We start from the raw sequence: 70,611 nt of genomic DNA, 5'->3' as shown, positions 1-70,611 counted from the left end.
ATAGTAAATACCACGAGGTGCACAGACACCCTAAATCGTCAGTTTGCCTCATTCGCATAAACTTTAAACTCTGTGAACATTCATGCCTTTGATTTGATTAAGCCCTTAGCTGTGCGGTGTCAGCTGCCGCTACAGCTACAGCCAATCTGAACTCTTTCGGTTTAGAATCGCTTGCAAGTGGTTGAATAGGCTCAGTGCGACCACCCAGTGTTATGCCGGTAAAAGAACCCAGAGAGGGCAGTGACTGCCAGGAAGCCTCTGGTAACGCACAGCCCCTCTGGCCAGTAACTATTCTGCAACTATTCCTCTCACACCAATGGATCTGTGAGGTCATCTGAAAATCTAAATATAGACATCCATCCAGGCTGTGACATTGTCCAGCTGGAACTGGCTTAAGATATGTGGGAAAGCACTTAAATCATTATTCACGAAAAATTAACAGATAGTGGAATTTTAAGCGTATTGTACAACTTAATGTGTCATTTCCAGACATTTTTGTGGGGGATTTAACACTTGCTCAGTGCTGTTTTAAATAGTCTCTTCAGAGCAGGTGCAGCATTCAGTGTGACGCTATTGAGTAAAATTTGTGACGGCTGTTGCAGACTCTCATGAGCTCGTTTCACTTTTATTTTGCGGTGAGTTGTGATGCGTACACACTCTCACGCGCGCCTGTCGGCACAAACGCAGTCCGTCTGCGAGCTGGTCTTCCGGAAGAACCATATATGGCTCGGCTGGTCCATTCGGCGATTGGCTGCTTTGGTCCTTGATCTGTTGCTGCATAGAGCTGTAGTCCTAAGCGGGCGAAATGCAATGTGAGGTCATAATAAACAATCTGTCAGAGAGAATGTGTTGACAATTATACAAGCATTGTTCTAATATAAGAAAAACAATATGAAGTATATAGTGGATGATAGAAGGAGCTCTTTCGGTTTATCCGGGGCGTTTCAACGCAATGTCGTGATATATGGGAGGGGGGCATCATACCCGTGATGCAGATGCTGCATACATAATGTGACGTAGTTCATTCATGGCGGTGGGCTTCTTCTGCAGATAGGGGTGTCACTTATTAACCACATGCTATTTTTGGATAATTGTGACAATATTTTTGCGTTACAATGATATGTTTTCAAAGTTTCGCTGTGCAGGCACCTTAAGAATTTAGAAGCCAAATTGTAAAAACCAACGTCATCTTCATTTTCTGTGTCACGGCTGCGTCTGCGGAATGGTTCGGTCTCGCCACACAGATTTCATTCATAAAATTCGGACTCACTATAAAAGGCGGGCCTCTCCACTATATCTGCACAGTTACCATTTATGAAAGCTGGCAAATGGAGTGTAAGTAGGCGTTCAAGGGAGGAGGGGGGGGTCTGCTGTTTACGTAGAACATATAGATAGACGTATACGGATACACGGCTCGGCTCTTTACTTTTTTATGCACTGACCTCAGAAGAGAGAAATATACAAAAAAAAAAAAAAAAAAAATGCATCCAGACTCCAGCTCTGAGCTCGACCCATCCTCCAGCTGTAGTCCGGCAGCGCCTGGCGGGGACACCCCTGGGTGCAGCCTGAGTCCTCCTGACTCGCTTTCATCGTCAGTGGACAGCGCCAAGGTAGATGCGATTCTGATCGTTAAACAGGTGAAGACGAGTAGTGACAATAGATAAATATTCCTCACTTTTCAGTCTGCAGTTTGATTGACGTGGATGTTGCCGTAAATATTTATTTGACATTATATTCCCTTTGTCTTGTAGGCTGGGAAGCACTAACAGCATTCAAATGTCGTTTCCCCTCTAAATTACTTATATTTGAAGCTTCATACAATTTGAATTTTGACCCTTTATTGGAATGATGGTGGTGATAATCAGAATGAGCTTTGCTTCTATTATCTTTTTTTTTTTATATAGATTTGTTGTCGACTCCAAATGATTGATGCAGGATTTAACTACTGGTTAAGGTCAACGTGATTGTTCGCTGAGATACGACCAAATTATGAAGATTGACTCCATGCATAATGTGCATATCTTCCAGGATGGTGACAGCTCTGCACCAGCCGCCTTTGTTCCGTCTGTGACTGCAATCTCAACGTCGCCAGAGCTGAAGTGGATGGTGCAGCCGACTGCCATCACATCTGGCTTTGCAAAAACCAAGACCGATGGCGCAAACCAGTCGTCCCCAACAGGTGCAAAGAGGGCAAAAACGTGCAACAAGAAGGCGCAAAAGGAGCAGGTAGGCAGTGGTTTATACTTTACTTTTACTGGCAATAAACTCCAGTGACCCATTAATTAATTCTTTAGTTTATTTTTGGTGTATTCCTTGAATCCATGTTTAATATCAAGCTCCACCTGTGCCTCTGTTAATGTTGGAGTTATCGCGATGTTATGAATGGGACATTAAATATTGTTGCAATTAGGCTATAAGTACAAATCAATTGCACCGGGTGTTAATTATATTTAATGGTTTATTAAAGGAGCACCGCTCTAATAACTGTGAAGGAAAATTGCATGAGGTGCGCGCTCTCGCGTGCATCTCGCGCGTTCCAGTTGGTGCAGCATTTCGAGAAGATCTGTATTCCCAGCACTCACAACAAAGAGGATTTTCTCTCTTCCATGGCAAAGGACATTGTGCTGTGGAGTTAGCTGTGAATGAAAAGTATAGCCTTGACGTTTTTTCTTTCCTTTAATATTATTCCTATTTTCGTCTCACTGATTTCAGCCCTCTAAAGAAGACGAGGAGAGAAGGAGGATTAGGAGGGAGAGGAACAAGATTGCTGCAGCAAAGTGTCGCAACAGACGGCGGGATCTGATAGACAGCCTACAAGCTGTAAGTGTGCTGTTTTTTGACATTATGCAGAAGACATTCCCACAGTGGAAGCAAGCCGTCACGAAGAAAGGCAGACATTAATATGACATGGCATTAACGGCTGCAAAAGCAAAGCATGCTGTGGCTGCTCAGCACCATAGGAGGCCAATCAATCTGGGCTGTTTGTGTGGAGCACAACACATACACAACGAGAGCAAGACAAAATGCTTTTTATGATAACACATTTAAAATGAATAATTTCTATGCATATTTTGTAGAAAATGAATTTAGGTGAGTCAAGGACGAGATACGATGGATTGTAATTTCCATCTTGCTGCCACTTTTCCAACCCTCACTTCCCAATAAACAGTAGTAGTGTTCATTGACAACTTTTCAAAACATTTTTCTTTTCAATGAGACACATAAAATAATGTCAACTTCCCAACAAAAGTTCTGTAATACAGTTACAGAATTTTAAAATTAAAGAAACTTCATGTGGTGAGAATTAAGCAAAGTTAATATTAACATATCAAACTAGCTGACTTTAAAAAAAAAAAGACAAAGGACGGTGGCATTGGAGGCTGATGAAATTAAATGGTATTGAGGAGGTAAAATCTATTTTTAAGTTAAGCAGCTGATATAATTGGTAAATTTCTTGAAAAATAGATGATGATTAATTCCACATTTCATAAAAAAAACTGATATAAAAGTAAGCTTATCAGCTATGTTAGACATAAATATAAACGTCAACTAAAACGTGTGATAAATTTAAAGACACAATTAATTTAAGATAAAGTTTAAATAGGAATAATTAATCTTCAGTGCTCAAAAGCAAGACCAAATGATGCATCGAAAGGTTGTTCCACATACCAGGGTGGAAATAAAAAGAAAATGTTGCCTCACTGTGGGTTTTCATACTTTTACTGCTATCAGTAAAAGTAGACCCACCGGATCTGAGTAGTTTGTATAATAAAAGCGGATCAGACCAACATGTATGACTGAGGCAATTGATGAGTAAAAAAAAAAATCTTAAAAGTTAATACTGAGACTTTTAAAACTGGAGTAATTTGCAAAGCAACATTTTTGGAGTTACTGTGTTTATGTGATGTTCTTATAGAATGAAACTGAAACGTCCTATATTAATCCCACAGTGGAGAAATTCATTTGTTACAGCAGCAAAGTAACAAAATATTACCCATTTATATAGATACATGTGAAAATAAAAAAAGAAAGCTATCTAAATAACTATATATTAATAAAGCTCCTGCAGATAAAGTAAAATCAAAACCCTGCAAATTCAGAATAAAAAAATATATATATATTTTTTTTTTTATTATTGCGGTCTGTTTGTAAGCCTCTTCTCTTTTTGTCCCGTCTCTTCTCAGGAGACTGATTCCCTGGAAGAGGAGAAGTCAACTCTCCAAACTGAGATAGCTGATCTGCTGAAAGAGAAAGAAAGGCTGGAGCACATCTTAGCTTCCCATCAGTCCTCCTGCAAACTGCCAACACAAGATGACAGCGACATGGAGGAGGAAGAGGAGGAGAAGGTGGAGGATGTTGACTCAGTGCTGCAGGATCCTCCGGCCTCCCCGCCGCTGCTCTCCATCATGGAGAATGTAAAGACCCCCGAGAGCAACTTAGCTGCTGGAGAAGTCCCCGCTAGTCAGGACGCTGATCTTTTTTGTGTCCCGGCTTCTGCGGCCATTTTGGGGAACTCCAACATCCTCCTGTGCTCCAGTGCAGAAGAGGAGGCCTTGCAGGACCTTAACGGAGATGACCTTGACGATTTGGTGCCCAGTCTGGAGATGGCTGCGTCTGTCCCTGACATAGACCTCAACGGGCCCTTCTGCCTCCCAGACTGGGAAACTCTCTACAAGTCTGTGGCAAGCGACCTCGAGTCCTTGACCACGCCGGTCATGTCTTCTAGTCCCACCTGTAGCAGCTACCGCACCGTCTTTTCCTTCAGCTGTTCTGAGATTGAATCCATAGCGGAAGACTGCGAGGCCCTCAAAGGCAGTCACGCAGGGTCAGAGTTGATGAAAGATAGTCTGAACTCCCCAACACTCTTAGCCTTGTGAATGCAAATAATTTATGCAACAATATACAGTATTTGTATTCTAACCAGCTAGCAAGCTATCTCTCTCAAATAACCTTTTGTAGTGTGAGCTATGATGTATAAACCTGATAATTAAAGGTTGTGCATATTGACAATGTGTTTTCTGTAACTGTGACAGGGTTGAATTCTTCCATTTTGTTTCAACTGTCTGAGTTTACATTTGTGCTGGGATCCAAATGCATGCAAAAACAACAAAAAAAAAGAGTCATCTGTATTCCAACAAAAAGGTGGTGAATTGTGTTTCTAAGAAAAAAAAAACAAATCTAAATGTGATATGAAGTTAACACACATTTGATATAGCTTAATATATGTGAAACAGTGCTATTGTGACAAGTGAAAATAGAGAGATGCTAAAATGTAGCAGTGTTGGTGTAACATCTTGCTGTGAGGTGTCCCCTGATCTGACTTGACATTTATCACCTGAAGCTTTTCCATAGCCAAAAATCAAAATGAAAACATAATCATATCATGTATTTTCTCAAGATGTACTGTATTTTATGGCATAGTTTATTTTTTTACTCATCAAATATGATGCTGATGCAAAAAATGGAATATTGCTGAAAATAAAACACAACATTCACAAATCATGTATTTGTCTTGTGAAATTTGTATGTATTATTCGTTTTTATTCAATATTTCTTTCATCACAGAAAAAAAGTATATATATATTGCTACAATGGTGTGAAAAGGTATTTTGTTCCATACGGATTTCCTCTGGTTTTGTTTTCTCATCTCTATATATGTTTCAGTTTATAACATTGGCATGTGCTCCAATCAAAACCCACATTTATATATTACATTTATGCATAAAACATTATATTTAGTGAATTTTTGAAAACATACAAACTTAAAAACCATTAAGACATGCATTTTTTTTAATCACTGCAATCTATTCATTTAAGTTTGAATGTTTACAAAAAAGTCAGCCCGGGATGTATGCATGGTTTTATATTTTTATCTTATTTTTTTATTAATATATTTTTAAAGCTTTTTATTATTTTTTTTACACCTAACAGGAATAAATCTCGACAAGTTGGGGGCTCAGGACACATTGAAAAACCTCTATGTATAGGTTTTTATATCATGTTCCCGGCATTTTGTTTCTATTATCGCTATGCTATGCTGATTAATTCCCTTGATTTTATGATCAAAAATCTGTTTTAAAGACAAATGCAAACTACTCAATTAATGTTATTTTTAAAAATAATAGATCAGTAATTGCTCTTAATAACTCATGATCAAATGCATTTACAACATCTAACTCAACCACAGATGCTAAATTTGAATAATCTAACATTGGTGTTGAAAAAGTAAAAATCACATTGTTCATAAAAATGAATTCTTACACGTCAAGAATATTGATATTTTCGGCATGTCGCTTCAGAAATACGTCACCGTGCTATTTTTATTCTCAGAGTTACATAAATCGGGCAGAATTGTGCTTAAACCGAGTGGGAGCCGCAGAAACTGCACGTTAATTATTTATTCATACCTCCGTGTTTGCTGTCACGGCGGAGGGAACACGATTCCCTTCAGTCAACGCACGTCTGTGCGTGCCGTGCCGACCGAGCGTGACGTCAACACGCGTTTTGCCGTATCCTTTCGCTTCCTTTGACCATATTTGGGTGACTGCAGTTGTTTTGTTTCCATGGTGACGGGTGTCATATTTCAGTACTGGCTCTGTTGAAAAGACCCAAACAAGAGCCCTACTTTTCTCATCAATTATACAAGTCTCCCTCAACGTGAATTACGGTAATTGGTCCAACTGGTAAATTGACAAGTTTCTCGTAACAGCAAACTGGAAGCATTACTGGCAATAATTAATCCTGCTTACCTCCCCTTTTCTGCACAAACAGCTATTTAAACGGCGTTTGCTGATGATTGTTCTTCAACGAGCTAGTAAAATTTAATTACTACATTAGCCTAATATCACAGTGAATCGGCTACATTTTAATTCAACGTACTTACATACTGCAGAGTGCAGATCATTAAATATTTGGGACACCGACTTTACATGGAGGCGCAGTTTTATCATCCGTCAGCAGGGGTCACTAAAAGCAAACTGCCACAGATACTCTCTATTCCTTATTCCTTTATGGCTAGACCTTCACGTTATAATAATCTTTATTACATAAAACAAAAATTCACAGATATTTAAACATTACATTCAAAAAATGAATGTGGAGAGGGTTTGTTAGTGTGAGCATGGTTTCGGCAGTGTGTTGAAATTCATAGATTGCAGTTCTTTGTTGTTTTTTTTCTCACTCAATCCACACTGGTGTCTCTCCAGCAGTCATTGGGCAAGAGGCAAGGTACAACCTGAACAGGTTGCAACATAAACAAATAACTATACACACACACGCACGCACGCGCACACACACACACACACACACACACACACACACACACACACACACACACACACACACACACACACACACACACACACACACACACACACACACATCTACAGGCAATTAACCTTACATGGGTTTACTCTGGCTTTCACCGAGAGAACTTTCTTCAGGACATGTCAAATAACATTTATGTTTGCTTCGACTGAGAGACTTGTATTGTAGTATCTTGTTAATAATTAATGGCAAAAATGCACCTTCTGAAATATTGCTCAGTTAGCTATATTTTATCAACCTACAATTAATCGTATATTTAGGAACATAGTTCTCAGAAGGCCATTTCTAGGCAATTTTTTAGTTAGTTTCATGCTGAGAAAGTATTGATAGCCCTTCAACTTGTTCACATTTTCTCATGTTAAATGCACACTCTTTCTATGCAGAAGGCTACTAAAGGGACAAGGCTTTTAAAAGCTATTAGATCTCTTTCAGCTTTAAAATGGGCTACTATGTATTTCTTTATTTTCTATATTTATGGAAATGGTTCACAAAATAAAAAAAACTCCTTTGTAAAAGAAGAGATTGATTGTTTTATAAAATATAAAAAAATGATTACATTTTAATTCAAATTCCCCAGCTTTCAAAATTAAAATCCAAAATCTTCTATGATTTCTGTGAAAAAACTGTGGTCAAGTACTCAACCAAAATTAGACCAAAACCTTGCATCTAGCTACAAAACATGTGCTGTTTCTCTATAACTTGTGAAGGAACATTTTCAAGATATTAGTTAGGGTGTAAGCACATATTTGATTCTCTGTGTATAGTTTTAATCCTTTTTGGACTGTAGAAAGGCCACAATAAATTCAAACCTTATCACCAAATTCTTGCTTGTAGACTTATTGTAAATTGGGTTTGGAATTATAATTTCAATCTACAAAAATATATCTCAAGAAACCTCTAAAAAAATTATATGACATTCATTATGAGTTGCTCTATGAAACCTCTGAGCAGAAGGGCATAGAAAAAACAAATATTTCCTATTATTTTTGCAGGTTTTTATATGTGCTGCATTCAAGTGAAAAGTAAAGTTTTGATAAGATGACCCTAATTAATAGGAACTAAATTACGGAAACACTTAACTGCTTTTGCACTTAATTTACTTCTCATCCTCACTCTGCGACACAGTTAACTTTGCCTGCTTGGATACAGACCATTAGGTTTCTATTTTTTCCTCTGTTGTTCACTGTTTCCTGGTGTGTTGTCTCACACACCTCCTGACCACTCTGTCTCCCGCTTGCTGTAATATTCCCGAGGAAGTGCTATATTTACAGGGATAAATCAATTCGGAAAGGTTGGGCTTCTTAACATGAGTAATTCTGGGAGTGAGCAACCTTGCACTGCTGTCTAACACAAAGGGATACGTGCATGAACTTACTGCCTTTTCAGGAGCGTTTCGCAGTAGCATTTTCTCCTTTTGTCAAATTAGAATCGCAAGCTTCCTTACATTTCAATCAGATTTTATGCATGAGTTTTTTTTATTTGAGAGGCACTCAAGATGGTCACGATATCTCTGGAGGAGCGGCAGATTTCCACAGCAGCTGATGAGACGTTGTGGGTTGATTACAGCTTCGTTGTCTGCCACATGTTGATGTGAAACTGAGCAAAGCATCTAAAGCCGCGTTGCCTACCAAATGTTTGCACACTTTCGCACAATGATTGGCATCGGTGTGTGAGAACAGCTGGGTGCATGAGGCGTCGTTTGGAGTCTGCAAAGAGACTGGGACAGAGATTCACAGTCCAGACTTAAATCCAATTGAGAACCTGTGACAAGACATGGAAAATGAATGTGTCAGTGAGTGAGCACTAGAAACTAGCAGCTGTAGTAATAGATTCTAAAACCTATTGACTCAGGGGAGATTTACATGTTTTTATTCTCATTTTTCCTCCCTTTCACCATAATGCACTACTTTGTGTTGATCTATACAATATACTGAAGGTTAGGAAAAACGAGGTAAAATTGAAGATGAATGAAAAGTTATGCAATGGACAACATTTTGTAAAACAGTAACACATTATTTAGGTCTTTTTTTAAAAAGATGGTTTGCCTAATTCTCTCACAATGTAAACAGAAAATTATAAATATTTTAGTTAAAAGTCACATATTAAATGCTGAGTTGATGTCTTGATGAAGAAAACGCTACAAAGTTTTGCTCAACTGAAAATAGGATCACTCAACTCTTTAAACCAGCTGTTTCTTTTGTTTTTTTTTAGAGGAATATATAAAATAGATGACATATCAAATACTCTGTATTTATAGGGTGGGAAATAACTATTTAGTTGTAAAATATTTGTAAAATATTTGACTCATTCTGACAGAATGATCCCAGAATATACAAAAAAAATACATAAAAATCAAGTCATTTTTTCTCAGCTTCACAGAAATCAGGAACTGTCACTGTGCGAAAACATGAGTCCCAAATTTGATACTGATTTTCAACGCGGGGCTTTCCACCTTCACATATATTTTCTGCTGCAGTTTACAACTGTCTGACAATATTGGGAAAGAAGAACAAAAGGAAGGAAGGAAGGAAATTAAATAGAGCAGTGGTGAAAATAAACTTTGTGTAGTATGTCTGCGGTGATATGGATGGTGAGTCAGGTTTGTGTCTGGAAGCGTCTGGATCTTTGGGTATTTCCCAAAAACTCGATGTTGGTTAAGACAAGACCAAACAGATCCCTTCGAGCTATTTTTATCAATTTAATAATAAGATAAAAAAAATTAAAAAAAACTGATTTGTTTGCCCGTTGGTTATCCATTTTGGCTTAAATCAAGTCAAAAGAAACAAAGAGTCACCTGCAGGCCTTTTTCACTGAGTTTGCATGCAAGCATTTGGTGACAGTGGAGAGATCAGATTGATACGGGGAGCCATCTGCCTCTCCTGGTGAAAAGGACAGAGAAAACCATAACAAGCTTTGGCAGATGTTTAGAGCACAAAGCTAATATGCAACATTTGAGGACAAAAGGTGGCTCAGTCAAATTGTTTATTTTCTTTTTTAGGATTTTATAGTTTCTAAACAAATATTGAGTATTCTCAAACACAAATGCATGTTATTTGCAAATGTTTAAACTTCCCCTTATTGTACGGCATCAATAAATAAAACGCATTAAGAATAAGTTGCTCATTCCAAACAGTTTTATTTGTTCTATGTTTAATCTCCTTACTAATTTTCTGAAGCTTCTAATAGATTTAAGCAAATAATTTTTGAGGTATGGCAGTATTAATCTTCTGTGGACTCAGTTTTGAGTGTGATCTCCTTATTTCTGTTGCTAAGGTGAAAAGAAGGATGCAGCAAGTTATTGTGACACAACAGGTTCATATTTTCCAGAATTTATTTTATCTTTACAGACATCTGGAGATTTCAGTAGAGCTTGAAAGTGTTGAATTTGTAGCAGGTGCTTCCACAATCCTGTTTCCCATCTTCTCAGCCACATTTAACTGGCTTTATGTTTTCTCAGGGTCCACAAGACTGAAGAAGGCCTCTGGTAGCTGCAAAGTCTGAGTAAACCACAGATTAGACCTCATTTTATCTTCAGTGAAAGTCTTTACTGCATTAAGACATTGTAGAAAATACATAAGGTTAATCAAGCTTCCCTTAGTGCGTCTTAATTTTATTGAGGAGAAGAGAGCAGAAGCTGCTTTGTGAAACCCGAAATATTCTTCAACTTTTTTTTTGCTGCTCTTTACTTTTAATATTGCGATAAAATTTTAATATATCACAGCGGAACAAGTGATCAGGGAAGCCATTTTTCATTGTTCCTTTTAATACATGTCAGATTTTATCCACACCATTATCTGGTGGCTCTGTTGGGTTTAGCAGGATGCCAGCTCAACTGTTCCACCTAGAACAAGCAGCTGAGTTATTAGAGGCTCGCTGAAATATCCCTCTCTGTTCCTTATTTTAGATTCTAATTTGGTGCCACGGTGATTTATGCCGCACATCTGAGCGGAGGTCGGGGCGGACTGTGCGTCACAGTCGCTCCTAACATAGATGACAAATTTTAGGGGAGACATTTGGAGTTAATAAAGCAGAACTGAGCCGGCAAACAGACGGATTTCATAAGGCCGGAGGGTCCTGGATGTGAGTGGCTCGGACAGTGCAGAGGTTGTCCCTCCGTTGCAGGTCTGAACTTCCAGCTGAAGTATTTGCTGCGGGCAGGAAGGCAGCCACAGATGTCACTCAGCACATGAACACACATGGCTTGGACTCATTTGGCACTTAGATCCTTTCAGAGAAAGCGGTCCCTGCCAAAAACAATAAGCTGTTTGTTACACAGAGGGCAGCATGCGGTGCGTTTTATCTAATGGAGAGCTGCAACCACGAGCCAATGCACAGACAAGATCATAAACACTATCATTAAGCAGAAACTGAGAGAAACCCAAAGCGGGGCGTAGTTAAAGAATGCACTTTACCGATTTAACATTTTAAATCATGTGTCAACATACTGTACAGTCAGGATTTTCATCTGGTATGATCCTCCAGAGGGCTTTGCATAAAAACATGATCTGCGGCGAACTTTCCAACACCTGCCAGAATGATGAATGGAGACAGAATTCAGTTTGTGGTTTTGCAGCTTTGCCGTACTCCAGCACAGGTCTGGCTTTGTGGACTCCAAGGTGAAAAGCAAACGAACTGCATTTTGAATGTAAGCAAGCGTTTGTTATTTTAAACTGTTTGGATAAAACTAATAGTTTTATAGGCTGGCATTCACAGGAGGTGCAGCAAATGGTAAAATACAGTTATGTAGTTAAGAAAGTTAAAGAAAAAAAAGAATCACGAGTGACAGAATCCTAAGAATGACCCTTAATAAGTACAGCACATCTGGTTATATGTTGCATGTAAAGCTTCAGTTAAATTTCAAGATAAATTTGTGCTCTTTGCAGCGGAAATCCAGCTTGGGGCAAGTATTTTTTTAAAATAACAGTGATCTAAAGTCTGATCTTAACATAAATGTGATCTGGAAGTTGTCTGGGCACAATGTGTCAAAGAAAAATGAAGCTAAGAAAAAGATGCTGCTGGAGCAAAGTTGTCTCTTAAATATTTTTGACAGATAAACCCCAGTTGTGGAAACAAGGAAACAGCAGTTCTCTTAGTCTTTTCATACACAGAACTCTCCCCAGTACTAAATTGCTGCTGGTGCTTGCAGAGCACCAGTTCTTTCTCTTTCCACTTTTACAAGCATCGCCCACAGCACAACAAACTCAGGACCATTTTTTGTCGAGAGCTTTTGTTTCTGATCTGATTAAATTATGACAAATCAGCAACTAAACTAAAATAAACTAAAATAACAACTGGAATAACCTATATTAATAAATAATGTCTTTGTTTGACTGTCAAGCAAAGCACATTCTGTCGCATCAGTTCAGTTCACTGTTGGTTCAGTAATCGGTTCTTTAGAGTAAAGAAAGCAAAAATGATCAAGCATGGACCATTTGAAAGGGCCCTAAATGTAATTCTGCTTAGGAGGTCATAACCTTGGACCACCACTGGATAATATGAAATTAAATGATTTATTGTTTAAATACAGCAAGCTTTAGTTGTAGTGGTAAAAAAAAAGCAACTGAGTGAGTAATTTGAAAGTTTTTCAGCATTGTTCTGAGAGATAAAGAAAAAAAAATGCATTTTAATTTTCTCTTGCTGATTCAAGTTCAAGCTACAATAAAAGCTGAGGAGAAATGAAAAGTACATGAGCTACAACTGAAACTATGATGATTTCTTTTGCAGCTAACACTCGTGCAAAAGGATCTGAAGCGCCTCTGTTGTATCATTCAATCTGGCAATTAGATCAGTACTTTTTCACGTTCTCACCTTTGATCCTGATGACTTAACTCTAATACAGAAGAGGTTACCTGTGCAAGCATTTTTTTATCGGAAAGCTTTGAAACACAGAAAGCTCTTTCCAAATAACTGACACGATCAGCCTGAACAAGCCTCTAGAAAAAGTGTGAACGGTCACCACAAAAACTGAGAACACAAAGACTACAAAACATCTGAGTCACTGCCAAAACCTTTGGCCATGGCTCTACTAGATCCACAAGAGGGCTCTCTTTGAGAGTTGAATGAAAAGCATTTGGTAAAAGAAAAGAAGAAAAAAGCTAAAAAATTATTACCAGATTAACTTAACTCAGATAATTTATCAATAGATTATTTACTTTTGTGAGCTGTTAACTGGCATGTTCAGTTTCTTAAACGTAATTATACATAATCAAGGCTTAAAGAAACAAGCATTTTGTAATCTGACTTTAAACCACATTCTTCCAACCGTTGGAAATAATACAATCACGTTAAACACTCCACACCAGAAAATAATTATGTAGTGGTGTCGCATGCTGCAAAGCACATTGAAGGAAATAATTTGGAATACTTAAATTGATTTATATTTATTTGCTAGGAGACATATTAAAATATATCCAGGGCCGACCCAATGATGAATAGGGCCTTGAGCAGAATGTGCCCTGCGAGCCCCCCACAGATAAGACGTGGGCCTGGTTGAATCAAAATCCAAAGAAATAAATAAACCACACTATGCCGAATAATGGTAATTCTCAGTAAACATGTACATTCTCAATGTCAAATTAATTTTCATAATAAGTTGACTGGTTTAAATGAAAGATATAAGAATTTTTAGATTTGATGTTTGGAACAATGGAGCAAAGATCAATGCATTGTTTAAGAAATAAAGCTTAATCAAAGCTACATTTATAAAAAATGTCAGATTAATCAAATAAATAATGCTTACCTGTAAAAACTGCAAAAGAAAAAAAACAGTAGAACAAATAATAATAATAATAAAAGAAAAAAAATTATAAATTATTCAATTCAACTAACAGCCAAACTAGAAACAGTTTCTTCTAAACAACAAATCAATTTCTGTGTGAATAATTAAGGCTCCTGAGGATTCCTTAATTGCCTGGGGTCATTAAGCAGCAGCTTGGTTTGCTTATTTTGGGGCCGGTCCTAGATAACAGAAATGACACAATGAGCTCAAAACTAACTTTTACTCTGTTGGCATGTAATTGACTGCAAGTACATTGACTGTGTTTTTAATCAACTGTGTTTTAGAAGTCAATATGCTTTAATAGTTTGATTATTCTTCTGGTTCCAGCTGTTTATGCTGCATACATTTATCATATTCTTGATTAATTAATTTAATTAGCTGATATTTATCTCATTAATTACCAATTACCTCTTAATAGCTCTTATACTAAAGCAGCTTTTTTTTTTGAAAGTCTATATTTTAAATATATTCATTTAGAAATTACATACAATACTACTTTGTCATTTTTAAAGCCCTTTCGTGTTGTTTATCTGTTTGTTTATTAATTTTCGTGTTAATAAAGAGCCGGGTGAGACTTGTTTCAGATTTGGCTTCTAACTCCTGTCAAATGATAAACACTGTGTTGGATCGCTTCTACATTCCGTCTCTTTATTTATTGTGTTGATGGGTTTATGCACCAGTCTGAACTCGGCTGCAGGTATCTGTTTCTGTTTCAGTCTGTCCTAGTGTCTGTCTCTGTGTGTTTTCTGGTTGCTATGGGTGGAGCCAACACAGCACCGCGTCTCTGGGGCCTCCTCTCGCATTATTTTCATCCATGCTTACGTCTGGGAGCCGTGTGTTCCGCATTCCTGAGCCTCTCACTCGGTACTTAAACGGGCTGATGCAACGACCTCCGCTCAGTCCTTAAAGCTGCCTGACTCCTGACTGCCTCAGCGTGACGTTTATTCTCACATTGCGGGATTTTTTTTTTTTTTTTTTACTTATTTTGGACGCAAAACAGGCAAGTGTGTGTTTTATCAGTCTGCTTTTAAGCTAGCGCGCAGTCACCTTTTTTCCTCTTAGTTGGTTCAATATTTGCATATTGTTTTTCGCACTTTCTTTCCACCACGTCGTAAGGGATTTATAACGCTATTAGTTTAGCTTGGCGTGGGGTCTTGCGCGATATTATTAGCGAGTTATTTGCACATATTTAGGTGCGCTTTCTTACTCATTTTTAGCGAGGAAAGTGCTCGGCTTTTGAACGGCTGTAAAGTTTTCCTTCCGCCGCTGCCACAAACGGAGCCGTTAGGGACGTTGTTGTTCCAACTGTTGTGGCAACTGTCGTCTTTCCAGCGCGATATCTGGCCTCTGTCTGGAGATATTTTCATCTTCCATCATCTGTAGTGTCCGTCAGCCTGTTGAAGACGGTTATGTAACGCTGTTACGCACACACACACACACACACACACACCCACACAGAGCAGGTTGTACAGAAGTTGCCAGCTAGCTTAGCCGAGTGCTGCAGCAGTTAGACGCCCAGTAGCAGAGACGGTTTTGAGGCACTGTGGGGCCCCGGTCACTGCTTTCTAATAAGGGCCCCTACAAAAACAGCCCCCCTGCTGAAATGGTCAGAATAGCACCATAAATAATAAAGGAGTGTTTAGGTTTTTTTAGTCTTTAATGCATCCATTTGTGGTAATCTTTCTTTTGATTTATACATTTTATTGTGACCTACTAAGCAACAGACCAAATTTTAACACGTTGATCTGATTTAGATTTTTGTCAATTATAAGTGGACCTGGTTTAGACATATATTCATCTTGTTCTGTGATCTGGAACCTGTGATTACAGAGGCCCTCTATAGTGGCTCCTATTAACTTTGGCCAATAATCATTTTGAATGTAGTCATAGTCATATTTTTATATATAAATGGAATAGGAAAGGTTTTGTGAAGTATCTATAAATGGATTTTCCACAAGCTTCCATATTTATAGGAAACAGTGATGCTTTTCTTTCTTTTGAAACTCCAAATGGGTAATAAAATCGTGGCTCTTGGACATCACCACTAAACAAGCGATTTATACACAGCAGTTATTTTTAAAACATTAAAATCTCTTCTCGCATATTTTTTTCTCTCCAAAAAGTTAGATAGGTTTTGCAGCTCTACTTAATATTAATTTTGGAAAATTTAGTTTTAAAATGGCTCTTTGGATTGTAAAGGTTTCTGACCTCTGATCTAGCTTTACAGCAAGCAAATAGTGGCTGGTGTAAAATTTGTCTCAGATTAGATTTAAAATGAAAAAAATCATATGGGCCACAAAGAATGATGTGAAACGTGCAAAAATGCTGGAAAGGATAAACTGAGATGACGGATTAATTTGATGCAGTATGAATTAGAAATGCAGAACGTGTTGAATGGCAATCATCTTTGCAATGTCCTCTTATACTATAGAGCTTAGTGATAACTGTCATTTAGAAAAGCAATTGTAATTTCTACAACTTGTTGTTTTTATGGTATGATTAGTCTGATAATGTTAACTGAAATAATGATCTTTGGGAATAGATGTTCTCCATTAACAGAGCCACTTTACCTTCAACTTTATATTCCAACAAACTGAATAACTTATTGAGATTCAGAATGTGATTCGTCACCATTTGAAATAATAACACAACAAATATTACATTCCAAACAGTTCTTTGCAATCTTATGAATGCACACGCTGATCCTCGGATGATGATGATGCGTTGTGCAGCTCTTACTTAGAAAATGTGTATTAATAGTAATCAAAATTGTTGTCACAATCTTCGGCAAATACATTGCAATCACTTATTTTCACGAACTTGTGCAGCCTTAATCAGGACACAGAAAGAGCTAGTCAAAGAGAGAAATAATGGTAGCTGCCATAAAAATAAAGTCAGCTTTTCTTCTGAAGAAATTTGCATGCAGAACTAATGCACCTCCCCATGCACTTTCCACTGATTGCAGTTACAGTTGAGTGAGAGGTTACACAAGATGACCTGACCACAAATTCAAAGAATGCTTAAAAATAAACAGGTTGTCAAGGCAGATCCAACATGTTCCTGCAACAGAGTTGATGTATGAGACGTTCTGCTGCGTGCGCCTCGGTTTTATACCTGACTTTCTTGGGAACAGACAGGAAATGATTGTGGTCCCCAACTGATTTCTCAGTGCCTTTCTGGCTGATGGCGTTGTGTATATATATATATTTTTTTACATGGCATTTAATTTATTGCTCATTTGTTTAGTTTTTGTCTGTTTAGTTTTTTTAAATATACATTTGATTTGCTAGTGTGCAAATTCCAAATTGTGACAGATATCCACTTTGCTCCTGCAGGGCGTCCAAACACGGTTCATCATTGACAGAAGACGACTGACAAGTTCCCTCTGAGTAAGTATGAAGCATATCAAAATCTATTCAGTTTGCTTTGTTTCTAATTGAGACGCTCCCTTGAGTTCCAACTTTTGCTCCACTGCACACAGACACAAGGACAAATCATGTCTTGGCTAATTCAACTTGAAACACGAGTGATGTAAATGAAGTGTGAAGTTTCAGCTGAGGCTGTGAGCTCAGATCGCCTTGCTCTTCTTTGCTTTGGCTCGTCACCGTGTACAAGTTTGACTCGGCCGAATGCCAGTTGAGGAAGGAGACACATTTTGTGTCTTGGCCAGCCTCTTTACACTCAGTGACTTGAAGGTTAAAGGTCGTGTGTGCAGCATTAAAGAGGATTTGTTGTGGTGGCTTGTGTTTGTGGCTTTGCGTTGGTTTCATCCCTTACAAGTTCAAAGGTTCACCCTGCAGGCAAGCCCCATCACCTGGTGCAGTTACATGCTTGTACAAATATACACGCCTCACAGGGGAAACTATTTGCACGCTTTATAAATATATATATATATATATATATATATATATGTGTGTGTTTCCTTTGTGTCTGAGTGTGTGTGTGTTGTGGAGGGTTTAAATGCCCCAGCTCCTGCCCGGACACATCCGTGAGATGGTTTCCGCATAAGTGGAACACTGCGGTGGATTAATGGGAAAGGGCTGGCGAGCCGACGAACAGCGCGGGCACCGACGGTTGTGGTGGTGGTAGTGGGGGGGCCTCGGAGGCTGGACGTGGGCGCATGGAGTTTATTTTAAGTAGAAATGCCTTCCAGCGCGTCTCCGGAGAGGTAGGATTGCCGGGCTGCGCTCCAGCTCGCTGAATAGACGGCAGACGCATTGCAGGCGAGCGAGCCAACTATGCAACAGCTCAGTGGTACTAATACTACTGCTGGGAGAGCAGCTATTCACTGCTCGGGGTATCACATTATCAGTATTAGCCCATCATAAGCCTTTCCACATGGTTTATGAAAACAGTGCTCGACATGAACGCCCAAAAAGGTGTAACCCTGAAAGAAAAATGTCTTGTTTTTTTTTTTTTTGTCATAGATATGACTTCCAGAGTTCTTGAATGTCATTTTGGGGCAGCAGCCAGTTTTTTTTTCTATTTAGACAAAACGCACCCCTTGTCAGAAAATATTGACCCAAAAACCCTGATCTTTTGGTCCTGGTTTCGAAGACACTGAACCTTGTTTGATCACTCCAGCAGCGCCTGCACCGTGCAAGTGTGTGCTTGACACGCTGCAGATGAGGAAACATCCGAGGACAAAGTATGAAAAGAGCGCCGAAGTGACAAGCTGCTGTTGCGCAACGCCCGGTGGTTGCTTCAGCAGGCTGGATTAAATCAAATTGTCTGAATGTGCTTGTCAGGGATTGCTCACAGCTTGCCTTAGATTTGTCACAGAAGCCATCTCTACATGGTGTAAAGAGCTTTTGTCTGCATTTTGTATATTTTGATTAATTTAATCCCCGTCTGAGCCGAGCTCATACTCTGCCGTGCGGTCTAATCTTGACTTACAATATTGGGGGGGAACAAAAGGTTAAAAAAAACAAATGCTAACATTATAATAAGTCAACCAGGACCACCCAGATGCACGGTGAAGATGTGTGTTTGAACGGGATGAAGCAAGCCAAGCAGGCCTCCAGACGATGATCTCACAGCAGGGAAAAAAAAAAAAAAAAAAGCGAAATCAAAGATTTTTAGGCATAGTTCTGCAGAAGCGCTTCATGCATGTATTTCAGCATCATCGACAAAGACAGCAGATTAAACGTAAACAAACAGAATAGCTCTTCACAACAGTCCCGTCTATCTGTGGAAAGAATATCTAAAGAAATGAAAGCTGAAATGAAATGCGTTTTGATCGCAACTTCCACTCTCGATTGCGGTTGACTTTTAATTCATGGTCTGCGTCTGGCCGCCACGCTCCAGCGAACATGGAACAAAGGGCCGCAGATGCATTGATACCGTATATTTGGAGTTTTAAGGGTCCTGTCCTCGAGGAGAGTCTCTGCCAACCCCCCCCACACACACACACACACACACACACCCCGGAGGATTGCAAAACGCTGTAACTTAGCACGAGCTCGAAGGCCCCGGCTGAGTGCAGACGATAATGATGATCGCCAAGACCTTGGCCTGGAGATTGAGAGAGCACGCCTTGGCTGCAGATTCTCTTCTCCCTGCTCTTATTCCTGTAAATTCTGTGCTTTTGTGAATTTACAGGAATAAAAACTCTTAAAGTTGTAATACTTTCTTTTATAAAGTAGAAGCTTATAAGAGTAGAGCAGCCTTGGAAAATCTGCGCCCTTTCCCAGGGTTTTCACACAGTTTGGAAAAACAAGTAAGGGAATATAGTTTGACACTTCATTCCCTAATTCCATTATCTAAATTTCCATCCATCACCTGGTTTTCATGTGACGTAAGAGCTGCCCCAAAATTATAACTTTTGCATTTATACTTTGACCACTGGATAAAGTACAAACTTTTAACTTAATTTAAAAGTGTACCAGAACCCATACAGCGCCGCTCCCCGCCTGTGCTGAACCTCTAAATCGAATAAGGATATCGGGCCCCTGGCCGTGCCTCTGGCTGCAGGTAGGAGCCTGAATTCCTTGGCCCCACTAATTGCGTTCAGGAAACGGACACGTTTAGTAAAGCTGAAGACGGATAAATTATGCGAGCAGACAAGACCGGTGAACTGCACCACCTGCCCTCCCTTCACCCCCAGGCGTATCCTTTCTTCACACACACCTGCCTCCTGCTAAGTCAGATCACACAGACATTTCTCTTGGGCTGAACGCCAGAGAATGAATAGAGTCGGGTTCCATTTCTCTGCGCGTGATAGTTGGCATTTCCGCTCCCGGCTCCTGCACCCATACTCCCTGGTTTAGTTTTGTAGGTGACGGCCCGGAACGGTGCGGCAGTAGCTCGTTCTGCTCTGCCGCTGAAGTGCAGTTGCGTCATCCAGACACTGACCGCTAATCGTTAGCTGCAAGCTGCTGCTCGGAGGGTAGGGAAAAAAAACACACACACACACAGAAATACCCTCCTTTTCAAAAATATAGAATTCACTTTGACTCATCCTTTAGTGTTGTCATTACGCGCTGCAAGGCACGCATCAGCAAACTCCCACCCCGCCCCCCGTGTCAAACAGACGGGGCTTCTGCAGAGTTTCATGTCTCGAGGCTCGGATTCGCTGTCGAGTTTGCGAGGGGGATTTTCACTCTCTTGAGACGAAGGTTAAAAGCAGCGACGTTTCTGCTCAGCTCTGGAGGGAGACTTTCCAAGAATAGAACGATATGAACTTTTCTGGAAAAGCTTTGCAGCTTGAAATTGTTTTTTTTTTTTTTTTTTTTTTTTTTTTTTAGCTGCTGGCAAACCTGCCTCCAGACTGCTTTGTTTTTTTCTGATTTGACTCCCCGCAGACAAGTAGTGCTGTTGATGTTTACATGCTGAATAAATGCGGTGGCTTTTAACTGCAAGCTTTGGACAAGCTAGACTACAAAGTAATGAGGACTTTCCATTCAGAATATTTTACAAGAATGAAATAAAAACATTTCTATAACTTCTAAACTGAGGTTTATTCTGGCTGTGAGCTAAATTAGCATTGTCATTGCTCTAAAGTTTAGAGTCTAAACTCAGTTTTATAGTGACTGTGCTCTCACACATGTTGTGACATCATCATTGTTTAACATAAATAAATTATAACCTCTCAGAGCAAGAAAGTTCATTAAAAATATTTGTTCTATTACACTTCTTTGTAAAATTGATATCGGCAAATTAAAAGTATTACAAAAACCACTAACGGAAGTCTTCCACAAAAATTCCGATTTTTACATCTGTACCTATCGATCAGAAATGAGCACAAACACGCCTAAATCCTCAGCGATCATTTGAGGTCTTGGTTTGGTCTGCAGCCGACGCAGTGGATGTCTCCCGGTCTGTACCCCTTGTTCTTTGACATCCTGTCTGCAAAATGAGAAATCCTTGAACACGCCGCCTACGCCTAATCTCTCCTGGGACTGTCACAGGGTGGGGAGCAAGGATTTTCTTTTTCCTCTCTCTTTATGTCTTATTCCTCTTCTCTGCAGTAAAAGCAAACGCTGGCTGCCAAGTAATGCAACTTTGAATAAATGTACAGTGGAAGAGACAGAGGAGGGAAGGGCTGCGAGGACTTGGGTAATAAAAATGAATCATGAGCCACTGGCTCCATTCCCTAGAGCAACAGAAATGTCATGGAGGACAATTAAGAGATATTTAATATATACTATTACATGTAGAGACGAAGCCAATCACGGGGAATTTCAAAGTTATCTAAGGTTTGTTTACGATGTATTTACCTTTTGTGCAACGTTCTGTGACCTCTACACCAGAGCCTGAAACCCTTCCAGTATTGATTCACTTGTTTGGTCTCCATCATGCATTACAATCCCAACTGTGAAACCAGACTTAGTGCATGAGCAGGGTGGAGCTCATCAGAGCCGAGTTACATAACCCTGCGTTTTTATGACCTCCTTTACTGCCTTTGTAATAGACTTGAGTTTTTAAACTATACTGGTTTGAGGGGGGGGGAAGAGGACCAAAGAAAAATAGTCTAACTTTCAATCCAGTCGTTGAGGCAGTCGGATAGTAAACCCACCAGCAGAGTTAGCTGTTTTCGCAGCGCCTCACAATACACGTCTTTGTTGGTTCCATATGAGAGGGGCTTTGTTCGGTCGGAGGCGAATCTGTGGAGGTTTCAGCTGCAGCTGAAAGCTCAGGAAGCAAATGTGAATAAAGCTATTAATCTCAAACTTCCAGGGCTATCATGTGCCCCCTTTTTGACACTCGGCGTAGCCCCGGGGTTTGCTCGCTAGTCTCCGTCTGTTGTCAACTCGAGCTTCTGGTTGATCGGACTTCAGGTGCGAAGGTGTTTTTGTGGAAAAACGATTTGCTCCTGCCCGTTTTCTTTCCCTTCTCCCAGATTGCAGGGCTGGGCAGGGTAGAGTCTGTTCTCATCTGGTTTTTATTTGACCGTCAGAGGTTTTCCAACTCAACTCGACCTCAAAGCAATTATAGCGACGTCTTAATTCCCCGGCCTCTTCCTTTTTTATTCCTGCCCCACCGTGTCCCTAATTCCTCCCTGATTGCGTTAAAGATGGCTGTGGTCAGGCCCTGTAGAACTGCCCTAAATTATTGGAAGAAGGGCGGTAATTGAATGCACCAGCTTTTCTTTGATCTGCTGTGATTCTCTCCAAAAAAAAAAAAAATGGACACAGACGTCCAAAAGCAATAAAGTGATTGGAGCCATCGCTGTTTTGTTTACGCGATCAGAGCGAAGGCTGCCCAGGCTTCCTTTTGCATGCGAAACTACATCAATGAGTGTGTAACTGCTGACGGTGATGAGTTTTTTTTTTTTTTTTTTCTTTTTTACCAGCAGCTGACTAAAAAGATAACACAGCTTTGAAAGCTGTCGACTTTCGATTGCATTCTTGGAACTGGCAACCTATATTTAAAGACTTCTGATGACAAAGACAGATTTTTTTTTTTTGTTTCAGAAGATGCATTTGATCATTTTCAACAGGATGGGCGTTCCTCTTTCTTTTTCTGTACATTTAGTCAGTCGCACCTCTTAACTGGCAGTTTTACAGCCGTCTAAATACTGGATTGCTCGACTGTGAACGTCCCCGCTAATCCTTCCCCGTTCCCTTTTTCTTTTTTCTCGCAAACCACAGCGACGGCTTTGGCCGGGTTGGACATGATGCCGGGACAAATACCTGACCCTTCGCTGGCGGCAGGCTCCCTGCCCAGCCTCGGCCCGCTGGCGGGCATCTCGGCCACCACCCTCACCGACCAGCTAAAGCTGGCAGACTTTCACCAGCTGGGCACCATGCTGTCGCCGCTGCATTTCCTGGGGAGGCTGGGGAAGAGGCCGCTGGCCATCAAGACAGAGGTGAGGAAATATGTGACGCAACCAGGACGGACGGGCGAAGCGGAGCTCAGGTCAGCATATATATAACACACAGGGAGTGACTGTCCCCGCATGATTGTTTGCAGATGGACGAAGACGAAGAAAGAAGGAAACGAAGACGAGAGAAAAACAAAGTAGCGGCAGCGAGGTGCCGAAACAAAAAGAAGGAACGCACCGACTTCCTCCAAAGGGTGGGTTCATGACTCAGCCACATGTACCAAGTAGCAGCAGAGAAGTTGGGGTCAAGAATAAACTGACTTTGTTTCACTAAGTTTCAGAAATAGCTTAATGCAACTCTACACCATTAAAATTACCATTAAGGCATCTGGTTAAGTTTTATTGAACTAGTTTAATTTCAAGATTCGCATACAAACGTTCATTTCATGAATACGAACTCATGGGACAATTGGGTAACAAAATTCCATGAGTAAAGAGAGAGTAGGAAGAGAAAATATATCTTCTATAGTCCGTTTCTACTCGTATTACAAAAACAGGCGACCATCTTTTTGGGAGTTGCCAAAAAAAAAAAGTCTGCAGCATCTTTTTCAACAAAAGTAACATTAAATAAATTTGTGTCATTTTATCCTACTTATCACCATTTTTAAAGATGGAATTGGCAGTGAAATTTTTTTCTGGCTATGCACTACATTGAAAAGGATAAATTGCTTGCAAAATTGAATGGTTTTGATTAGGAAGCCATTAAAAACATAATACATATATATATATAATTTTTTTTTTTTACCAAAGTCAGTACTTTTTTCACTCTGCAAGAAACATCAGTGTGTTAAGTTTACTACTTTCATCGCCTCTATGCGTCTAATGGTTCCACGTCTCTCTTCAGGAATCGGAGCGCCTGGAAACGGTGAACTCGGAGCTGAAGGCCCAGATCGAGGAGCTCCGTCTGGAGAGGCAGCAGCTGATGGTGATGCTCAACCTCCACAGGCCCACCTGCATAGTGCGGACCGACAGCGTGAAAACACCCGAGAGCGAGGCCAACCCGCTGCTGGAGCAGCTGTCCGCCGAAACCAAGTGAGGCCCCGGGAGAAGAGAGGACTCAAAAGTCCTGCAAGCTGAACTTTGACTGCCGAGACAGACGTCTGCACAAAAACAAAAACAAAACAAACATACCTGGCAAAATTATTCTGAATGAGCACTTGAGCTCCAGGCTGGAGACTTTTGCCCAAAGAGCTGAGGTTGTGGGGCTTCCTCAGTACTGCTACCAGGAGCTGGCTCTGTCCATTGGGGAGACTGGAAACACCCACTGTGCCTGTCATGTTGTTACTTCGTCCATCTTTTCCTTAAAGGGACCAATGGAAGTAGACGATCCGGCTGGAGAACGCCCAGAGGATTGACACCAACAGCAACAAGGTGCTCTGTTACCAAAGCCCTGCGTATATTGACTTAGGAGTTCTGCAGTCTTCCTACGTATTCTAGTCACATTACACAGGTGTAGAGCTTTTAGGTTACAGCACCCAGTACAAAAAACACACCAGTGGGAGAACAGTTGTTTTTTTATTTTATTTAGTATTTTATACCCTGCCTCGACGACGGCAGGTACCGGTTGATCCGATTCGTGGTGGCGCTGGCGTCATGAGAAGCACATATTCACAAATTGTTTACACACTTATTTTTTAGACTTGTGTTTTCATTATTGTACTTGTTTTATACGGCTTTGTATACATGAAACATACAAAAATGCTTCGTTAATCACTTGATGTGATTTTTGTCTTCCCCCCCGTCTTTCCTAACCTGTCAGACAGCTGCAAAAAGAAGCAGCTGAGTGTCTGCATCTGTATCTATGTACGAACCTGCATATCCTGAATAGATTAAAGTTTATTTTCTAACGAAAAGAAAGTACATTGCTTTTTTTAAATTTTTTTTTTATGCTTCTGATAAGCAACTGTTTTGAGTTTTCCGCAGAGATCCGCTATCATGACACCATCGCGATCAAATATCAAACGTTGGGTGATCACGTTTTTTTTCTTCCATTCAGGCGTATTGCCAGAATCAGGTCTTTAACTTTGATTTTGCACAACTCCGAGAGGGTCAGTCACGCTTTCATTTCCTTCTCTTTTGATTGCTTCGTTTTTATTCCTGGATCAGCAGAGAAAATGTGAAATGTGCAGACACGGCAGATGTTTGACTGACTAGGATCACCTATCACTCTACTACTTGCTGCCAATCACTGATTGCCTCTACCAAGATACTTTGAGTAAATTCTCTGAGCTGAAAGCTTATACAGACTGGCTGATGTCCAGAATTTCCGACTGCACTTTTATGGAAAACAGATACAATTCAGCTGCAGAAATCATTAGAAACCCTCTGAAGGTCTGTCTGTTTGCTGCTTTATCCACAAATCCAAATGAAAGCCACAGTATAAAAAGGAAAGTTATCACAGCTGACTTTCATGGGGCCAATCTAATAGTTAAATCTGCAATATTATGATAATATGTTTTTGCAGTGAATCCATACCGCTACCAGACAATGCAGCCTCTGTTGCGTCTTTCATTCCTGCCTAAACATGTGGTGTCATGGCTTGCCGCCCAGCCAGCATGCACGAGTTCGCTGCCCTGGAGTGCGAAGAGAGACGCATTTCAGGTGTCGCTTGCAGAGTAAAAAAAAACGCACAAACAGAGGAGGGATCGGGCCACTGAAAAGCAGAAACGCTACACTGGAAGGGAAAGGCTAAGTAGTCTGCTTTCAAAACAATTTGCGTCTCGGTTCCCAAAACACGGTCCCAACGCAAAAACTCCCTGCAGCTCGGATCACACCGAAGAAAATTATTTACATTTAATAACTAAAACGCAGACAGACTGAATAGCAGATCAAACTATTGCACATATTGAATATGTCTCAACTGCAGTCACTTATCAGCAGTTCAGCGTTTTAAACAGCTGGAGGCAGAGGGCTGTGTAGCCATCTGGTGGTTCTGCTTTTAATGTGGTACTGTTAGTCTGATGGCAGCAGTAAAAAAAAAAAAAAAAACTGTATGAAGAAAGTGTGACGGGTTTTTGTTAGTTTTTAGATCCATGTTTCTGTAGCAGATGTGAAACAGGTTCTGGATATAGACAACAGAGAGACGGTACAATGACCTTTTGCAGCTCCATCTTCTGACAAATCACACTGGGTCTTCAGATTTCAATTTTTAATCTAAGTTATGGCCTTTGAGTCAGGTTGTTCTATCTGTATGTTGTGCAAACACTCCTGAAGTCTAGTTAAAAGGATCTTTCATAACTACTTTTGGTCATGGCTCCATTTTGAAATGGAACCATTACCAATGGAATTGGAATCCCATCATATCCTGTTACAGGATATGATGGGATTTTTTTTATTTTTATTTTATGTGGATGTAGAGTTTTTAGAAAGTGTCTCTCTCCGGTGGTCATTTCACAATAAACAGGCCAGTTAACCTAACAGTCCTATTTCTTGGACTGTGGGGGGAAGCGAGTATCCGGAGAGAACCCACGCATGCGCGGGGAGAACATGCAAACTCATTTTGTGTGTTTCTGTCAAAAAAGGCCTGACGGTCAAGATGAGCGCTATGACTGCGATTGATGGTCAACATCGCCCTCTAGTGGACACTGTTAGGAACTTCACAAAGGAAACTGTACAAAAGACTGATTTTGAATTTCTTTTTTCTTATTTGACTTTTGAACTATTTCATAAGGACAGGTTGTTTTTTCTGAAATTTGTATTTATTTATTTTTAACATTGAAATGAAAAAGGTTGAGCAGGCATTGTTTTATGTTCTCCAAAAAAAGTTTTGGAGAAATTTTATTTGGTCACTAAGGCTTTCGTTAAAAGAGATATTGCCTCCAGCACGTTTCCGGGGTTTGCCTCTCCCGGTTTTCTCTTCCAGAGGGATTTTCCCCTGACACAAAATCCCTGCTTGTGTCAGAAATCTTAGAGGAACCGAAGTTCCTTGAACACCTCGTCTTGAGGTAGAGGCTTACTCTTGCAAACCCGAAGGTGAAATTCTCTGTTTTCTAGTTGAGAACCATTTCAGTTTTTGTACAACAAACAGTTTGGTAATATGAACCATTTTTTAAATGTCTTGATCTGGGCATTTTGGACTAATTAATAAGCATTTTAAGTGTTTTGCACCCGCATAAAATTGTGTTTTAGAGCTATTTTGTATGCCACTGACTTCCTTATTCTTGCGTTCTTAGTTACTGTTCCCTTTTCTTGTGGTTTTTTATCTCTTTTCCCTTCCAGATGTGACAAATCAGACAAAGAGCCAACTCTGTGTAGAGTATTCCCTGTAGGCCGGTCAACAGTTGTTGAAGGCATATTTCTGCTCCAGCTTCAAGTCTGTTGCAGACTTTTTAAACAGGTTGGTTTTCCTCCAGGACTGTTGCGGACTCGTGAACCTCCGACACCAACCAGCTGCGTGGCCCCTCACCCGTCAGCGCCATCGGTCCCGGGTCCGCCGCTCCGTTCTCCGAATACGAAACACTCTTCAGGTATGACAACTGAACAGGAGCGCGAAGAAAAACGGAGCAAGGGGCCCACATCAAAAGAGGCGAGCGAGGCGAAGAATGGGGCCAGATGCTGCTGAATGAACGCTCTGAATGAAGCAGTTTGTAAAGGAAAGAGCAGGCTCATGAATAGAGATGCTCAGCATTACTTATGCAGGCGCCGCAGAGCCGCGACAGAAGGGTGTGTGCTGGTGAATTGTCTCAAGGTGTGATATCCAATTGGTTTCTGTCAGGTGGCTCGAGTGGCAACAAGGAGACAATGACATGAATGTACCTGTTCTGTGTGTCACGTGTGTAAATGGCTTTATTTGCTAAAATTGTTCAACAGTTCAGTTCTTTACTCTCACTGCGGCAATGAATTTACTAATTTGGAGCGACAAATGATTTTTTAAACTTTTTTTTTTTTCTCTAGGATGGAGAGATTTTTAATAATATTTAAAAGCAAATAACTCTGAGATCATGTTAGATTTTATAATCCATCATGTAATTCACAGAGTACAGAATAATACAGACAATGACCAAAACCTGTCCATGCAGCTTAGGCATGAAGGCATTTTTCTTCATTCTTTTCCCTAAGATCATGTAACATATTCTAATTTAATTTAATAATTAATTTTTGTTTTTAATCCATGTGTTAATTTGATTATGTTTTCATTTTTATGCTCTGACTCTGAAGCACTTTCTGGGCCCAACTTGACAACAAATTCAATTTAAAACAGGATTTGGATGAAAAACCAAAAAGAGACTAAGATTAAACTTAGCTTCAGGAAACTCTGCTGAATTCATCGATGATTTTACCTGGATAGTCGACCAGATTCCTTAGAATTAGAGGAATTTATTTAGCGACCTATAGCTTTTTAAAAATAGTTCCCAATTTTTTTTTTAAAGACATTTCTGAAACTTAAAGGTACCAGTTGTGATTTGTGTTTTATATTGCCGTTCTGCTGGATCACCCAGTTTGTATTTTTTTGTTGTTATGGTCCTCGTAGGTCTCAGTACATCCACACACAGGTCAGCAGGTCGTTTTCCATTTTATTGTTGGCAGCCTCCTAGTAGACGTAGAGGATTTTCTCCCCAGTGAATTAAAAAATGATTTTATAGTAGTATGCTTTAATGCAAAACATAAAACAAAGTGTTTAAAACTTAAAAAATAAAATAAAATACAATTTCTTAGACATTCTGGAACAGCCTTTTAGTTATATATATATATATATATATATATATATATATATATATATAAAACATTTATATTACACTGATCATACAGAGTTCTTATAAAATGGAATTGAAATAATTAGCCTGTTTAGAAGAGAAGCAAAACAGAATAATTTAGGTAAATTATCTCTCTGATGTGGCTTAATGAAAACAAACACCTAGCTGCCAATTTCTGATGGGCCATCTTTCATCTGAATGGACACAAAGACTTGAAACCCACGTCTTATTGAGCAGTCTGATTGTAAATTCACAGATTTGGCCAAATTTCCAAGACAAACATAAAAAACCTGCCAACAAACCCTCTCAGATATCTATGCACCCCCGGCACACGCTGCCAATTAGCATGATCTCCAAAGCGCTAATGGAATCTTGAGCCGTCATAAAAGTAAATAATTAAATTAAAGGGGCTCTTGTGTCATTGTTTGCTGTATTTGGACCCATTAGAACCTCCAGTATTCTCATGGTAATTGAATGTTTCTGCGGGGGGAGTGAGGGAAGGGGTGTGTGTGTGTGTGTGTGTTTTTTTTTGTCTCGTAATGAATTCTGTGTTTTCCCTCCAAACGGAGTTGTTCAGACATTTGTGTAGGTTCTGGCAGAGAAACAAAGACGTACATTAGGAGCTATTGTCACCCCCCTTCTCGCGATTATTAAAGTAAACATGAAACCCTGAAGAGGCATCGTACCCAGCTGCACACACTTGAGCTTGTGTTTGTGAAGTGGGAGAAAAGGCCAAGCAACCCTCAAGACTTTGTCAGAGATGATCCCATTATTCGAAGCATCTCAAGAGTCGGGGGAGGTGAGGTGTGGGGTGGGGGTGGGGTGTGGGGGGCGGCGTGCGGCCCGATGGGGCTTTGAAGATCCACGGTTTTGGCACACGGCTCATCCGCCTGATCAGAACTGGAGGAGCGGGACGGATTTGGCACGAGATAAAATGTTTCTGCAAAGATTGACGAATGAGGCGCTTGCTAACCGAGGTGCGTGTTTTCATTTTTGCCGCCATAATGCTTCCAAGTCTTTATGAAGGAAAAAAAAAAAAAAAAAAAAGATTGTTACCAGAATATAAATTTGCAGCCAAGTATGCAAATTCATATTTGCAGACAGATGTGGTCTGCAAATGTAAATTTTTATGATTTTTAAAAAATTTTTTGTAATAAAAATAAAACTAGTAAAGATTTCTCCAAATCCATTAAAATAAATGGTTGCTACGGAGACACAAGTTGCAACTTTTGCAGGAGTTTTTTAAAAATTTGTTTGTATTGTGAGCTCTGGACATTGTTTTTCTATTACTATTATCTCCCTTACCGTCCGCCAGTTTGTGTGTTACGGCAGGATAAATGTGAGACATTCTCCAGCCTCATATGTCAAAATTATAGGAGGTTTTAATATTAACATAGAAGCAGCTGTGCGGGCTGATGTGGGTGTTTCTTGGTTTTGATGGGTTCGTCTGGTGCAGTCGAGTATTTTTAGAGAGTAACGAGGCGTTTGCAAAGTCACATGTCCAGCAGCAGCAGCCGAGGATCTTCTACCACCGCTTTGATCTTGCGCAAGAAGGTGACCGCTTCTCTGCCGTCGATGAGCCGATGGTCGTACGTCAGCGCCACGTGCATCATGGGTCGGACCTCGACCTGCCGGAACAGATCACGTTTTTACTGTCTTCATACAATTACTTGCCACCTCGAGGTTTAACCCTTTCGTCGCTTTCGCGAATCAATCGTGATCGACAAAACGCAACTTTTTCCTCCCCCCACGAAAATATCAAAGTGCATCGACCTTGAAGGCAGGGATGAATATTCATGCAATTACTTATTTCATATTACATGTTTTTATTTAATTGTCATTATTTTCTAGAAATCCCTTTTCACTTTGACATTGAAAAGTTTTTTTTTTTGTAAATTTTTTTTTGTTTTGTTTAAAATGACAAAAAGCTACAAAAAGGGTAAAACATCCAAGGGATGAATATTTTTTATAAGCACTGAGAAACGAGAAGTCCAGCAGATGATATTTGTTACGCATTACGACTTTTCCCCCCTGAACGTTGACTCACCTGTCCATTGATGGCCACAGGTCGGTCGAAGACGCCGTGCATGCCGAGGATGGCCGACTGAGGGGGGTTGATGATGGGTGTGCCGAACAAGGAGCCAAACACGCCGCTGTTGCTGATGGTGAACGTTCCTCCATCCATATCTTCAACCGCAAGCTCGTTTTTACGAGCCTGAGGAGGAAAAAGACAAAAGCTTCTCAGAGCTCTGTAGTAGAGAAAAAACACAAAGCATTGCGTACAGTTTAAGACGTCGACCTTTTCTCCCAGAGCATTTATGGTTTTCTCGATCTCAGCGTAGTTCATGGACTCCACATTTCGTAGCACCGGCACTACAAGTCCCTACGAGGTAAAAAGCACAAAGCGGTAAGAGCTACAACAGAATTAGATGAAGTGAAAGTTAGCCAGAATTTAGCAGCGAGAGGAATCACGATAGACTTTTAAATACTAGAAGCCAAACCTTTGGAGTTGCCACAGCGATGCTGATGTCCACATAGTCCCTGTAGATGATCTCTTTGGTCGCTTCATCAATAACTGCAGGCAAACAACATATTTGGTACACAAATGTACAAGTTTGACCGGAACACCGATGCTTGGACCAACAAGCACGTGTTGCAGCAGACTGAAAAAGATTCAAATCCCTTGAGCTGTTCCCCATTTTGTCATGTTACCACCGCAAACTTCAGCGTATGTTCTGGGAACTGTATGTGACAGACCGACACGAAGTAGTGCACAATTGTGAAGTGTGTTTTTTTTTTCCCAGTGTGATATACATTTGCATTTAGCTCAACTTATTCCAATGGTCTTCAAAAACAAAGACCGGTGCAAGCAACTAAATTTAGAGATCACTAAACACACGATGCCTGCAGCGAAACACGGTGGTGGAAACATCATGGTATCACGATGCTTAAAAAGCAATTCAGTTTGAGATTTTAATACGAAAAAAAAACATAGAAAAGTTTTAAGGGAGTGAATACCTCTTTAAGACAATGCCTGGGTCTCCTCAGATCCACTTGCTTGCATTTAACTCACCAGCGTTGACGGCGGGTTGATCCATCAGAGCATGTGAAGCCGCCTTAGCAAAAGCAGACATAAAACCCAGTTTGACGTTGTGCTTCGTCAGGAACGCCTCCTTGTAGAGTTTCCTCATTTCATTGACGTTACTAGAAGAAACGGTGGGTGTCACCGCAGATCACGTTCGATAGAACTGGACTTGTCTCGAGCCGTTTCTTTCACTCACCTCATGTCTATTTCGTTGAAGGTGCTCAGCATGGCGCAGGTGTTCTGAGCTTCCTTCAGTCTCTCAGCAATCCTCAGCCTCATTCGGCTCATCCTCACCTGGAGACACGAAGCAAGCCAGCGAGCGGTGAGCTGCAAGTCCTCTAAATATTACGATAGATTTGGCTTCCGTGGAAAAAAAAAAAAAGCACTCTGATGCCGCCTCGGCACGGGTCTTACCCTGTTTTCTCCTCTGACTCCTGCTGCTGGAGGAGCGGGTGGTGCAGGACTGGGTTTGGCAACAGAAACTGCGTGAAGAAGGGGGAAAAGTAGCAGAAAACAACAAATTAATGACTATGAAAAAGAGAAAGGTGTCCATGTAATTAATAACTTATGGTGTGAATAGTGCGGTAGTCACCAGGCGGTGGTGGCAGTGGAGCAGAAGTGGACGCCTGAGGTGGAGGGATGTCCTCTGTAGCTGCAGAAGGAGCAGCTTTGGCAGCTGGAGCAGCTAAGAAGTCAGATGCAAGCTTTATGATTTTTTTTGTATATGAATAAAAATACAACCCTCCTCCCCCACCATTGGCATTATTAAAAATGTTAAAGTGACAAAAAAAAGCTTAATTTACATTTATTTTATAGCAATCTTGGCACAAGTGATTTTAAATAAACAAATATTAACGTTAGAGGTTTTTTCCACATTGAATTAAGACACTCGAAATAAAACATGAATTTATTAAAAACCTTTCACACCAAGTAACACGTTGTGTAAAAGACGCAGTGAGCCGGTGTTATTTGAACATTTCAAACCGGTTGGCATATTTGAAAGCAAAACAATTAATACAAATGTTACAAATAGTAAACTATAAAAAGGGATAATCATTTATTCGTAATGTCCATTAAGAATAGGTTTGATTTACTAAACAGTGTTTTATAGAGTTACAGTATTTCGCATAAGTACCTACCGTACTAAAAATAAGATCGTGCTTCATTTTTCATCCATGGCACCCAAAACAATGATGACTGTTTTATCTGAAATGAGCTTACTGGAAAAGAACATGTCTGATCCAATCAGTTATATTATCTTGGGACTCTTTCTGTGACTTTAAAGTAAGACCTGTTGTAATACTACATCATCTAAACTAAGTGGATCATATAGATGTTGATCAAAACTGAGATTGATCAACCATCTGGGATTTTTCAGATTCCTAATTACCAACTGACACAAAATGTCCACAATATGTCAAGAACCAGAAAGGAGAAAATCAGATAATCCCAACCACTTTACCAGTTAGTATGTTTTATATATACATATATGTATATATTTTAAAAAATTAGCTGCTTGGTTCATGTTGTAAAACCTACAAACATCATTAAGATAATCAAACCTCCTTTCCGTAGTCTGAACAGCGGAGTTCCTGCTTCCACCCTCCCTCCATCAGGGATCAGCAGCTCCTCGATCACACCAGCTGCAGGAGTTGGGACTTGAATTGACGTCTGGAAGAGCAGAGCAAAGATGTTTTAAATGCATTATAACAAAACTGTTAACTTAGGCTTGAGTTTAATTTTTTCATATCAAACCTTGTCGGTCTCGACTTCACACACCACTTCGTCGTCTGCTACCGAATCACCCACCGCTTTAAAAAAAAATAAAAAATTTAAAACCCAAAAAAAATTGAGTGGCACTTCATACGCAGAAAACAATAGAATATATTATTTAAGCTGATCAATTCTAACCTTTTTCCCACCTTACATCGCCCTCTGTGACTGACTCGGCGAATGGAGGCGTGTTGACTGTGACCAATTCGTCGTCTGTACAAGAAAGACGATAAAAGTATAAATTCAGAGCCATCATGAGTAACAAACAGTAGCAAGCAGAGTCAGTTTTAAAAAAAGATACTAAGACTGATACATACTGCAAACGGCAGACGTCCTAAAGTACCTGCAGAGGAATGCATTTGATGGGGCCAGATATCTACGCCTTAATGTGAAAAAGAAGATTGTGGTTCAAATTCAGCAAAAACTTTTTCAAACCAAATGTAAAACATTTTAACAATGCAGCTGACTCGCTAACACATTTTGTTAATGCACCACAAATGTCTAAAATAGCTATTTTGTTTTCATAGGTTTCTGATGAAATGTTTGATGGTAAGAAAAATGCTGAAAATCAAAAAAGGAGATGATCAGAGTACTTACAGCTGAGATTTCCTGTAAACGAATTGGCTGCAGATTGAGTGACCTTAAAGTAATGAAAGAAAAGACAATAAAATCAATAAAATATAAAAAATTTCAACCATGAAAAGAAGCAGCATTACTGACTTTCTCATAGTTTAGTTAGAAATAATCTTACCCGATAAACTTTGTTGAATACCCAAATTATAAACCTTAAAAAGGAGAACGAGAGTGTTAGATTTATTATGTTTCAATGAAACACTCCATAGTTATTAACTTTCTCCATAATTATTTCTAGGATTTTATTTTATTACATCAGGCGCGTATATTTGTGCCGACTGTCACGTGAACGGATTGTTGTCTACCTTTTTATCTTTCATGTCATGTCAAGTTGTTCATTTGGAATTAATGTGTTTAATGTTTATTTAACCTGCAGACTATTTTAGGTTGCTCACATTTCTTAATTGCTCCCAAACCGATTAACAAACCACTAACACAACTTAAAAAATACATTTTTTAATAAAAATGGTAAAGAGTCATTTACTCCTCTTCTCACAAACGTTTAGAGCCAACAACCAGCTAAACCACCTCATTTTCCAGTGGACAGCTGTAAGCTCCACCGCTGAATGCCATACAATGGACATGACTCATACATGTGTGTGTGTGTGTGTGTGTGTGTGTGTGTGTGTGTGTGTGTGTGTGTGTGTGTGTGTGTGTGTGTGCTCAGGGCTTGGTTCCACAAGTAACATCGGCCCAAGTCTGGTGGAGTCACTCGTGTAAAAAGCCATTGATGTGGGATGCCTGAGGAGGGTGGAGTCAGTCAAAGAGGAACCAAACGTTCTTTTCCAGTTCCTGCACGGACATGCAGCCATCAAGTTTCACCAGCTTTTTTAGTTTAATTTTGCAAAAAGCTGAGATGTTATTTAGTTGCCTTTATGCTTTAATTATGCCAGCAAAATGTTTTGTAGTCAAAAATGTATTCTACCATGGCTTGTTGTGGCTACATGAGCAGAAAGTGAATCTGGGACTTGTTATCCAAACCTTTTTTTTATTTTTTACATGTTCACTGTGAAGACTCAAACGTCTCTCTGTGTCGATGTTTTGTTGCTCTGTGACTGCAGTGTTTTCTGTAGCAATGAACAACCTTTTGGTATAACTTCAACCTATGTTCACTCTCCTTTACATTCTGCGTTTCTTTGTCAAGTGGTTGGTTTAACTGGTGACTGCTTGATGTTTTTATAATGTAAAACAGCCTTGTTGCTGAAAATGTGCTGTACACATTTATTTGACTGGTTGGGTTTCTGACACAGATGCAGTTTCAACCATCTAGCTACTGATTTGAGATGCAGTTTAAGAATGTGAAGGTTGTCCTCTTTCCTTATTAGCCTATTCACTTTATGCAAAGCACATGCAGCAAAACAAACCCACAAAATGATGCTCCTACCACCATGCTTGACACCGGATATTGTGTTGAGATTTGAATTCTGCACCGTAGCTCATTGAACATGCTTCTGTTTATCTATTCATTTGCTTTACTTTGCAGTCAAGCTGGATTCCCCAGTTCTTCTGAACATGTCACAAAGGTGATGCACATTTGAGCATTTTCTATTTGCACTACAAGAAACCTAAAATCCAGGACACTTCATTGTAAACGCAGAAACACTGCTTTGCACTTTATTTTTGGTAGGTAAGAGGCTCAAATCACATTTGTAGCCTGGTGATTAAATCTCAGTAACTCGGTTATTTTTATCTAGATTTACTCTTATTTTATGTTTATACAATTTTAAAATTTTAACTCTAATGCATAAAATACATTTTTAATTTTCATTATTTCTATTTACTTCTCTGAGTGTTCAAATGCTTTTTAAAAAAAAAAAAATCTTTATGCTGTTTATATCTTTTGGTGTTAAAATAACTACATTTTTTAAAAGTATTTTTGGACCATTTTACTGTATACATTTAATATTTAAATTTCCTTATAATTTTTGGTGGTGATATTTTGCATGCTCTTTTGTTTGTTTTTTTGACACGTTTAAGGTACTTAGTGCTAATTTTGACCCTTCCCCCCCCCGTATTTCTCTCTAGGATCTTCACCGTCTTCCTTGGACTCTCCATATTACTCAGTACAAACATTGCTGGCAAAGAAAAAAAAACTATCAGTCAAACATGATCACTATGAAGTTATTATCCCTTCTTTTTGCAAAGTTTACTCCGTTTTCAAGCTTCTCGGCAGACTTGAGTCTGTTGATCGTCAGCCTGCAGTTTACCCGGTTTAGCTCGTCTTGTTGCTTCCTGTCTGCTTACCTGGCTCGCCGCTGACAGGGACCGACTCAGCGTGCGGTGAACACACGGGGACCGTGACAGCATCTCGGTTGCAGGAAACCACCTTTATTGCCCTGTTTGTGGAAGCTGAAGGAAACGGGGAGAAGGAAGCGAGCTGTACCTCACGCCCCCGCAGCACAGCGGCGCTCCCACCGGGAGGGACCACCGCAGCTCGCCCAGGAGTGGAGGGACCGCAGCACAGAGCGGGCGGTACGGGAGTAGATATCAATCGCACCCCACCTCAGACGGAACCATCTTTTTATACCAAGATCGGCATTCCTGCTCCTGTGTTTTTATCCCAGTTATGATTTTAACATAGCAGTTAATAGTTAGGTTTGGTTTAAGAATCACCAAATCTGTTGGTAGAAGGAAAATGTACATTGGATAATAGAAACAACAGCAGCCCAAGCGCTGGGCCTTGTGGAACACCACACTTATATTTATATTAAAATGATTTTAGTTGCTTTGCTTCTGTCAGAGTAAAATATCTTATTGTACTTGATGGTTGAGTTAAAAACTATATCTACTCAATACAGTTCACAGATCCGAACAATTTGATGCATCAACCTTCACCAGTCACTATTTAGCTCCAGTCATCTTTGCATCAACAATAAGCTTATAGATGCAAGCTCTCTCCCTTACAGAATAAAGTCTCCCCACAGAAAGATGCTGCCATCGCCATGTTTCACCATTGCGATTGTGCACGTAGAGTTACACACAAGGTTACTTTTCCTGTACATGTAGGTCATAAAATAACAATCTGGTCTCTGGCTGGAGAAGTGTTTTCCACATACTTGAGTTCCGTCTTTTTGTCACTCGTCCATGAAAGCCACATTTCCTCCTGGGCTTCATGGGCAACTTTCTTGCTTTCTTAGATGATTACAAACATCTACGTTTGCAGAAAAACTTTTTTCAAAACTTATATAATGTTATACACAGATTGACTTTTTTTTTTTTGTTGCTAATCTTGTGACTTCTGAAGGCTTTTAAAAAAAAATGGATTTCAATTATGAGTCCAGAGCAAAAGGGGCTGAATACAAATGTGCACCATAACAAAATAAGGTGATTGGTCAAAGAAATCATCATTTTCTCTGATTTCTTAAGTTTCTCTGATTTCTTTGGTTTCTTTTTCAGACACCCGTTTTAATATAAAACAAACAAAATGCAAATAAAGTATAAAAATGTAATAATTGAATCCAAGGATCATTTTTTTTGGAGGTGGGTCTATGTGTGTCAGGCGTGTGTTAGACCACACCTCCAGCTCTTTGAGGGGCTTTTAGCAGATTCACTACAGATAAATAATTGTCCCATCCTCCTGCGAGCTTCAAAACCCTCTGGGATCTCTTAGTGCACCTCTCAGGTCCGCCATCAGTTCTTTATTACGACTCTGGCTTGGTGAGTATGACGAATAAAAATGCTTATGTTCATAACGAAGCATCACATTGTTAATTATCACATTTTCCCACTCTTTTCCGGCTGTGAAGCACGAGCTTCTGGAGCAAAGGTATGTATTCTTCCAGCGACGTCTGCCTGGCCGGCTGCACTGCAGAGCATCTGCCCCCCAGTCACCCTGACCCACCGCCATCAAATTTAGGTGGTTTTTACACCTCACACAAGGACAGCAAGAACATCAAGGGGCTGATTCACAGGATTGAAAACACTGCTTCAGGTTTATCGTGTTCCGTCCCGGTGGAGTATAATCTGTCCACAGGGAGCACAAGAACACCTTTGTCTCCTGCTTTTTCCAGTCATTACGACTGGAGTCTCAACAGCGGCCATCAAGCCAAGCGTGCCAGAGTTGAGAACATCATCAAAGGTATAACCTGCACAGATGTCGTGCCAAATCACCACGAGGAGACCGGCTGCGTGCAGGAGGGAGAAGAAAGGGTCGAAGTGTCGGCTTTACATCAGAGACTCGTGGAAACGAGTGGAACTGAAAGCCTGAGAGAAAGCCACCGGCACCTCAGAGAGGTTAGGACGAAATTCAGTCCCATCTGCAATGATGAGAAGTTTCCCAGATGGAGCGTCTCATCTGAAGCATCTACAGACGAGGTACTTTCTAAGTCCTGCAGCGACTCTGAAAGCAGTCCAGGTAAAATTCATCAGGAATGGAAGAAGGCGACGCTAGGCCACCTCGGCTCCAAGCCGGATCGGGTGAAGCTAATGGCAGACATTTTAAAGTACGAGCTGACCCGAGCTGTGAGCAGGAGTGTGGACTCCATTTTCAAAAGCATGCCGCTTATACAGACCCCAGCTGAGATGGAGACTTCAGAAACTACTCTCCCTCCTCATTTGGCAGAGTGCATGGAGGACAAATTAAGATGTGGGACAGCAGAGGTTCTGCTCCCAGACGTCCAAACAGAAGCTCTGTCTCTGGTGGTCCAAAAGCCAGAGCTGGAACGGCCGCGAAACTTCATCCTCCAGTCTACATCGGCGGCTCCTCTTACCCCCAAATCTCCCATCTTCTTCAGCAGTGAGCCTGAACAAGCATCGGAGCAAGACAACATCACACACCATCGACGGTACGGTTTTAACTGTTTACCGGGTGGATGCTCTGAAGGCGGTGAGCAAAGATTGGACACGTATTGGAATTTGGTCAAAGTGAAATCAAAGGTCACCTCCAGATCTGTGAGAAGCCCTCACACACACACTGTGCCGGTGGATCAGGTGATTCTTGAAAGCCTGCAGCTCCCGCATGTGAAGTTAGAACCAGATTGCTTCGAGAAAAATAACCTCTATATGTTGAACGTATCCTTCAGACGCTCACGAGTCATTTAGATCTGGTATGGTTACCTTGTATATTTAAATGCTCCTTATTTTAGTCTAAAGAAAACCACACATCTCTTTAGCTATGACAGCTTAAGAGAATTTTGATTTAGATCTGTGGATTTCTTCCTTAACAATGACGTATTTCAGGAGTGTCTGACAACAAACCACCTGAAGAAAGCAAAGCTCATGTTCTTCTACACTCGCTATCCGAGCTCAGTGGTGCTGAGGATGTGCTTCCATGACGTGCAGGTGAGTAAAACCTTATGATCTCCAAAAAGAAAGTTGCAGAAAACTAGCAAACCCTAAAAACATTTTTTTAAAAACTTGACGTTTTGTTTCAAGCGTCATGTTTTCACACATTTTTCAAATCTAACCACATTATAAACCTTGAGATTTATAACTTGCTAAATATCCTGAATAACATAAAAAAAAAAAACAGCAGACAACAACATGGTAAAATCGTTGCATCATTTTATTTAATTAAAATTTTTTTTTTACATCTAAAATGTTCACAATCAAGTTTCCAGTTCCACGTGGCCATGTTTCATTATTGTACTTACCCGGTGCGTGTGTCGTCCACAGTTCACACGCTGCATCACCTCCCAGCTCATCAAGTGGTTCAGCAACTTCCGGGAGTTTTACTACATCCAGATGGAGAAGTTTGCCCGGAGCGCTCTCCTGCAGGGGGCGGCCGACGTCAGGGATCTGACTGTAAGCAGAGAATCAGAACTTTTCAGATCTCTAAACATGCACTACAACAAAGCCAACGACTTCCAGGTGAGGATGATCTTATGACTCTCAGAGCCTATAGAAATGAGTAATCGTAAGCTAAACAAATTTATCTGATTAAAGAGCAGATTCATTTATTTTTTACATTTTCCCTCTCATTTGTTAGAATTTAAACACATTTTTACTTAATATTCAGCTGGATTTCTTAGAAGTCTAATTTTATTTATAGAGGCACAAAGTTTTCACATTGAGTTTATAAATTCTATATTGGTTTGTATTTTTTCAGATTCATCACAGTCCTAATTGTACAGATTTAAAAACTACAAGTGCAACAATTAGTAATTGTATAATAAATTCTAGAGTAGTTTTCATTTTCGTGACATGTAGGCAATAGTACCAAATTACAGCAGAAAAGAAAGGACAGTAGGAATAATCTGACTTTTAAATTAGTAAAATAAAGTTGCAACTACAACGTCAGATTTTACCAGATATCTGATATTGTATTGGTATTCAAGAAGTTTGTATATTGCTTGTGACATGCCCAAAAGTCTGCATGCCTTCTGTAAAGGGAAGCGATCATTTAAGAGGCTATGACCTGTAAACGGTGATAATTCGATTAAGCATTGTGACTTAGGCAAGCACCTCCTCTATACATTACAACAGACCTGATGCCCTGATTAATTATATCTTGCAAATTAAGAATTTAACTGTCAACTATCAAATTAACTACTAAATTTGCCTGTTTTATTTGCTTTAACAACTATAAACACACATTTTTAAAAATCTGCAGTAAAGAATGTTCCATGTGATTTTTTTTTTTTACATTTAACTCTAGGTGATGACGCATGGTTAAAAAACAAAACAAACACTGTAAAATTGGCTTTTTACTTTAGAGGAAAATCTGTAAACCAGAATCACATGATTACAACCATATTTTCTTACACAAGATGGCATATAAGAGTTACTGAATTCTTCATGAAGAGAGATGAAAATAAACAAAAGGTCATTAGTTTGGGGCACAACTTGTTTTCCTGATTTGAGAAGCTAGCTTTTTGTCATCTAAATTTATCCAGGACCATCCGGGCGTCTATGAAATGGCCTCCCTTTATACGTTTCTATAAAGGGAGGCTCAGGTAGATTATAGCTTAATGGGGCATAAATAGATAAGGAAGAAAACTTTATTTCTACATAGTGGAGCTAAAAAAAAAAATCTAAAGTTATATCATGGTGCAATCATACGCTTCATGTCATCAAAGGGTGCACAATCTGATCATTGTGCCTTTATTACCGCCACTAAAGTTTGTCCAAATGGGTTGTTTGCTCAGTTTATGAGCACTCACTGTGTCGGCTAAGTTGCTTGAACCGAAAGATACCAGAGTCCAGTGGTTACTGCTCAGAGGTTTTACAACCTTTAAAAGCCATTGTGGTTATATACTGAAGAAGGGAAAGGATCAAATATATGGTTTCTTAATCCCAGTTCATGACTGGAGAGAAATTGTTTGATTGGAGTTGGTTTAAAACAGGCAAGTGTCCACTTTGTCTTGGCACTTCTCTAACCTGCAGCTGAAAAACTATTTCTAGCAGCTATGAGTCGATTATTCCAGGTCAGAATTATTTTAGTGAATCTCAACCATCCTTTGTCTTGTACTCAAATATTCAGATAGCTGGAACAGCTGTGAAGGCGGTTTACATGTTTACCGTTATCTCCAGCTCATGCAGACAGAGAAAACAGCTAAAATCCAATTTGGAAAAAGACAGAAAAAATATATATTTTTTGTCCTTTTTGGTGCATGAGTTTGATGAGAATACCTTTCAGTTTTATTTACATCTACCAGTAATACACTACAGCCTTGAAAATGCTTCTGAAGCTTCAGAGATAAGGCTAAGGAATAAACAATTGTAGAAGAATGTGCATCCAACTAAGACATAGAAAACAAATTTTGCAGTTGAAAATGTTTTTTTTTTTTTTGAAAAAACAATTCAGAATATTTCTGCTAAAAACCTAGGAAACATTTGTAAGCACACTATAAAAATGTAGAGCAGGGAATGTAGTGAGTATATTAACAAAATATCTTTAAAACTTTAAAGACGGCCTTAATACACTTATGTAAAAAATTTTGCCATGAGTCAAAATACTCAACTGCTCAAAGTCCAAAAAAATAAAGGTGCTTTACTGTTAAAGGTGATTTACAAATATGTAAACTGTGGATCCTGGACATATTTTAAAAATCCATGCAGTCTAAATGTTGTTTGGGAGTCTTCACTGGTTTTTATTTTATTCATTACAGAGACAGTAATATTTTGGTTATTTAGCCAAATGTTGTTCCTAACATTTTTCATCTTAAGATTTCAATATGTCACTGCAAATGTAGGTCTAGTGAATGGAAGCAAGTTTGCTAGAGTGGAAAATATGTACCGGTCTTGAATTGTGGACAGGGACTGCACAAAGTCAGCTTGTGGGGCAAAAAAAGCCCCTCGGGCTGCACTTTGGGCACCACTGTGTTGCAGCATAGATCTCGTACATCGGCAGACAGTACAGATTTAATAAAATTAAAATTTAGGTTGCGTTTCATTATAAAAAGCATTTGGTTAAGTGCAAACCTGGCATGTACAAAGGAAAGGAATGATTCAAACAGCATTATTACTAAATAAATCACTGTTACAGAGATCCTGTACTGTTAAGAAGCTGTTCATCCATAATTTTGATGCACAAACAGCTTTTGAGTTTAGAAAGGAAGAAAACTCCAGAAAGTATTTGACGTAAAAATAAAACATGTAATGCTTTTTTTGTTATAAAACAAGGGACAAACTCTTTCACAGCTCAACAATGTTCAGCTGTGGAAATTGGATGAGGTTTCATGTTTGCAAGATCAATTAGGATGTCAAAGATTAAACTAGCCCAAAGAATAAACTATAGCACAGAATCACATTTCATTAAGTCTAGTCATTTTTTTGGAATTCACTTTGAAACTTAAAGTACCAAATAATCTAAAACAAGAAATGCAATAAATTCTTTTGGACACGGGACCAGCCAAGCAGTTGCACTGCGCTCGTTGTGAAAAACCGCACTTTGTATCAAATTAGAAATTGATTCATTAGAAATGAATAATAAAGCAAATGACAATTGAAACATTTTCCTTTAGTCACATTTAGACATTTATTTTTTTCAACCGAGTTGAAAAAAATAATTTCAAACGTAGGTTTACGGTAAGGTTGCCTGCCTCTGGTTGAGTTTATGTTAACACCATCTGATCTCATGTTAAAGAATCTTACAATGGTGCATAGAAAATAACTAATGCTTTTATAATGCTGGTAGACCTGAAGTATACAAATTTTAAACTAGCTGCAATTTGCATGCAAGAGGACAAGAAATTATTTAAATCGACTGTTGTGGTTTATCTTTCTTCACCAAGTCTTTACTTACCTTGATATAAAAGACCAGAATATACCTAACAGCATCATGTTAATTTTCTTAAGTTTTTATTTAGAGCCAACATCTGAGAAAATTGTTTGACGTCAATGTTTCTCGTATGCATCGTTAGGTTCCTGACCGATTCCTTGAAGTGGCTGAGATTACACTGAGAGAGTTTTACATTGCAATTTCAATGGGCAAGGATCGCGACCCATCCTGGAAGAAGACAATCTACAAGGTGATCTGCAAGCTGGACAGTGACGTTCCACCTGAATTTAAAAGTCATCACTTTGGATGAACACCAGCCAAAAAGGCATCTTGTGCCACAGAGTGGACTTACTGAGTAATTTAGTTTTAAATGGGAAAAGAAAGGCAAATATATGAACGGTAAGTAATATGGATGTCAGAACGAAGAAGAGTAATGGTTGATTATGTAGCTTCAGCTTCTTACTACTATACAAAAGCTACCAACGTTAACTCAGTGAGTGATCTTAAATGTTTTCTGTATTAAAAGGAAATCTTTAACATGTTAGTTTTGAACATCTTTAGGTTACCTAAAAAAAAAATAAAAAAAATAAAAATCCAGATTTGTGAAGGACTTTCTCAAAATGCACACAAAACAAGGTCCACACCGGAGAGCAAAAATATTTAATATTTAACATAGAAAATACATTTTATTTAGATGAATACAATTTCAAAACTTACTCCACATGATTAAATCTAGCACATTTACTTCCCATACTTACCATAAGTCCATCAGGTTTGATTTGTTCCGTTGGTACTCGGGCAAAATGTCTCCAGGAGAAATGCTCTTTGCTCTTCTAGCTTCAGGGAATCCAGGCAGACGAATCCAGATTAAAATCCAGAGTGGGAAAATTCAAACCCTGGGTTTCCTTCAGTCTTCGAAGAGTTTAAACATGGAAAAGAAAAATGTTGATAACACCAGTCTTTTTTTTTTTTCTATTACATGTTAATAAATTACACACAATAAATGTAGCTACCCATGCTGAAAGAAAGTGGGGCCTCCTTCTTACATTCTTACTAAGAAGCACTAAATGACCTGACCTCTCAGTTTTCTGGAGACCAACCCAGGTAAACTCAAATCTCAAATTCCAGTATTACCAAAAAGTTTGTACTTTTTGTATTTCAGCAAGAGAAATGTTGTGACCTCTTTAAGTCTGCAGACTTGACAAGTTGTTAAGCATAGAGTAAGTGTTAGTCAAAAGGTCAGTTCCACAAAAGTTGATTGCTCACAAAGCCCCGTTTCTAGGCATATTAATGGAAAGTTGAGCTGAATGAAAGTGTGGTAGGAAAAAAAGCGCAGAAGCAACAGGGGTAACTTTAGTTTTTAGAGAACTGTGAAGCAAAGGATCTTTCAGGAGTTTGGGGGAGATTCACAAGATGTAGAGAGAGTCCAGAGTTGGTTCTTCAAGAGCCGCCAAATATACACATTCAAAATAATGATCTATGACAATTCCAGTCTTTCTGCTAAACCACTCCTGAAACACAGACATCAGAAGAGTCTTACCTGGGCTAAGAAAAAGTGCAGGACTGTTGTCGAGTGGGCTGAATTAAAATGTGCTAATTTGGAAATCAAGGTCCCAGAATGTGGAGAAAAAGTGAAGAGGAATACAATTGAAGTTGCTTCAGATCCAATGTTACGTTTCCAGTCTGTGATGACTTTGGGTGTCGTGTCATCTGCTGGCGTTAGTCCAAAATCAGAGCGACCACCTGACAGGACATTTTAGGGCACTTCAAGCCCGCTTCTTTCGAAAAGGCTTATGAAGACGGTGATTTCACCTCCCTAAAGGAATTCACATCCGTTCACATTGAACTGAATTTTAGTTTTCCTTATTTTATGCTAAGAATACGGAAATTATCAAACTACACTGAAACAAACACTGCCTGGCCAAAAAAAAAAAAAAAGTCTGATATTTTGTTTGACCACCTTTAGCTTTGATTACGAAACACATTTGCTGTGGCATTGTTTTGAATAGCTGCTGCTGTATCACAAATTATTTCCATTATCTTTTCACCAAGATCTTGTTTTGATGTCCGACCACCTCTCAAGGCCAGCATATCCCCAGGATTCTCAATGGGATTAAGGTCTCAACTGCATGGTGGCTGATCCATTTGTGAAAATGATGTCCCATGTTCCCTGGACGACTTTCACAATTAGCCTAATGAATCATTGACAAAGGTATATTTCAAGATGACATCAGGGAGGAAAAACTTCATTGACAAAATTACTTGATTATTCAGCATCTTCAGGTACAGCTGACCTCATAATGTTGTGAACCTAAATCTGACCAACCCTGGATCACAGGGCTGCCCCCAGGGGTTTGTACAGTAGACACTAGGCATGTTGAGTGCATCACTTCATCTGCCTCTCTTCTTACCCCGATGTGCCCATCACTCTGGAATAGGGTAAATCTGGGCCCTTCAGACTACATGATCTTCTTCCATTGGTCCAGTCGTCTTATTTTGCTCCTTGCATATTTAAGCCTTTTTCTCCCGTTAGCTTCAATGATTAATGGTTTTCTTATGGCTACACAGCTATTGAGTCCCAATCGAATGGATTCCCTTTGCATTGTGCACATAGAAATATTTTTACTGGCATTTAATAGTTTTTAACCCATTTTTAGTAGTTTCTCCAATCTCACTAGATGTTTTCTCTGCTTGGTGCCAGTGATTTCCCCTTTCTTAAACAGACCAACATCTTTTCCACAACCACGGGATGCGTCTTTTGACATGGTTGTTTAAGAAATGAGAAGCTACTCATTGCATCTTTAGGGGTTAAATAACATGTTACCATAAGAGATAAGTGGCCATGCACGAAGGAGGTTCAACGTAATTACTTGTTTTGGCAAAAAAAAATTTGGCCAGGTAGTGTAGAATTTTTAAAAAAATAACTAATAAAAGTATAAATTTGATTAATGAATTGAATTGCTACAAGTAAATAAATTTTTCAATATGAAGTTTATGATAATGGATTGAAACATTCTGTATTATTGTTTGATATCTGCTATTTGAGTGTTAGCATTCATGACCTATTAAGACTAACGAGAGAAAAACAAAACAAAACAGGAAAACACCAATCTGTGTAGATCACGGTTCACCTCATGATCACAAACGTGCAAAAATACAATATGTTAGCGTTCAAACAGTACCTCTGAAATGTTAATGACACTGATATTTCTTATGACTCTTTCGCTGTAAGAAAGGTAAACCAGTTCAGTTGAAACAACTACCATAGGACATAATGAGTAGTAGCAGTTCAAGAAGGTGGTATAGTGGAAACTATTGTTCAGCAGTGGGCAACTAAATGCACAAAGAATTTTCCAGAGACTGAAGGCAAATATGTGTTCAAAAGCACATGTCTACATAGTGCATATTTGTCCATATTTCTGTCGTCAGTTAAAATCCAAGTTTAATTGGAATAAAATTATTGGTGACTACAATTATCACAATAAGTCGGTAATAAACCTTTTCACATAAAAATTTAAGATAAAAATTATGCGGTTTTTTTTTCCAAAATAGAATGTTAAAACAGTAATGAGCAATAATCTGAGTTACTATTGCTCTTGAGTTATTAAAAAGGTCAATTTTAAACACCAAAGATAATTCCAAAGATAATTTATCCCCTTATGCATTTCTTGTCCTTCCCTTCTTGACACCTAAAAGTTTTAATATTGGATCAACATAACCCAACAATATTTTTACCTCAATAAATGAAATTTTAATTGTTTTTTTTCCAATTCCAATTTCATTTATTATGGGAAGAAATATTTTTCCAAACAACCTGGGCCTTTGTGCGGCAGTTATTGGCCACTTGTTCAATCATCAACAATCCATTATAAGAGTAAATTTCCTTATAATGGAATAAACAAATAATTAAAAATAAACAAAAATTGCAAGTATTTTAAAGTGGGCAAAAAGGTCTGAAAAGGCAATGTAACATGTCCTGATTTAAATAAAAAATTCAAGAACACTTAGCCAAAGTTATTGGTATCCATTAGTCAGGAACAGGTTGCAGAGCCGTTTCTAAGACTATAGTTAAATCAATCACCAACAAATATAGAAAACATGAAATAGTGGTGAGAATGTTTTTCATATGTTTATGACCTTAAGCTCAAGCACACTCTGATAATGCAGCAGAGTAATGATCCAAAGAACACCATCCAGTTTAAATACCTTAAAAAAAACCAAAAGTAATATTTTTGGAATGTTTTACTCAAAGTCAGACTTATAACTCATTCGAAATGGTTTAAGTTTAGGTCAATTCATACTCAAAAGAACCATTTACTCAAGTTATTGTCTGATTAAACTTGATTGGGTGATCAGAAAATTCAAAAAAGCAAAAACAGAAGTAATATGTAATGGGGAGGGTTACTTTTTCACAGCACTGGATGAAAAGTAATAAGTCCACTGTTTATTGAAAGGAATTGGCTCCTTTTTACTTTAATATTTTCACCACCACCTTGTAACATGCACTGCCAATGAACTCTAAGGGTGGCTGTTACAGGAGATGGGACTTAAAGATCTTTATTAATGACCTACTTCCATGTTGGATCGGTTTATATAAAAATATATACATGTTCAATTTACAAAAATATTCATTCGCATAACAGGGAACCTAGACGAACAAGAGATGAGTACAGTTGATAATCGTCTTAGTCTGGAGATTATGACTTCAAAGCCAAAACATAAATGTACAGAGACGAGACTTTCATTGTAGATTAGCAATAAACTGAACAAAAAGTCTTGCCAAACACAAAGCAACACAGCCAATTCTCCAAGCATCATTATGAAACCCCACTGACAAATCTTATTAGTTTATAATGTTGTGAACCTTTTATTTTTCCTTTACAGCACATTGACTAAGAAACAGTGTTACAGGTATACAGTACATGAGGTATAAAACAAGAGAAAAAGGTAAAAGATGCCTGAATACTTAAACAAAATAAGCACAAATTATTAACTACAACTCATCCCAGAGGGAAAAATGTGTTCTTTATAATTATTAGTGAAGTGACAAAAATTACTGATAACTGTTGGGAATATTGTACTGACGAATGTTTCACCGTCAAGGAGCTGGAGCATCTTCACATTCTGGGCACCTGTGGAAAGCAAATAATGTTATTTAATGATAGACTTGTTTACAATAAACAGTAAAGGTTAAAATCTTAAGCAACAACAAGATCTGTCATACTTTCACAGCTAGCATCTAACATTACAATTGCTCCCCATCAACCAAACAACTATCAGTTGAAAGGAAAGGCCACAGATACACCATTAAGGGCTACAGATATTACACTTTTTCAGTAAAACTAAGCTGATTGTGCAGTTTCATCCAAAGTAAGCTTTCAAGACAACTCAACTGTCTTTAAATTGAGAATTTGCTGCAACCCACAGGATAAAATACACCTATGGTAGGAAAGTGCCATATAGACTTCTAATAAAGTCCATAAAAAACATTCTTGGGATAAAAGATACTAGTCTTTACATTTTGTTTTTTAGGATTTATAAATCATCATCTAACATTCTTAAATGTTAGATGACGAACATGCCTAAGGTAGTAAGAAATGCCTAAGGTAGTAAGAAAAAGTAAGAAACTGTAAAACATACGTACGTACCTTACTGTAAACCAAAATAATGAATCAGACTATCCTAGAAATATTTTGTACGATTGAGAGCTCTTTGTGCGAACTGGCCGCTCTCATCTGTTATTTTTTCCCAGTCCGTTTGCCCAACTACAAAACCGATAGCACGCTTTCGATCTGCATCCTTCTGCTCTTCAAGGTCAGCCCATCGGACCTTAACAGAAAAGACAACCAACCAAACCCATTATGAGCATGAAATAGATATTGGTCAATTCAAATCGCATTTTCCTAAAAGACAGCCTCGTATAACAGCAAAATTTTTTTACCCTTTTCTTTCCTGGTGCAGACGTGCGTGTGGCATAGTCGTCTGGCAACTGAAGGTAGTCCTCTATGCCGGATAAGTGTTCACTGTCACGCTTCCTCTTCCCACCGCTCACCAGGCCATCCAACTTGTCTTTATTAAAAGGAAAATTATCGCCAAGGTCACTCTTGTCCACCCAGTAAAAAAATTTACCTTATTCTACTTCTGCAATTATTTTTAGGTAAAGTGTTCAATACAGAGCTTGGATCTACTCAGGGCATCCTGTCAGTTCTGTTTTTGTACTTGCATTAATTAAAACATAAAAGTAATGGTCAGGGATTTGCAATACAGTCATAAGGCTAACTGATTGTTGAACCATATTTTGCAATAATATGTGGCAGAACATACTTTCTGCATCAGTTTCTCATGTAATTGTGGTCTTTTCTGTAGCACTGCTTCCATTCATTGAGGTTTATGTATTTGTTTATGCACAACTCTTCAGATTTCACTGAAGCGGACGCAAAGTCTAGTCAGAAGACAGTTCCTTTTACCACACTGATTACTTTCCATTTCAGCCATGCAATTGTACATCTACAATTGCTATCTAACTATCTAACAGCTGATAGATGTTTTCTGTCTACATCTATCAGCTGGGTTGAGTCAAAATTTGACTCTAGAATACTTTGGCAAACAAAGGAGTTCTTGGTGTACTCAAATACTGCACTGGGCCCAAACCATCATCCCTCTATCACCTTGCTTAAGATTTACTGCAGGGATCTAGAATGTGATCTGATTTCGCAATAGTGCACCTAAAGAAATGAGGCTGCACCGGTGGATCAGGTCATCAAGACAAAAAAGGATCTCAACACACGGAAAGTCTCCCTGTCGTTCATCAACAAATATTCGGCTCACATCATAGTCCAAACCAGTGCTTCTTATCCCTGACCTTCAAGCTCCCTGGTCCTGTTTAGTTTTAGGTGTCTCATTACTGCCACACACCTGACTTAAATACCTGGGTGATTAACAGGCCTCAGCAGCTCTATGTGGCTGCAGAGGAGGTCATGCAATCATTTGAATCAGGTGTGATGGAACATATGTAAGATAGAGAGTTTGGATGATCAGGATTGGAAACCACTGGGCTAAGCCAATCAGAGATGGTGAATGGCAGGATCCCCTTCTGATTGGTCATGACCACATATTATTGTATGTCTCAATAGAAAGTTAAAAACTGAGCCATGTAAAAATTGTAACCAATGCTCTGACAATGGGCCATCCCCCTTCAAGGTAATGTGAACTATGTGTGACAGATAGTTAAACACTCTTACTTTTGCTAATGGTTTGCTCATAAATTGCACTTTGACGCTACATTTGTGTCCCCAACCTGATCGTGCAGTGAGTCTGATGTAAGTGAACATACAATATGAAAAAACGTGTTTTTAAATCTCTCACACAGTTGCTCAATACATGTTCTGGCACACTGAGTCAGATGAAGCTCTCACGTTTTTTGCAATTTGTCTCAATATTACAGTCTGACCTTGGGTCAATTTTATATTTTCAGTCCTGGCAAGAATAGTAATAATCTTAAATACTTGTAAACTAAAATCTGTAGGATGATGGACATGTTCATAATGGCCTACAAAACACTTTGATGGTTTGCAGCAATTTCTTAAGGAGACAATTCTGTTTTTTAATGCTAAAAACAATAATCCCAATTCTAGTGGCCCAGTCCAAGTAACAAAACGCACATACAAATTACTTATGAGATGGAAATGGAAATCTCTACACTACAGAGGACAATGCTTTCATGATTCAACAGAGATCTGAAATATTGAATACCTACCAAGTTTGGCCTCAGATGTGTCCATCTCCCATTTGCTTTTTGGAAGATATCCCTAGATTAAAGAAACACTGCAATCGTTAAATATCTGGGTGATGTAGGGGTGGAAGGAGAGAGTAGGAGAGGGGGATGGCTGAAAAGAGAGGAAAGTGGTTTATAAAAGATTAAAGGACAAACAAGCAAAACCTGCATAACACTGCATTGGAAGATAAAACAATACAATGAGTGCTACATACATGCTGCTGGCATGCAGACAAATATATTGTAACTCATAAGTGACAAACTGATCATCAGCTAACTGATGATAAATTTGACAAATTAAAGCTCTCTACAAAGAACAAAAATAGTTTAAGTAGAAGTTTGGTTTAGTGTACAAATATGGTCTATTTTTACAAATAATCCCATGGCTGCGTCTTATGCTGAGGATGCAGTCTTCCTGCTGTAAAAAAGTCCTACAAAGATTTCCACTCAAGCTACACGCTCATCAATAAACATCTAACTGCAGAAGTATCCAATCAATCAAGCTACAATGAGCCAAATAATACAATTTTGGCATCTCGCTATAACTGATGTATGATTGTTTTATGATTTGAACATGTGTTTGTCTAAAGTTTTTTTTATCTAAGGGATTTTATTAAAATATACATATTACAGAATGACAAGTCAGAAGATGAATTATGGCTATTCATATTCAAATGTTTCATAAAATGTGTGGCATGAAAAAAAAATCCTTTCATTTGACAAACTGTTGCAACTAAAAGTTTAACTAAGCCTCTTGAATTTCTAAATTGTTGCTTATTTTTGACAAATTATGTTGGATTATTATGTTTTTCGTCTCCAACTGTATTACAGTTGGAGAAACAAAGGAACTATTCTGAACAGTGAATAAATAAGAGTTTTCCTTTTAGATCAATATGGACTCAAACATCTGCCATCTCTAAGCAGGAAAGAAATATGCATAAAAACTAATCTTTCTCATTTATCACATAAAGAAACAAAAACAAATAAACAGCTTTTTTTGATGACTCTTTCTTGCTTTTTTAAAAACAAATAAAAAAAAAAAACATAAAACAGGATTAGGTCATGTAGTGAGTACCAACCTTTGGAATTTCACCTGTCATTTCCAAAGAGTTGTTGCTCTCTTACACATTTAAAAGTAACCAGCTGGATTTTATAATTTAGTCACGGTTAAGTCTGAGTTCAGCAAAAATAAATGAACTTTCTTTTAAAGAAAAGGACTCAAAAATTTAATTTATGACTACATTGAACCCACTTGCATCTACTTGGTACTCTAAAGTTAACCATGTCATTTCATTCCAATTAAAATAACCCTTCCTTATTAGTCATTTTAAGATTCAACATTGAATCACCATTAGGACATAATTTTGACTATTAAAGAAACTATTCAGTTGAATGGCTATGCATGAAATATCACAGATGATGCTTAGCAGACATTTTTAGTTCAGATAAAAAGTCAGCAGGATTCACATCTGTGAAACTCTCCAACATCAAGAAGGAAGACCTCTTGGCTGTTGGCAAATATTAGGCTTTCTTTAACCCTTTTCCTGTTATATTCTCTTCCCTCCAAGTTGCTCAAAAGTAGGGCTGAAACGATTCCTCGAGTGATTCGAGTACCTCGATTATTAAAATTCCTCGAGGAAAATTGACCTGCCTCGAAGCTTATTTAATTTATGTTTTATCATTTAGCGCACCGTGTTTCAGCCGGAACATTGTTTGCGTTGAGCGGAGCTCTGACTTCCGCCTCTGAGTTGTTGACGGAAGCTACGTGTTAGCGGCATAATGTCCAATCTTCAAGTTCGGCCCGCGGGGATTTTACTGATTGGTGATAATTCCGGGTTTTCATCGTTTTTGTGGGACCAATAAACATCCTTAAAATGACCGGTGCGATGCCGGGAGTTTGGCAGCCTTTCTGCTCCGGAGCTGCTGGTTGAACGGCAGGAAGAAGCTGAGGAGGATTTATACAGGTGAGCGGAGAGACTGAACACGGCGGGCGGCTGAGGGTTGATGCTTACAGGGTAAAAGCAGCTTTACGGACGAACCGCACAATGAACTTATATCAGCCCGGTCTGAACAAACGGGAGGCGGAACATGGCTGGTAGATGAGTTTCTGAACGGAGGAGCCGTAAATATCCCGTATTGCTCCCCCGGTCTACAAAAAAGTAACTGGTAGGGAAGCTCAAATGTGGAAAAAATAGACTGATGTTGATATCCGATAGTAACACTGGTGTTATGGAAGATTTACCAATATTTTATTTCATAATTGTTTTAATCCGATTACTCGATTAATCGTAAGAAAAATCTATAGATTACTCGATTACTAAAATAATTGTTTACAACAGCCCTACTCAAAAGTCCATTCTCTTCCCTCCAAGTTGCCCAAAAGTCAATTTCTGATGCTTTGATTGGCTTTGGTTGATGTGTTCCAGGCAAAAAGGCAAGGGCCAGTGGAGGACAGGTCCTCCGAACCAATAAAGCAGAAATATTTTAGGAGTGTTCGAGTGTTAAATATTGGTACCCGCCATTTAGAATTTATTAAGTAACTTTTCAGGTTTGCCATTTGTGCATTAATAATTATTAAGATCGTAAAGTGACAAAGAGATTTAAACCCAGAGCATAGGAGACCACCAGAACCATCTCATTTTTAAGTGAACCAATGCTGTCTCCCGTGTCTATAAGTCAAAGAGATTGTCATAAAGTAACTTCATATATGTAGAGATCAAACTGGCTCTGTGAGCAACTTATGACTGATTTCCACTAAGCGGTACTGCCCGGGTCGGTGTGGTATGCCATTTCGTCTTTTTCCATTGTAAATGCAACCAATACAACCGACTCGTATTGCACCATTCCTCATCCCCATACAACAATGGTGCTGTATGGTTAGGGTGGAGCTATTGGCGTAACACCACACAGTCTATTGAATGGAGAACAGAAAAAGCATCACTACTAGCAGAAAACATACTAGAGAGTCAATTTGTCGTTAACACATTAGGCGTTTGTGTTCAACTCCACCTCCCCAGTAGGAGTCTTAACTGACAGTGGAAATGCTTTCCTAAATACGCCGACGCATAAAATAGTGTACTGAACCACACCGACCCGAACCGTACTGCTTAGTGGAAACAAGGCATAACGTGGCTCAGCAGCCACTTTCTCCTTGACCTCAGCAGCTTTTCAAATGAATGTTGGCAGACTCTGATACACTTATTCTCTAATGGTTTTTAATAATTGAAACTGGTCATTGAATGGATTTAAAACCCATTTTAAATCAAGAATTGTTTATACAGCTAAAGATTAATCAAATTATCTCTCTTGACATTTGAGAGTTAAACATATGTTTGTCTTTAGATTAATTATTTCTTTATAGTGTGTAGATGAAAAATAGAACAATTGTCAAGTAACAGTGGTAAGTAAATTCTCACAAAAATTCAGATTTCCTCCTTGCAATCTTAGCAAATTTGGGGAGTTTCCACACTTAAGGAGTTTTGTATGTATGAAAGCAACGCTAGTTCGTTTCAACCCCTGTAATTAACTTTTTGTGCAAATGTGATATGATATACAATATTGCAGCAAGATTGAGCCAAACGTCTTATTGTAGCCAGGTGTGCATTGCTTAGAAAGCTGATTCAGATTAAACAAAGTGATAAATGCTGAAAGTCTTTTTCACAAAGTCTCATCCAGACAGCTTCTCAAAATCATTTGGTAAACCTTTTGTAAATTTGCGTAAACTAGAACCAAAAAAAAAAAAAAAAAAAAAAAACTAATATCAGGATAACATGGTATTGACTAATTTGAAACGCCGGCCCTTCATCCCATATATTTAGTACTCCCATCCCAATCTTCTAGGGCAGTTTATAGTGGCCAGTTTTGGTTTGCTTTCAGTTGTCTGTGTGAAAAGAAGCCAAACCACTGGAAAGAGTTACAACTTTAACATTGATCCACACCACAGAAAATGAATTATAGGTGTAAAACACCCTAAGATGAAGAATTTTCATTTTCATGTAGAGATTCCTTCATTACATATGTATCCACAAAACTAAGAAACAGAAACGTCTTATTCTTTTAGTACACAAGACAAAATTAAAATGTTTAAACTAATAAAGATTACATTAATTTAGAAAAGGTATGAGACGATAGTTCCTACAGTCAACCCCATTGGAAACAAAAAGTGTTAAAAGGTAAATTATGTATGAATTACATAATTGCATTGAGGGATTTATACCACTTGTAGAGGAAAAGGTGTCTTACAAGTGTAAACAAAAAAAAAATGTCTCTGGTTCTTTTGGTTAAAAGTCATATTAACTGCAGACTAAAATAAGCTGCACAAAATGCCAGGTTCAACCTGTAAGAAAATAGGTTAAGAGGTCAAAAGACTTAACAAATAAAATGAAAAAGCTCCATCTTAACAGATATATTGTTCCAAATTGCACTGCAAAAACAGTGCCAATTAATATTTGTAAGAAATTTGCCAACACAAGCTAAGGCTACAACGACAAACAATTCAGTCTGCAGAGAGGATCACCAGAGCTGACATTCTCTCCAACCTGATCTTCTACAGATCTACTGTCAGGAAAAGGGCAACTAAAATTTCTGCAGATCCAACATATCCTGGACACAACTGTGGAAACTTTACCTTCAAGTTGCCACTACGGAGCACTTTTTGCAAAAACAAACTGCAACAGAAAGTTTTTCTCCTTAGGTCGCCTCTCTGATGACCACAATGAACACCTTACAGAATAATCAGTCAGCTACTCTGCCTTGCAACAAATTAAGCAGGTTTGCTTTTGTTTTTTCTTAAAAAAAAAAAAAAGACATGGCTGTACATGCACTTACTGTTCCTTTTATCTTGTATTTTACTTAATCAAAATTGTATGTATTTATACTTTATGTCTACGCAGTGAGCACTTAAAAAACAAAGTTAAATTCATTGTTTGAGTACACAATCTTAATCAATAAAGCCGATTCTGCTATTGGTTAAAAACACTGAAAGACATGACCACTGGGAACTAAATGATTATGTACATGACGATTCTGGTCAAGTGCCTCTAATAACACGCAAAGCATCACATTCATCAGTGAACACACAATGTTTCGTGTTTTAATTTTACAGCTTTAGCCCACCACAGTTCTAATTTTTTAATTTACTACAACCATTTTTAAGATTTGAGAGCAAAAGGAAACCCCACAAAAATCTTTGGGCGTTTCCTTTTTACACATTCTTAGAACATACTGAACTTTTATCTCCTCGATGAATAGTACTATATATAAAAAAGAAAACATGGCCATGTAATATTTTATATTCTTCAATCAGTGGTAGAAAGGCAGGGGGATGAGTTGTTACAACCAATGATCTGTAAGGTTTGAAAATAGAAGTGCAACAAACTGTAGAGGCTGAGCATCAGAGCATTATACTCTACCAAGTTAATTTCCCCTCAGATGAAAACACCAAAATGTTTCTATTGTCCAAAAGCTACAGATCTAGCATAATGTTCAGAAGTTCTTATACATCTTTGTTTAAAACAACGGTACTGTGCTCTAAAAAAAGATCACAATAAGGAGCTTTTATGGACAAATAAAAGTCATAAAAGTCATTGAATGTGACAGGTAAAGATTTAGAAAAAAAAGAGACAAACATTTCAATTAGTCCACAATAAATTCTTCCATGTTGCAGAACTGAAGGCAAAACAGGTACTAATATGTCAATATTTTAATAAACAATTTTTTAAATGTTTAGTTAGTATTGTATAAAACTAAGAAAAGGGAGAAGAGATTACACATTCTCTTACAAGATATAGGGACTCCAAAAAATATTTAAAGAACTTTTTTTATATTGTGTGTGGAAAATTGAGACTCAGATTAGTCAATCAGTATTTGTATAACACAGGGACCTACATGTCCCTCAAGTAGATTTATTACATAAGGTTAAGGACAGTTTTAAATGACTATTTTAACTGTCCACAGTTTTAGTCATACATGCATTCAAAATCCACAGGAAGTCTGTTTCCCAAAAATGATCAGGAAAGCCAATTTCTGACTTTGTTTTTTCTGCTTTGTTTATTTAATCCTAAAGAAATCTGACCAGACAGGTCTGTATTTGCAGTGAAAATAGCTAAAATGTGAGAATGTATTTTCCACTGAAGAAGACATCTCTATGTAGAAAAATAATGCCGTATTTTCCGGACTATAAGCCGCTACTTTTTCCCATGCTTTGAACCATGCAGCTTATAGCCCGGTGCAGCTTTTCTATGGATTTTTCTTCAACCACCAGGGGGCTCTGCAGCAGGATCTGGTAGCACAGGAGGGAAATAGAGCTGCTGCACGAAAGCTCGGTGTGAACGAATGCATGGTTCGGTGTTGAAGACACAGTGCTGCGTCCTTAATAAATCCAGCAAGTTTATTAAGGATGTAGCCCTCTGCTGCGCCCTTGTGAAAAACCGAGAGCGGCGGCGATACCAGCAGCTTATAGCCCGGTGCTGCTTATGTACGTACGTTTTCAGTTTTTTCAAAATGCTGCTTATAGTAAGGCACTCTATAGTCCGGAAAATATGGTAAATATAACTAAAAAAGGTAAGTCTGTTTTCCTCCAAGATTAGTTTGCACTTTGTTTTGAGTACTGGCTGTGAAATTTCTGTATTCAGGCTGTCTGAATACAGGTTAAGCTATAGCAATATGCTAGGAATTTAAAAATTCACAATATTACAGAGATCTTGGAACCTTCCAGAATAGTTCTGAATAACTTTGGCTAAAAATGATTAAAAAAATAAACTTTATAAAATCGCATATTTTCAAATCCAGGTTTAAGCTGCTTCTAAGATTTTTAATTGAATAACTGCTATGAATGACACAAAAAAAATATTAGGAAAATTGTTTTAGATTTTTTTATCCACCCTATTTTTGCAAAGTTTGTGTTTTTCTTTATTTCAAAACCTAATAGAAATAAAATAGTGGTTCTTCAAAAATGAAATTTCCTTTACTATATATTTGTGAAAATATCTAAATACCTACTAAATATCTACAATGTCATATTTTACAACTAATGCCATAATTGCAGCTCTAAATAAGTTTTATTTAGATAGACTGAGGTCAAAATTATTCTTGATTATAAAGATTGCCACCCCTGATCTATATTATTTGAAATTAAATGTGTTTTAAGCGTTTCAGTCTACAAAACCTTCAAAGTCTGAAGTTACTTCACTTAGATCTCTGCAGAGAAACGAAGCAATTAAACAATGAAGCATTTAAGCTACAACAGTGCAAAGCTGATCACCACATTTCATTAATGGTTTAAATGATTGTGATGTATACACATACAAAAAAAGTATTTATGCATAGTATGTACTACATCTTATATTGTAAGGAGAAAATATTAAGACATTTTAGTAGTATGTTTTTCAACTATTGGTTTGATAGCATAAATTTTCATTGGTTTAGTTTTATGTTTTACTATGATGTACTGAAATCTTACATTAAGGGGGAAATCTATTTGATGCAAATTGTGTTTAAATATCATTATAAAGTTAGAAACATTAATATAGTAATAAAAAGACTACAAAACTAAAACTACAGTGCTTTCTTTGTCTTAGGGATTTCATCTGTTTTTGTTTGATCCAACACTACAGATCAATCTGGAAAACGATTAATCCTGCATATGTTTGTTCAATAGAAGCAGAAACGAAAATATGCGGCTAAGAGGTGGAGCTTTTTTGTCCTACCAGATCGCTCTCTTCTTCCTCCTCCCTCTTGGTTTCTTGGGGAACGTCTTCGGGGTTGAAGTCCTCCATTTCAACCTAAAAAGTCAAGCAAATCAAAGTTTAGCTCAGACAGTCACTGACAAAAAGGGTTTCAACTTCCAGCATTAAAAAAAATCTACTAAAACAAAAAATTACCTCCTCAATGGCAGCATCCTGAAGCAAAGATCGCACATCCAGGCGCACCATATGACGAGGAGATGACTCCCAGTTGTTGGACATCTGCGTATAAAAAAGCCCATTAAAAATAACTGTTTCAGCCAAAGATATGAGAAAGTTGCCTTAATTATCTTAGTATTTGAGATCAAAGAAGCAATCTTTTTAACCTTTGTTATATCCTTAAGCTTGCGCCCATGGACATTCCTCTTTGCACACGTTTGAGTGTCAGCTGTGATTTCAGCTACATACACCTAGAAATGGAAGAGAAGTTTGTTTTTTTTTCAGCAGGAACCAAACTGAACACCTTTTGATTTAATTTTTTTATCTAATTTATTAGGTTTATTTGATAGGCAGACACACACATTAACATAGACAAACTAAATAAAACAGCAGGCCAATTCTTGTATCGTCTTGCTTATAGAGTAAGCTAATTTGTAGCATGTGTCTCTATTTAGAAGATGTACTAATTGAAACAACTCACCTCAAAGCCTTTTGTTTTGGCTGCACTCCAGAACTGCTCAAAATGTTTCACTCGGTCATTAATGGTGTCCAGAATAATAAAAGGGAAGAAACCGTCATCAAGAGTTTTCTTAAATGTTTTCAGCATGCTGCTCCTGTAGGTATCCTCCATCTCAGGCTCATATTCATATTCAAGAACCTGAAAGACAGTTGTTGAGCACCTCATTGTTTACACTAAACTAAAACTATTCTGATTAAACTCATCACAATCCATCAGATTAGACAGTTTGATTGATCTCATGTGCATCAGACCAACCTTATTTTTGACTCTCTTCCCGGTGTCTGGGTCTTTCTCAACTTTCTCCACCTCCGTCATGAAGTAATCATCCAGAACAAGAACTCTTGGAGGTGCGCCACCACATTCAACTTCCTTGTCCTAAATAAATTTAGAATAATTTCAAAAATTTGTTTGTAACCAAAAATTTAATCTTTTGTTTCCTCTAAATACAAGTCAATTAATGAAAATATTGATGATCAAAAATAACAGAAATAAACACTTGAAATATGTGTGTTCAATCTATAAAACATGCAACTTTCACTTTAGAACTGACTTACTGAAATAAACTGATATTTCTAATTTACTGAGATAAACATTTCTTGCAAATGTATTAAAAAACAGAATTACGTACCCGTATAAGTTTTGCAACGTGGCTTTTTCCACTTCCTGGGAGGCCCCTCATTATAATAACAATCTGTTAAAATACAGTTTTCTTAAGTCCTTGCTCATATATGCTAATGTTACATGAATGAATATTGCAGGACTTAATTAATACCCTCTCAGGTCGAGATAATCTGCCAGGTGCTTTGAGGATGTCATCAATATTTTTAATTTCAGGCTTCTTCTCGACTCGAGGAGGTGGCGGTGTTGGTGGAGGAGGCAGTGAAACGGCAGGGTGTGGTCCTCGGTCCTCTGGATAACCTCCTCTTCTTTCCACTGAATGGCAATATTTCCATTTCAACAAATTCAAAAATTTCATTAATACCTGAAAATTTACTTGGCTGTATTAAGCCCAAGTATTTGTAGCATTTTAAAGAAATCCTTTAACCTTCAGTTACATTTATTACTCCCCAAAAATTGTTCAAACTAAAATTGTAAATAAATACATGCTTTAAAAAAATGAAAACTCTGAATAAGAAATGCTAATTAACATATGTGCGTCCAACGTACAGTAAGGCGAGCTGTAACGCTCAGGTCCGATGCGGTCTGGTCCAGAGCGTTCATACAGAGGTCTGTCATAGCCAGGCCTTCCATAATAGTCGTCTGGGTCACGATTGCCACTGCCACTTCGCTCCTTGTCTCTTTCCCTGTATGCCGCACGAGGTGGTAATGGAGACCTGCACATAAAATTACCATTTTTTTTATTTCTTTATTACATCCTTCTTATTTCAAACCATCAGAGTCAAGACAAATCAAGACATCTGACACGATTTGATAGTACCTTTCTTCAACCAAGGTATGTGTGCTTGAATAAAAAGCAGAAAAATACCACTTAAGTAGAGAAGCTGGAATTTTTTAAAGCAGAAAATAAGGTTGAATATTCAGCAACAAAGGACATACCTCTCATCTCTTTCCCGTGAATGATAGCGCTCCCTCTCATATCTGTCTCTTTCATATTCAGGAGGCGCATCTCGGTACAACTCCCTCTCTCTGCTGTACTCCCGGCGATCCAAATAGGGGTCTGGTCGCCGGTCATAATAAGGATCTCGGCTGTAGGAATCTCTGAGACCGAGTGGTTCTAGGAATTTAGTTTAAAGAAAACACCAGTTAAAAAGTAAAAAAAATCAAAACTTAATAAAAATGATAAGAAAATTATCGCAATGTGAACCCTACCTTTATCATAGAGGCGATCTGATGGGATTGGGTCAGGTCTTAATACTATTCTCTCACCATATGCAATCCGCTCTACAGTTGCCCCGAGCTCTGAAAAATGACAATCAGCGCATTTCATTACACCAGGATCGCCGATTTAACACCTAATATGTCTCTAAAGTGTCAATTAAGGTATTTGTTTTTCTGGACATACCATGCCCATGTCCATAATCGACCGTTTTAGGAATTACTGGCGGTTTGGCTGAAGAAGACAGTGACGACTGGTAATCTACAGCAACAGCAGGTTTGCTTTCCCAAGACGCTGAATCAGGAGCAGCTGACTGAACAGCAGCACTCATACCCTGGTAAGAAAAGATGCCAATACTTTCAAAGCTCTAACATCAAACGGTAAAGTAAAAAAACTAAAGGGAATGAAGTTTCTTTCCTTCATTGAATTTCTCATACAACCAGAAGTGATTCCGAATAACAAGGTAGCTCTCAGTTACCTTTAAAACACTCCTAACATCTGCTGGGATCTCCAAGCCAAGGAGACCTGCAGGTAGCTCTGGCAGAAGGTCACTGGATGCAGGTTGTGATTTTTCAGTACTAGGGGTCTTTCCCTCTTGCAGCTCCCTTTAAAAAAAAACAAGCCGACCTCAGCATGAGGGATTGCAGTGCGTTTCTGTAATGCTGTCATCCTCAGGTCAATTCAGGACCAAAATTGCAACATTTGTTATATTTCTGGTCTGCTTTCACTCTGCTCTGTGCCAAATGAACCATGCTGTTTGAAAAACCTCACTCCCCTGTTCTGTGGTGGTGCTTCACCAATAACCACTGAGGGAACCAACACAAAATGTCTGAAGCGTTACAGTCCACTTCCTACTTTTTGGAGAGGTCTCTGGGTTACTTGGCATTCAAATATGTATTCAAACCAAAGTTTATGTCAACCAAACAGAGCTAGGTTTTTAGCCAGACCAGAGTTCGCTTTTTTGGAGTTATCACAGCTCCTAAAACAAATTACATTTTTTAGGCTGGATTTTTATTCGGGACCAGCCAGCCACTCATCAATACCACATTCTCCAACAAATAAAATTAAATAGAAGACAATAAATTACCGTATTTGCTTAAGTTCTTGAGCAGCTTTCAGGATAATCTCATGCTGCCTTTGAGAAAGGGCAAGCACATTTGCCCCGCTTGTTCCTTGGGTTGCTGCTTCAACTGAGCTTCCAGGCAAGTCTGCTGCAGATCCAGCAGGTGGTGGCTCTTCCTTACGCTCCTCATACTGAGGTCTAAGGTCACCATAATCGGGATATGTCCTCACTGGTAATGGAGAACGCCTAGAAGGTCTATCCCAGTCAGAAGCCCGTAGGTGTGGCGGTTCATCCAGTCTGTATGGGGGCTCATCCCTATAGTCATGAATTCGTAGCTCTCCCCTTGCCCTATCGTTTTCATCAAATGAATATGAGCGACGTCTCTCTGTTTCTGGATCCCAGCGTTCCTCTCTGAGGTGCGGTGGGGGCGGCATGCGGGGAGGATACTCTCTTTCAGGAAGAGGACGATCTCTGTCCCACTCCCCCTCACGGAACTTGGCTTCATGGCGATAGTCTTCAGGTGGAAACTCTGGAGCTGGAGGCCGGCGATACTCACCCTCGCCTCGATCATAATCCAAAGCTTGGTCCTCCTTATACTCTTCATATCCCTCATGATGTGGACCTGGGCGCCACATTCCCCTTGCAATTCCTCGACCCATAGGTCGTCTTCTCATTCCTCCCCTGTCAATTATTTCGTGTGGAGCCATTGGAGGGCCTCGTGGAGGATACCATTCAGAATCTTCTTCAGCTCCTTCATACAAAGGTTCCTCCAAGTGATCCATAATTTCATGGGGCGGAGGTGGAATGCGTCGCCTGCCTCTTCCTACATCAGGATGCCCTGGTTGGCCATATGGGTCGTGCTCGTGGTACATTGGGTGCATTGATTGATCCACGTTGGCATCATCCAACTCCATTTCATGACCTACAGGCTCATGACCCATTTCACCATGAATAGGGTGAAGTGGACCTCCTCGGCCTCGAGTCATAAAACCAGGGTGCCCACGTGGAGGACGACCACGACCAGGTGGAAATGGGGGTCTCATGCCTCTCATTTGAGGCCGCCATTCTTCCCAGTAAGGTGCTCCTTCCTCAGAACACTCAGCTGACTCAGCCTCTGCCCAGTGCATATCATCTAGGTCTCCTCTAGCAACTGCAGGACCCCCTATTCCCATGTGTGCCCCTCCTCTACCTACTGGTGGGCCTCCTCTATTAAAGGGTGGTCCACCTCTCACCATTGGTGGGCCTGCTCTACCCATGGGTGGACCTCCTCTACCCATGGGTGGACCTCCTCTCCCCATGGGTGGACCTCCTCTCCCCATGGGCGGACCTCCTCTCCCCATGGGCGGACCCCCTCGGCCCATGGGTGGACCTCCTCTACCCATGGGTGGACCCCCTCTGCCCATGGGTGGACCCCCTCTGCCCATGGGAGGAAATCCTCTGCCCATGGGTGGTACACCTCTCCCCATGGGAGGAAATCCTCTGCCCATTGGTGGTCTTCCTCGTCCCATTGGTGGCCCTCCTCTCATTGGGGGTCTACCTCGCCCCATATATGGTCCCACTGGCTCCTCATAATACTCTTCCTCTTCAAAGTAATGTTCTTCTGGGACCCATGTGTCTTCAGGACGCATCTCTGATTCATCCTCGCCAAACCCCTGATATGAAGGATCTTGCCAGTAGTCTTGTTGCTCTTCAGATATTCCTGTATCTTCCTCCGGTGGAATGTAGTCATAAGGCATTTCGTCCACCCCCTCCTCCGTTTGTGCAGTATTATGTTCTCTGAACTGGCCAGGGCCCAATTGTCCACGCCCAATTCCACGCAAGGGAGGCTGGCCACGTCCCCTGCCAGGAGGTAGATTTGGAGGTTCTGGTTTTGGTGCCAACTGGTCTGAACTTTGTAGTACTGGTTGGATTTCAGCAGGTATTTTAATTGATTTTTTGTTGTCTGTCATTGGTCCATCGTCCTTTTGGGAATTTTGTGGAGGTGGTGGAGGTTTTGATACCAAAGCAGAGTCTTTTGTTGATGTACTAGGTTTTTCTTTATTGCTATCATCAGTGACACTTTTATTTTTTGCTTCCTCAGACTCTTTCTTACTTTTTAATGTCTGAGGAATAGGGTCATTTTGAATAAAAAAGCCATCTGATCCAAGCAAATTATCATCCGTCAAGTCATCAGCTGTTGACTTATTTGGTATACTTTCATCTTTGTTAGACAGTGGTTGAGCAGGTGCTTTTGGCAGGGTTGTTGATTCTGAACTTGCAGGATTTTGAATATCGGTCTCCAATTTAGGTTCAGGACCTAGTTGCTGTTTTAACTGAGGGGCTGAAGGAGATTCAAAAAGTGGTGGAGGGCAAGGGGGTCTTGAGGAATCCAATCTAGATTGCTGTCCAAAATTAGGCTGGTCATGTCTGGGTGGATTATCGAAGCGGGGCCGTGGCTGGTCGAACCTCGGAGGACCATCAAAGCGCTGCCGCGGTTGGTCAAACCTTTGGGGACCATCAAAGCGTTGCCGTGGTTGGTCAAACCTTTGGGGACCATCAAAGCGTTGCCTTGGTTGGTCAAACCTTTGGGGACCATCAAAGCGCGGGCGTTGCTGGTCGAACCTTGGGGGGCCATCAAAACGGTGCCGTGGTTGTTCGAACCTTGATGGGCCGTCAAAGCGCTGACGTGGTTGGTCAAACCTTGTCGGACCATCAAAATGCTGCCGTGGTTGATCAAATGTTGGACCTTCAAATCGTTGACGTGGTGGGTTGAAACTTGGAGGCCCATCAAAACGCTGCTGTGATTGGTCGAATGTAGGGGGCCCATCAAAACCTTGTGGTGGTTGGTCAAATCTGCTGGGCCTGCCATCATTAGGAAAACAAAACTAAATTAATGTTGCTTAACAACAAATATTCATATTTATAAACAGCTAATAAAATACAGAAAAAAAATATTTGCAAATTGTTGTTAAATGTCAGTCCGTCAATATATAAATACCAGTAAAAAACAAATACAACTGACCGTGGTTCTCTTATGCTATTGAAACTTGATGTTTGCATAGTCAAAGGACCAGGGGGTATGACTCCAACCCCACCAGGAAGACTTCCTTGTACAACGGGTCCGTCAGATGATTCTGAATGTGCCACAAAGGTAGGAGGTTGTTGACCTGGAGCTGTAGCACCTGTAGCACTTGCAGCTGTGGCACCAGCAGGACCTGGAGCAGTGGCAATAGCACCAACCACAGTGGGTTGGACACCAGGGTTCACTACTTGCTGCTGTAATGGCATATCTTGTCCAGGGTACTGGCCAAGCTGTCCCATCATAGCACCATACTGGCCTGCGGCAAATGGCACCATAGCAGTAATAGTGGCCACCCTCTCTTGAAGATGAGCATTGGTAGCATTCATCTGCTCTTGCCACTGCTTCCATTGGAGTTCATAGTCCTGCAACTGGTCTTTGTGAGGATAAGATTGAAACTGCTCATGCCACAAAGCAAAAGAACTATTCCAGTTTTGGAATAAAGGTATGAACTGCTGGTGTTGCATTTCATAGTGCCTCAGTTGCAGTTCCGCAGACATCGTCTGCAATAGAAACAAAAATAATGTTATTGATTTTAAGCACTATTTACAAATAAACAAAGAAACAGCAGCAAAAAATGTAAGCTGACGTTATGTTGGGCTTTTACCAACCTGCAGGTTTGGAGGTTGCTGAATCAGTCGTTGATACTGTTCAAGAATCTGTTGAAGTTTTTCATGTTGCTGCATGAGAGCTTGGTATTGCAAGCTAACTCTCTGCTGTTGCACCTGCTGCCATTGTGCTGCTGCAGCCTGCAATTGCTGAAGACGAGCAGCTTCCTCTGGGTCTTTTGGAGCATCAGGCTTCAAACAAAATCAAGCAAAGATTAGGGGTAAGCATAGTGTTTTATATCCAACACGTTTGATATATTTGTAGAACCACAGAGTGCAATTTGCAATGAAAGTAAATATTTCAAAGTTAAGTCAAAGCATCATCGAGATCACCCACTAAAAGCAGCTAACAAAACACATCTTAAACATTGCTAAAGCTTGTTAACAACTAGACTGGAAAATACATTGCTTATGGGTGGAGACCTACAATATCACAAACATAAGTTGGAAGATAAATAAAATATTTGGATTGTGTTACAAAGTAGGGCTGGGTATGTTTACAGTGCAGTTGGTTGCATAACCTAAATGTGCACATCAGTGTCTTGTATTTGACACTATGTTTAGATATTTGACATTAGTGGCATCAAAGTCACCATTGAAGATACTTGGGCATGTCATATTTTGGAACGAGGCAGCACTGCACACTTGAAAAGCTTAAAATATCCTTTATAAAGATTTTCTAATGCCTAATCATTTCTAACACAAAAATGCTTCCCATCTTTCAAACTGGTCAAAGAAGCTTTGGTAAATTTCCACCTCAACAGATAGGAGTTCAACTTAGCAAAACTGTGTAAAAAACATATGTCTCTGGTAATTTCAGTTTATGTGAAAATTTTGCAACCCAACCCTACTCAGAATATGGCAAGCATTATGAGAACTGAGGCAAAATATGCATGGGCATAAAAATGATGGGGAAAATGGGCATAAAATGATGGGGGAAATGGGCATAAAATGATGGGGGAAATGGGCAGTAAGACTTACTGTGTCTGTAAAATTAGGTGAGTTTCCTACATTTGCACTCTGTAAAATTATGCAAACAACATATACATTTAGACTGTGAGGCATTTACATATCTTAATATGTTCTTAAAGGCAAATGTGGAAAAGCTTTTTAAAAATTACTCATCAGCATATTAGTTGTTTAATAATAAATGCATGAATAAGGGTTCTGTGAATTGGTGCAGAGGTAAAATCAATTACACAATCTACAGTTATTTTATGACTTTTTTCTTTATTCTTTTAGAACAAATAAATGCTTAAATAGTACATTGGAGAATTCCATTGCATTTACATGATACTACATTACACTAAAAGAGAAACAAGAAAAACTATAGAACAAATTATCAGTATTAACTGCATCACCAAAAGGGCCTTACACAACGTCTTTAACAAGAACTTAACAAAAAGAAACCCGACAGAGATAATTTATGAATATCAATATAAGTGTAGGAAAACTTACCTTTACTTCTACAGGAGGTGGGGGTGGCACAGGTGGTTCTTCTCTTGGTGGCGGTGGCGGGGGTGTGCCTTTTGGTGGTTCTAAGGGAGGGGGAGGAGGCATTGCCTGACTGGGTGGTTGTGGCGTCAGAAAGGCATTGCCTGCTGTCTGATTTTGCTGGGCTTTCTCATGCCTCAGTTTCTGTAAATTCTGAAGATGCTGTTTGTACCACACATTCTGTTGATCCTGAAAGAAACAACGGCATCACAAAATAAAGTAGGTGAGGATTATGCCTTTTCATCATTCTTATAGACGCGTTATTGCTTACAGAGTTTAGATGTCTTACTTATAAGAAAGCATGTTTAAAATGTTTTGGCAGTTGCTTTTGGACATTTTCAACACAATAAATAATTAAATCAATTATGAGTAAAGCTGCTTTTGCTTTCAGACTCTAGACCCTTGAATTTAACTTGAAGAAAAATAATTTTACTTACAAGATGCTTCAATGTTAAGCCTATCCACCAGGGAGCATGTGCACAATAACACTGACAGTAGCTACAGGTCAAACATATTTACTTTGCTATGATTGAAACACATTCCTAATTTTCAAAAACAACCAATAAAAGTAAGAAATAAAATAAGGACAACCAATAGCCACATTTTTAGCAATTTGTTTACCAAAATATTTTTAAATAAAATGTTAATTTTATTACTTTAAATTTCAAACATGTAAGCAGACATAATAGACTGCACCAAAGTTGTAGTTTCTCTTTTTTACTTTAACGGGTAAGAAACAAATAAAAGACAAGACGAAGTATTCATTAAACAAACCACTACCAAAACAGGCTTCTGCTTTAGCAATGTAATAAGCTATTATGCTATGTAATTAAGACTCCTAAGACCATTGCCATTTAAATTTAACTTTATGAATTTTAGAAAAATGTATCCAACTCTTAAATAGAATTCTTTACTTGCAATTAAAGTCCTCTTATACATACATACATACATACATACATACATACATACATACATACATACATACATACAAGGGTTAATTAGCTTTGATGACTTATTTCTGTACACATCAAGCCTCATAATGGCAAATAAAGGCACATTAAACATTTTTTTTTATCTTTTGTGACTTTTCTTTGGACCAACACAGAAATATTTACCAAGCTGATTTTTGTGCAATTGCTCATATCTTCAATAAAACAGTGTTAAAAATATTGAGAAAACAAGCTATTTTAACTTCAGAGGAACAAGTATGAACTTGAGAGAGTGGTTGAAAAAGACCCCACTTGAGCAGAATAGTTTCTTTGTATAACTCTTTCAGTTCTGCAGATAATATCCCCAGTGTTGGTTGCAGCATTATCCATTATAACTGTTTTTTGTTGTCTGAATCACATGTTTTGAAGCAACTATAGACTTAAATCTTGTCATCTGATACCCAAGCTTCATTTGCCTCTATGAGGTCAGTTTTGGATCAAAAATGTAAAATTATTTAAAGATGATTTTTAGGATTTTAACTTATTTGTCCAATTTGAAAATAATGCAGCCTTGTTTCAAACCAAAACAATATCACCAATTTAAGACATTACCTGTAAAGGTACGGATTTGTTATCATTCGTGCTGGACGGGTTTATGTTGCTGGCCACTGGAGCGCCGATGTTGTCCTGCGACTTGGGTGGCTGGGATTCTGGAGGTGGGGGAATCGGCTTGGACTCCGCTGGTTGCGGCTGCGGTGGAGGTTGCGGCTGTTGGCCCTGATTAGGTGGTAGGGGTCCCCTCGGTGTCTGAACCGGAGTCTTTTCCTGCATAAGGTACTGCTGACTACTTTCAGCGCCCTCTACCTGGCCCGGTCCTTCTGAATGCCACGGCGGGGCTGCGTTAAACCCACCCGACAGTCCACCTCCAAATCCAGTGCCGCTGTTACCGTGGTGTAACACGGATTGTAGCTGTTTCTGGTGCAACATTTGGAGCTGCTGCATCTGCTGTCGGTGCTGCTCCTGAAGGCTGGAGAACAACGAGCCGCTGGAGGAGGCCTCGTAGCCGCCGAAACCACCAGGAGCCTGACCTGTTCCGATTGGAGGCTTTCGAGGGCCAGGTCCTCCGAAGCTTTGCGGCGGAGGAGCCCCGTAATTACCCCAAGAAGGAAACATTTTATAAAACAAAGCCACAGAAGGCCAACGTGATTACATGCACAGAAGGCCCTGGAGTGGCTAACAAAGCTAGCAGTTAGCGTCGACCTCCGCTCTTCAGAAGAAAATAGCTACATTGTCAATTCATTTTATGACCAGCGATACAGTTAATTAGGTTACAAAAACAAAATGAATTGTTATCGCATGCAAGACTAGTTAAACTATTTAGAAATTTCACACAAAAATATTTGATACGTTTAGACGCTTTGTGTCGTTGAATGGCCGACTATTACAGGAGCACGCAGCTGAAACCGGAAATACGTCACTCATTACGTGATCGTTTCCTATAATAGGTCTTAGAAAAGACCTATTAATATATTTTTTAAAATTGTCATTCCTTGCTAACCTCTTGTATAAAAGCTCTTGCTCGTGTAAATAGACCTTTATCTTACTTAAACCGTCACGTAAAACAATGAAAAGTTTTGTTTGATTTGTTCTTTTT

General features: G+C 39.1%; 5 protein-coding genes across 8 annotated transcripts; 3 read left to right on the top strand and 2 right to left on the bottom strand.

Moving 5' to 3' along the window:
- Positions 1-983: 983 nt before the first annotated feature.
- LOC103457598 (protein c-Fos) lies at positions 984-5,502 on the top strand. 2 transcript variants are annotated; one of them, XM_008397877.3, is made up of 4 exons: positions 984-1,637; positions 2,029-2,226; positions 2,713-2,820; positions 4,185-5,502. In XM_008397877.3, the coding sequence occupies exons 1-4, from the start codon at positions 1,482-1,484 to the stop codon at positions 4,875-4,877; spliced, it is 1,155 nt and encodes a 384-aa protein (XP_008396099.1). In that variant the 5' UTR covers positions 984-1,481; the 3' UTR covers positions 4,878-5,502. The 2 variants fall into 2 exon arrangements, with proteins under 2 accessions (XP_008396099.1, XP_008396100.1); XM_008397878.3 differs by having other exon boundaries at positions 988-1,610.
- Positions 5,503-14,946: 9,444 nt separating this feature from the next.
- On the top strand, positions 14,947-25,286 carry jdp2b (Jun dimerization protein 2b). The gene is made up of 5 exons (XM_017302022.2): positions 14,947-15,104; positions 17,440-17,493; positions 23,197-23,414; positions 23,519-23,623; positions 24,274-25,286. Exons 3-5 carry the CDS (start codon positions 23,220-23,222, stop codon positions 24,463-24,465), a joined length of 492 nt encoding a protein of 163 aa, XP_017157511.1. The 5' UTR covers positions 14,947-15,104; positions 17,440-17,493; positions 23,197-23,219; the 3' UTR covers positions 24,466-25,286.
- Positions 25,287-28,922: 3,636 nt separating this feature from the next.
- Positions 28,923-37,066, bottom strand: LOC103457596 (dihydrolipoyllysine-residue succinyltransferase component of 2-oxoglutarate dehydrogenase complex, mitochondrial-like). The gene is made up of 15 exons (XM_008397875.3): positions 36,858-37,066; positions 34,732-34,765; positions 34,578-34,620; positions 34,298-34,362; positions 34,119-34,193; positions 33,963-34,018; positions 33,770-33,878; positions 32,800-32,892; positions 32,622-32,689; positions 32,404-32,501; positions 32,196-32,326; positions 31,624-31,697; positions 31,422-31,505; positions 31,170-31,337; positions 28,923-30,750 (listed from the first exon to the last, which is right to left on the bottom strand). Exons 1-15 carry the CDS (start codon positions 36,918-36,920, stop codon positions 30,616-30,618), a joined length of 1,296 nt encoding a protein of 431 aa, XP_008396097.2. The 5' UTR covers positions 36,921-37,066; the 3' UTR covers positions 28,923-30,615.
- A 1,315-nt stretch (positions 37,067-38,381) lies between these two features.
- On the top strand, positions 38,382-44,083 carry LOC103457650 (prospero homeobox protein 1-like). Its single transcript, XM_008397939.3, has 4 exons — positions 38,382-39,623; positions 39,792-39,893; positions 40,227-40,421; positions 43,916-44,083. Exons 1-4 carry the CDS (start codon positions 38,382-38,384, stop codon positions 44,081-44,083), a joined length of 1,707 nt encoding a protein of 568 aa, XP_008396161.3.
- ylpm1 (YLP motif containing 1) lies at positions 40,099-70,411 on the bottom strand. Of its 3 annotated transcripts, XM_008397872.3 has the most exons (23): positions 69,570-70,411; positions 67,993-68,217; positions 67,516-67,554; positions 66,538-66,726; positions 65,870-66,429; positions 62,893-65,709; positions 62,284-62,410; positions 61,992-62,139; positions 61,799-61,888; positions 61,526-61,703; positions 61,407-61,430; positions 61,136-61,302; positions 60,741-60,901; positions 60,597-60,659; positions 60,224-60,343; positions 59,930-60,106; positions 59,616-59,699; positions 59,428-59,511; positions 59,254-59,328; positions 51,530-51,581; positions 49,715-49,842; positions 49,422-49,602; positions 40,099-48,905 (listed from the first exon to the last, which is right to left on the bottom strand). In XM_008397872.3, exons 1-22 carry the CDS (start codon positions 70,128-70,130, stop codon positions 49,456-49,458), a joined length of 6,216 nt encoding a protein of 2,071 aa, XP_008396094.2. In that variant the 5' UTR covers positions 70,131-70,411; the 3' UTR covers positions 40,099-48,905; positions 49,422-49,455. The 3 variants fall into 3 exon arrangements, with proteins under 3 accessions (XP_008396094.2, XP_081458788.1, XP_081458789.1); XM_081602662.1 differs by lacking the exon at positions 61,407-61,430; XM_081602663.1 differs by lacking the exon at positions 67,516-67,554.
- Positions 70,412-70,611: the final 200 nt, after the last annotated feature.

This window comes from Poecilia reticulata, chromosome 21 (assembly GCF_904066995.2).
Source record: "Poecilia reticulata chromosome 21, P_reticulata-male-v2, whole genome shotgun sequence".
Lineage (NCBI taxonomy): Eukaryota > Metazoa > Chordata > Actinopteri > Cyprinodontiformes > Poeciliidae > Poecilia > Poecilia reticulata.
Note: the sequence above shows the minus strand (reverse complement) of the source record. Positions and strands in the feature narration are given on the sequence as shown.

Coding starts and splice junctions, on each gene's coding strand:
- LOC103457598 (XM_008397877.3), top strand. CDS start 1,482: ATGCATCCAGACTCCAGCTCTGAGCTCGACCCATCCTCCAGCTGTAGT. Junction 2,227..2,712: donor AGAAGGCGCAAAAGGAGCAG/GTAGGCAGTGGT, acceptor CACTGATTTCAG/CCCTCTAAAGAAGACGAGGA. Junction 2,821..4,184: donor TGATAGACAGCCTACAAGCT/GTAAGTGTGCTG, acceptor GTCTCTTCTCAG/GAGACTGATTCCCTGGAAGA.
- jdp2b (XM_017302022.2), top strand. CDS start 23,220: ATGATGCCGGGACAAATACCTGACCCTTCGCTGGCGGCAGGCTCCCTG. Junction 23,415..23,518: donor CGCTGGCCATCAAGACAGAG/GTGAGGAAATAT, acceptor GATTGTTTGCAG/ATGGACGAAGACGAAGAAAG. Junction 23,624..24,273: donor GCACCGACTTCCTCCAAAGG/GTGGGTTCATGA, acceptor GTCTCTCTTCAG/GAATCGGAGCGCCTGGAAAC.
- LOC103457596 (XM_008397875.3), bottom strand. CDS start 36,920: ATGCTGTCACGGTCCCCGTGTGTTCACCGCACGCTGAGTCGGTCCCTG. Junction 34,194..34,297: donor TAGGACGTCTGCCGTTTGCA/GTATGTATCAGT, acceptor TTTCTTGTACAG/ACGACGAATTGGTCACAGTC. Junction 31,338..31,421: donor TAAATGCTCTGGGAGAAAAG/GTCGACGTCTTA, acceptor TTTCCTCCTCAG/GCTCGTAAAAACGAGCTTGC.
- LOC103457650 (XM_008397939.3), top strand. CDS start 38,382: ATGTATTCTTCCAGCGACGTCTGCCTGGCCGGCTGCACTGCAGAGCAT. Junction 39,894..40,226: donor TGTGCTTCCATGACGTGCAG/GTGAGTAAAACC, acceptor TGTCGTCCACAG/TTCACACGCTGCATCACCTC. Junction 40,422..43,915: donor ACAAAGCCAACGACTTCCAG/GTGAGGATGATC, acceptor ATGCATCGTTAG/GTTCCTGACCGATTCCTTGA.
- ylpm1 (XM_008397872.3), bottom strand. CDS start 70,130: ATGTTTCCTTCTTGGGGTAATTACGGGGCTCCTCCGCCGCAAAGCTTC. Junction 60,344..60,596: donor ACGTTGCAAAACTTATACGG/GTACGTAATTCT, acceptor AAATTTATTTAG/GACAAGGAAGTTGAATGTGG. Junction 51,582..59,253: donor AGGAAGAAGAGAGCGATCTG/GTAGGACAAAAA, acceptor TCTTTAATCTAG/GGATATCTTCCAAAAAGCAA.